Genomic DNA, 72089 nt, shown 5'->3' with positions numbered 1-72089 from the left:
ATTGAGTTAAAACCGACGATACTTCCGATTGAAATTTACGACGAACGACGCCGATTCACGACAAGAGCTTTGAATGGTTTTGTTCTTCGGTCGACAACGAACACGATGGTAATTTCGGATCGTCGAACGGTGGTCGGACGGTGAATAGATCGGAGCTCAAAGTAATTGACCGGTAAGAGGAAAATAAGGAAAAAATCTGTAGAAAACATACGGGGAGGAGGTTTATAATTCAACATATAAGAAAAATGGGTAAATTCAGGACTTGGTCCATGAATTTCCTATACTTCCTAAAATGGTCTGCCAACATTATGATTTTATAATTTAATCCCCAATTTCTTCCAAAATATCACTTAAATTCCTTACTTTATAATTTCAAAAAATTTAGCCCCTAAATTGGGATGTGACAGGCATGGATACTTATATATGTATTGATACCTACCGATAACCAAAGTTTACCGATTATCAATTTTTTTAATAGTTCTTCATGTTTTCCACCTACAACATTATGAGTCTTTCAACATTTCTGGTAGCGCTTTACCAAATTTGTTAATTATCTTATTAAATTTCTAGTCACGCCGTTTTTTTGCCTTATATTAGTCTGTCTTTCCTTAGACATTCTCGTTTCTCACTTTTCTTTAATAAAGCTTATGGTTCAGTCCAAAAAAATTATTTTAAGTTTATTATTAACATGGGATGGTTATATTCGTATATAATTTTAATATCTAAAATATATTTTATATATTTGAATCAAATTTTTAAAAATATTTTAAAATTAAATGATAAAATTACTCAAAAATATTTTTTAACTAGTTTAGGGAGTTTACAAAGTAATGCATGTTTAAAAGACATTCAATCATTTGATAATGATCGTTTAAACATATCTATAATCGTCATTATTTGCTTAAAAATATTAAGACATATTACACTATTGTAAAAATACGTGATTTGAGATATAATTTTTTATTTAAGTTAATAATTTATATTAATTAATAAAAATTATATTTTATATTTTATATATAAAAGTATTTATTAATGATTTGTTACTTATTTTTTATTTTTATTAAAAATTAAGTTAATTTAATCGTATATCATAATGATAATCAAATTGAACACGTTTAAATTAATTTATTTTTAATTTATAAAATTATCTCTAAAATAAATATTTTATTTTAAAAAATATATTTTTCAACAACAATATTAAATATTAAAATTCTAAATTCTAAATTTAATTTTTCAAAGACACTTTAAGTGACCCTTTTTGTTCTTTGTATTGGATTATTATTCAGATCTTTTTTGGCTTGAAGAAGTATTTCGACTGATTTGTCACTGATTGTTTCATTCTCAAGAGAATCAATAAGGGATCGGAACTTTCTTTCTTCTTTTTTAGCTTTCAAACGTCGGTCTTTCTCCCAACTGACCAGGAATATGCCCAATTATTGTAATCTTGTCTATAGTTGGGCCCTATATATCTTTCTAAGTTTCCCCAAAACCTTCTTGCACATTTCTTCATTTTCCCAACAAGGGTCAAACTTAAAATAGTCTCCTTGTCTGCCTTGAGGGTTCAGGAAATACATATTAAAAGGATTAATGACAATTGTCGCATGATAGGAAGAGTAAGATGTCTCGGTCGTCACTCTACACTCACTGAAGGCCTGAAGCAATCTCTGATTTGCCACAAAGCGGTCAATTGTTTCCCTAATATGGTTTCTCTTGGTTTTACGTGAGTTCCATGTGAACCAACCCGATTTGGGTTTGATATCTCTCATTTCATTTTCTTCCTTTTAGAGGATGAGAGCTTTATATCTCTCAATTCATTTTCTTCCTTTTATTTCCATTTCTTCCGTCTTCCTTTACAAGCTCTATAAGCCCCAATGTGAGTCATTTGAACCATTTCTTACATTTCTCATACTTCATTTTCGTCCTAACTACCCCTCAACAACATCGTTATGAAGATTCAAGCTTTGGGTTTTTATTTTTGCAAGAAAAAAGAGGGGTTTTATCAGCCAAGCATAAAGGAGAGTGTTTGCTAGCTAAATAAGCTTCATTTCAGGATCCTTTAATCAAGGTAGTGTATTTATAATCCTTTGGAGTGATAAGCTTTCATAAAATTCAAGGAATTTACTAAGATTTGGTAGTTGAGCATTTTAGGGTTTCATATTTGATTCATGTCATAAATCATAAATTTGTTGCAAAAAAATGTATTTAATGACACTTTAAAACCCTAAATAACAACCCACAATATTAGTACATGATTTAGAATCAAATCATGGCCTTTGGAATGATTTTTAGGTGAATTTTTAGCCTAAAATATCTATTTTACGGTTCGAGTATTGATACTGGATGAATTGTAACAAAAATTAGGATTTCAGACATGGAGTATCAATACTACCCCTATAGTATCGATACTTAGGGTGACAGTATCGATAATGAGCCCTAATTTCAACAACAAAATACATTTTTGGTACTGATACTCATAGGGTATCGATACTTGACCCTAGGGTATCAATACTACCAGCTTTGGATGATCAGATTCGACCTGATAAAGGTTTATAAGAGCTAGAGATAGTCTGTAAAGATAGAACTTAGTCCGTGAGGAACGTAAAAGGCCAAAAGGGCACAGAGACACTCGTGAGAGTAGGTTATACCAGAGTAACCATAGCAGGCGTAATGCATCCAAGTATCTTCATTTGAGCACGTAGGGGGAATCTATGGATGGAGGATCATTACACAGGGTGTACCAGTAAGTGGTATGACTGAATAATCAGATTATGAATTAGCATAATTGTTTACCATAAGAACGACCGAGAGTTTTAGACGTACATTTATCCCTTTAATTCGAGAGCGAATTTAGGGAAAATGTAGTAATAGCGAATAGAGTGTCGCTACCCAAGAATGAACTCGAGTTATATATCAGGCTAGCTAGTATCACGGTCAGAAAAAACAATAATCGTCATGAAGTCACAAAACGCGTAGAGATTTCTCTAGAGTTAGAGAATGACTAAAATGCCCTTAAGTAGCGAACAACCAGATCAACGCAAATTATCAATAATAACATACTAATAAACTCTCGTACCACATTCCAGATGGGAGAATGAGCAGTATAGCAGCTAAGAGAAATAGTAAATAAGATCAAAAAAACATAAAATATCTAAATATATAAGTATTATAAAACTAGCTTTTGTGTGACACTCGAGAATTAGCTAGGACACAAGAGTTAGTTTAATAGTACGATGATTATCTTGCATGTTAGTATGTCTAGGTATATACTAGTCAGTGCTAAGGCACTTCAGATGTCATCTGGGCATAGATTCCCCAAGACTCGACAGAGTAAGTTGGCGTAGCTCCGGATCTCACCCCTAACACCCGAGGGGTCAGGTGTACGTTTACGATATAGTTATGAATCTCACTTTAGGCACCCAAGGGTATCTTAGGTAGGCTAGAGGGGTATGTGAGATCTCAGATGCAACTCTCAACTACCCCATGATGCCTACCATGGCTTGTGTGTTGCATAGTAGTATCAGTGTTTCATTTAGATAATGCACATCAGAGTCAATATTGTATTCAGATAATACATAATAGAGTCAGTGTTGCATTCAGATAATGCACAACAGAGTCGGTGTTGCATTTAGATTATGCACAATAGAGTTAGTGTTGCATTCAGATAATTCACATGAACTTCAATATTGCATTTAGATAATGCACATCAGATACAATCATTATGGTTAGAAACCCTTAGAGGTGTACTCATTGCTAAACCCTTAGTAGAGGATTTAAGGAAGCATGAGACCCTACTTAAATGATAGTACAGCTAAGCCTTGAGTAAGCAGCAATTAATCTAGATCATACATATATCTATTGTTTAGTACAATGTCTTCATCATACTTGTGTTTACGAAAATCTTATAATGCTCTAGATTAGCGATTATATTGTTGGGCTTTGTAAGCTCAGCCTTCGGATATTTTTCATTGGCAAGTTAGTAGCTTAAGCAGTTTGTGGAACATCGTCACAGCAGGACTTCTAGCATCTTCTTCAGAGTACCTGTAACATCCCAAACTACTGGTTAGTGACTAAATTGTAAAGTTTCAGAATTTGGTGATTTAAATAGGAATATTTCAGTATTTGATTAAATAGTAAATATGAAAGAATTAAAAGGGTAGTATGGTAGTTTAGATTAGAATATATTTTTATCTCCCTAATTATAGAGATAAAACGTGGAGAGGAGGAAATTGTCCATAACACTTTTCTCTCTTCTTTCTTCATGCGTCGAAGTCAAGGGCTAGAGGTGAGTCTCTGATTAATTGATTTCTTGTTAAATTTAAGGTTGGGTTTTGATTATTAGGTGATGATTAAGCTTAAGGAGAGCTTAATTTATATTAAGACAACAATATGAAAGGTATATGAATGATTAAAGAAATGAAGTGAAATCTTGAAATAAAGTTCATAATTAGAATTGGAAGTGAAATTTAACTTGTCATCATGCTAATTAAGGAATATGAAGTGTTAGAATTGTATTTAGAACATATTGAAATTTGAGTATTATTCTTGAAATCTATGTTGAGGAGTGGATTTTAAAGTTAAGTATGGATTGAATGAGTATTAATGAGTTCAAGTATGAGTAGATGAGTTAAGTATATGTAAAGGAATGAAATAGGAAGTGTTTGAGCAGAAATGAGGTGATTTTCGTGTTCAAAATATAATTTCTGGTCATAGGGTATCGATACCCTATGAAGGGGTATCGATACCCCCTCTTGAATGAAAAATTACAGAATGTCAGTATGGTATCGATACCCCCTGAAGATGAAAATTTCCATAATGTTATCATGGTATCTATACCCCAGATAGGGTATCTATATCTTAGACAGGGTACCTATACCTCAGTTAGGGATGTACAGATACCTACTTTATACAAGAAATGAAATTGGTCTTTCTTTTAGTATAATAATTGGAAGATTAGAGTATACAATTGGATTACTAATATGTATAAATGTATAATTATGTAGATAGTGAACGTAACTTTGTTCTGCAACGATCGAGGGATTAGAAACAATCGAGAAAGAGATAAGTTTTAGAATCGATTCAAATCAAGCAAGGCTAAGGTGAGTGCATTTTTATAGTTATAGTGTATGGAGATAAGACTTGTGATAAGTCTATATATGATGGTTGAAATCATGATTATAGACTCATGTACATGCATACGTATACTATTGTGATAGTGATTGCATGCATAATTCATTATGTGTTAATATGATATTAAATGAGTGAATGTCATTGCCAGAGAATACAATCCAGGTATGTGGAATAATAGAAATGATTATATGTGTTTATATGAAAAGTGATGAAATGAGAAATGCATTCATATTTAAGCCCATGTTATATAATATGAGAGCTGTAGGTATAGTTGGTATGCCAAGAGTCGAGGGTTATAGTAGTCCTTCGGGACATATCCAGTGGTCCTTCGGGACATAGTGGTACTTCGGGACAAATCAGTGATCCTTCGGGATATAGTCGTCCTTCGGGACAAATATTCAGTGCCCCTAGTGGGAATTTATCGAGCTATGGTGACAGCATAGTGCACAACCTCAATGTACTCATGCACCTTCTATTCTCAATAATGTACATGGGAAAATGAAAAATAAATTAAAGTGAAAGTGGCACAATAAGGTAAGTTTTATATGTGCATGATATGGTTATATATGTTATAGTGAAATATATACATGCATATTGAAATGTCATGATCAAATGGTAAGAATGCATATTCATGAATCTATTGTTACATGTTCATTTATTGCCTCACTAAGTCTATGACTTAGCGTGTAAGTGATTTACACGTAGGTACCAAGAAACAAGAAGAGCAGTAATAGAAATGGCAACGACAGCATCACTACTAAAAGATTAGATCAGGAGTAATCGACAAAGTAGGTATTTTGTTGTGTATAGAGTGTTGGTATGTAATAAGTTGTTAATTACGAATACTCTGATCGGTTTTGTATTTTGTGGCCTCTTTTATATAAATTAACGTATTTTGTTTTAATGAAAGTTTAAAATTTCCTTGTTTTTCTTTAAGTGTCAAAGTTTGAAAAGTCAATGTGATACCTCGGACTCATATTCGGTTCAGATACGAGTTAGGGGTGTTATATTTAATGGCATCAGAGCTAAGGTTTAGTTGATTCTCGGTATAAACTAGAGTCTAGAGTGTCGTATAACGTATATATGCCAACAAAATAGTGAAAACTTCTGATATGATAGAATAGTAAGTATGTTGTTCTGCTAATAGAACTATATGATTGCATTTTGTTAGATATCCGGACATGATAGTTCTAGAAGTGTAGCGGGAGATGATAGGCCTGCTAAAAGCAGTAATTCACCTTCCCTGGCCAGGCAGAGTGAAGAACAAGCACCATCGGGAGTACTTGTAACTGATCAAGATGTGTTCTTTAGGACATTTGACGATATATTTACACGTTTCCAACCTTCTATTACTTCAACTCTAAAAATGAATGTTGCAAAGGAGTTGAAGGGTTTAGGAGCACCAAAGTTTAGAGGTGAAGCCGAAGAATGTCCTGTTGCTGCGGACCTTTGGCTTAATGATGTGAAAATCATGCCTGAGGGACTTCATTGTTCCGATGCTGACAAATTGGTTGGAGTAGTCTCTTTGCTCTAATGGCAAGCCAGGATTTGGTGGACCAATGTTACATTGAGAATGTCTGGTGATCAAGTAACTTGGTCATTGTTCTTGGAGGAATTCAAACATAAATACATCGGAGATCAGTTCATCCGACAATTGAAGCAAGAGTTCATGAACCTGAAGCAATGGAATCTTATAGTATATGAGTACGAATGTGAATTCAACAAGTTGAGTCACTTTGTTGCCGAGCTTATTCCTACAGAGAATGATGCTTGTGAGTGGTTCGTAGAATGCATGCGTCCAAGGTTAAAAGAAATGTTAATTGTGTTGAATTTATCTTCATTTCAAGAAGTGGTGAATCGTGCTAAAGCTCTGGAAAGAGCTCAAAATGAGAGGTTCGGAGATTCTCGAGCTTAGATATCGAAAAGATCGGGTGCATCATCGAGTGTTGTACCATCAAAAAGGGGTAGAGATGTTAGTTCTCAGCCCCAAACAAGATCAGAATCAGTGGCATCCTCTGCTAGAGGATTAAATTCGATGAGGGTAAGACAAACTCAGTCAATGGGATCTGAAGCTGGAAGATCTAGCCAAAGCCAAGTCTGACAATGCCCACATTGTGGAAAGAATCACTCAGGAATATGTAGAATGATTTTGGGAGCTTGTTTTAAGTGTGGGGACACCGGGTATTTTGTTCGAGATTGTCCCATGATAGTGAATCTGCACAGCCAGAGAGATTTGTTTCCACAATTCAGAGGGGAAGAGGTAGAGGACGAGGAAGAAGTCAGCCAAAGTCCTCTGCTCAACAGGAGATACGCTCCACTGCTCGAGTGTACAATCTTAAGACCAATGAGGATCGAGATGACCCAGAGATAATAGCAGGTATTTTTTTAATTGTATGGCAAGAGTATTTTAGTGTTGATTGATTCGGGTTCTACATACTCATATATTAGTAGTAAGTTGGTGAGAGAATTGAATATTCAGTTAGAAGCTACAAGTAATGAGGTGATAGTGAATAATCTGTTAGGGCACAGTGCTCGGGTCAATATAGTGTGTAGAGGATGTCCCATACAGATTCAGGAAATTGAATACCCTGCTAATTTGATGGAATTACCTTTCGAAGAATTTGAAGTAATATTGGGAATAGATTGGTTATATCATTATTACGCTAATATCATTATTACGCTAATATCGACTGTAGACTAAAAAGAGTAACATTGAGAAGTCCGAAAGGGATAGAAGTCGTGGTATTTAGTGAATGGTGGAATCCATTGGCAAATCTAATCTCAGTGATGACAGCAAAGAAGTTACTGTTACAGGGATGTCAAGGGTTCATTGCTAATGTACTGGATGTAGAACCAAGGAGAAAAGAATTGAAGAAATTCCCATAGTCAGAGAGTTTCCCGATGTATTTCCTGCAGAGTTGTCAGGGTTACCTTCAAACAGAGGTAGAATTCCATATTGAAATAATGCATGGAACTGCGCTTATTGCCATGGCTCCATATAGAATGGCCAAAAGAATTGCAAGAGTTAAAGATACAGTTACAGGAGTTGTTAGATAAAGGATTTATAAGACCAAGTGTCTCACCGTGGGGAGCTCTATTGTTCATCAAAAAGAATGATGGATCAATGTGTCTTTGCATTGATTATAGGCAACTCAATAAAGTGACCATCAAGAACAAGTATCCCCTCCCTAGAATTGATGATTTATTTGATTAGTTAAAGGGAGCTTCAGTGTTCTCAAAGATTGATCTACGTTCAGGTTGTCATCAATTGAAGATTCAAGAGAAAGATATTTCAAAGACGGAATTTAGAACGAGATACCGTTTGGAGTTACGAATGCACCTGCTGCTTTCATGGATTTGATGAACCGACTATTTCAACCTTATTTGGATCAATTTGTAGTGGTGATTATCGATGATATTTTGGTGTATTCAAAAATGAATGAAGTGCATAGTGTACAATTGAGAACAGTCTTTCAAACTCTTCGAGACAAGAAGTTGTATGCCAAATTATCGAAATGTGAGTTTTGGTTAAATGAGGTAGTATTTCTTGGGCATGTGATTTCTATAGAAGGAATTCGAGTGGATCCTCAAAAGATTAAAGCAATTTTAGAGTGGGAAGTTCCAAAGAATGTGTCAGAAGTTCGAAGTTTTCTGGGGTTAGCTGGTTATTACCGAAGGTTCGTTAAAAACTTTTTGACAATAACATTAACCCTAACTAAGTTGCTGAGGAAAGAAATAAAATTTGATTGGACTAAGGAATGTCAAGGGAGTTTTGAAATATTAAAGAAGGTTTTGACAGAAGCTCCAGTGTTAGTTCAACCTGAGTCTGGCAAGAATTTTGTGGTTTATAGTGATACGTCCCATAATGGTTTGGGATGTGTGTTAATGCAAGATGGTAAAGTTGTAGCGTATGCATCGAGGCAATTAAAACCACAAGAAAAGAGTTATCCTACACACGATTTGGAGATGACGGTAGTAGTGTTTGCTCTTAAGATCTGGTGTCACTATATGTATGGTGAAGAGTGCTACTTGTATACGGATCATAAGAGTTTAAAGTACTTAATAACTCAGAAGGAGTTAAATTTAAGACAGAGAAGATGGGTGGAATTTCTCAAGGATTATGATGTTGTGATTGATTTCCTTCCCGAAAAAGTAAATGTGGTAGCGGATGCCTTAAGTAGAAAGACGTTAGCATCCTTACGAGCTTTGGATGCCAAACTATCATTTGTTGGAGATGGTGCAATTTGTGCGGAATTGACTATCAAGCCATCATGGCTGGATCGAATTAAGGAATTGTAAAGAAAAGATGAAATGTGTTTGAAGAAATTGCAACAATTAGAGAATGAAGAGCTAAATGATTATGAGATCAAGTCAAATGGGAACTTGTATTATCAATGGAGACTAGTGATTCCAAATGATGATGAGTTAAAGAATGATTTATAAACGGAAGCTCATTGTACTCCATTAACGATGCACCCAAGAGTAAACAAAATGTATATGGACCTCAAGAGTCGATATTGGTTGCCGGGAATGAAGAAAGACATTACAAAATTCGTATCTAAGTGTTTGAGTTGTCAGCAAGTTAAGGTTGAACATCAGGTTCCGTCGGGACTGTTACAACCAATTTCAATTCCTCAGTGGAAATGGGAGAACATAACGATGGATTTTGTAACTGGATTGCCTTTAACTCCGAACAAAAGAGATTCAATATAGGTGATTGTAGACAGGTTGACTAAGTCAGCTCATTTTATTCCGATACGAGCTGATTTCTCTATGGATAAGTATGTTGAGTTGTATCTCAGAGAGATTATACGGTTGCATGGTGTATCTGTTTCCATAGTTTCTGATCGGGATCTTAGATTCACATCACGGTTTTGGAAATCTTTACATGGAGCATTGGGCACATGACTGAACTTTAGCACAGCGTTTTATCCTTAGACAGATGGTCAGTCTGAACGAACTATCCAAATTCTAGAGGATATGCTAAGAGCTTGTGTAATTGAATTCAAAGGATCATGGGAAAGGTATTTTCCACTTACTGAATTTGCGTATAACAACAGTTTTCAGTCAAGCATCAAAATGGCTCCCTATGAAGCTTTATATGGGAGAAGATGTCGTGCGCCTTTGAACTGGTATGAACTTAACGATCGAGAAGTTATTGGTCTTAAGTTGATTCAGGAAACAGAAGAGAAAGTTCAAGTAATTCATAATAATCTGAAAGCTGCAGCTGATAGACAGAAATTGTATGCTGATTTAAAAAGGAAAGAAATTGAGTTTTAAGTCGGAGATAAAGTGTTCTTAAAAGTGTCTCCGTGGAAGAAAGTATTGAGGTTTGGACGTAAAGGAAAGCTTAGTCCTCGGTTCATTGGACCCTATGAGATCGTTAAAAGAGTGGGATCAGTGGCATATCAATTAGCTTTGCCACCTGAAATGGAGAAAATTCACAATGTCTTTCATGTTTCAATGCTTTGGAAATATAGATCTGATCCCTCCCATATCGTGTCAACAGAAGAAATAGAAGTGCAATCGGATTTGATGTATGAGGAAGAACCGATCCAAATTTTAGCTCATGAAGTTAAACAATTAAGGAACAAGATTATTCCATTTGTCAAAGTGTTTTGGAGAAATCACAAGGTAGAAGAAATGACGTGGTAACGTGAAGAGGACATGAAGATTCAGTACCCCCATCTATTTGTACAATGAAAATTCGATGACGAATTTTGTTAAGGGGGAGAGATATGTAACATCCCAAACTACGGATTAGTGGCTAAATTGTAAAGTTTTAGAATTTGATGATCTAAATAGGAATATTTCAGTATTTGATTAACTGGTAAATATGAAAGAATTAAAAAGGTAGTATGATAATTTAGCTTAGAAGATATTTGCGTCTCTCTAATTATAGAGATAAAACGTGGAGAGGAGGAAATTCTCCAGAACACTTTTCTCTCTTCTTTCTTCATGCGTCGAAGTCAAGGCTAGAGGTGAGTCTCTGATTAATTGATTTCTTGTTAAATTTAAGGTTGGGTTTTGATTATTAGGTGATGATTAAGCTTAAGGAGAGCTTAATTTATATTAAGACAACAATATGAAAGGTATATGAATGATTAAAGAAATGAAGTGAAATCTTGAAATAAAGTTCATAATTAGAATTGGAAGTGAAATTTAACTTGTCATCATGCTAATTAAGGAATATGAAGTGTTAGAATTGTATTTAGAACATATTGAAATTTGAGTATTATTCTTGAAATCTATGTTGAGGAGTGGATTTTAAAGTTAAGTATGGATTGAATGAGTATTAATGAGTTCAAGTATGAGTAGATGAGTTAAGTATATGTAAAGGAATGAAATAGGAAGTGTTTGAGCAGAAATGAGGTGATTTTCGTGTTCAAAATATAATTTATGGTCATAGGGTATCGATACCCTATGAAGGGGTATCGATACCCCCTCTTGAATGAAAAATTACAGAATGTCAGTATGGTATCGATACCCCCTGAAGATGAAAATTTCCATAATGTTATCATGGTATCTATACCCCAGATAGGGTATCTATACCTTAGACAGGGTATCTATACCTCAGTTAGGGATGTACCGATACCTACTTTATACAAGAAATGAAATTGGTCTTTCTTTTAGTATAATAATTGGAAGATTAGAGTATACAATTGGATTACTAATATGTATAAATGTATAATTCTGTAGATAGTGAACGTAACTTTGTTCTGCAACGATCGAGGGATTAGAAACGATCGAGAAAGAGATAAGTTCTAGAATCGATTCAAATCAAGCAAGGCTAAGGTGAGTGCATTTTTATAGTTATAGTGTATGGAGATAAGACTTGTGATAAGTCTATAATTGATGGTTGAAATCATGATTATAGACTCATGTACATGCATACGTATACTATTGTGATAGTGATTGCATGCATAATTCATTATGTGTTAATATGATATTAAATGAGTGAATGTCATTGCCAGAGAATACAATCCAGGTATGTGGAATAATGGAAATGATTATATGTGTTTATATGAAAAGTAATGAAATGAGAAATGCATTCATATTTAAGCCCATGTTATATGATATGAGAGCTGTAGGTATAGTTGGTATGCCAAGAGTCGAGGGTTATAGTAGTCCTTCGGGACATATCCAATGGTCCTTCGGGACATAGTGGTACTTCGGGACAAATCAGTGATCCTTCGGGATATAGTCGTCCTTCGGGACAAATATTCAGTGCCCCTAGTGGGAAATTATCGAGCTGTGGTGACAGCATAGTGCACAACCTCAATGTACTCATGCACCTTCTATTCTCAATAATGTACATGGGAAAATGAAAAATAAATTAAAGTGAAAGTGGCACAATAAGGTAAGTTTTATATGTGCATGATATGGTTATATATGTTATAGTGAAATATATACATGCATATTGAAATGTCATGATCAAATGGTAAGAATGCATATTCATGAATCTATTGTTACATGTTCATTTATTGCCTCACTAAGTCTATGACTTAGCGTGTAAGTGATTTACACGTAGGTACCAAGAAACAAGAAGAGCAGTAATAGAAATGGCAACGACAGCATCACTACTAAAAGATTAGATCAGGAGTAATCGACAAAGTAGGTATTTTGTTGTGTATAGAGTGTTGGTATGTAATAAGTTGTTAATTATGAATACTCTGATCGGTTTTGTATTTTGTGGCCTCTTTTATATAAATTAACGTATTTTGTTTTAATGAAAGTTTAAAATTTCCTTGTTTTTCTTTAAGTGTCAAAGTTTGAAAAGTCAATGTGATACCTCGGACTCATATTCGGTTCAGATACGAGTTAGGGGTGTTATATTTAATGGCATCAGAGCTAAGGTTTAGTTGATTATCGATATAAACTAGAGTCTAGAGTGTCGTATAACGTATATATGCCAACAAAATAGTGAAAACTTCTGATATGATAGAATAGTAAGTATATTGTTCTGCTAATAGAACTATATGATTGCATTTTGTTAGATATCCGGACATGATAGTTCTAGAAGTGTAGCGGGAGATGATAGGCCTGCTAAAAGCAGTAATTCACCTTCCCTGGCCAGGCAGAGTGAAGAACAGGCACCATCAGGAGTACTTGTAACTGATCAAGATATGTTCTTTAGGACATTTGACGATATATTTACGCGTTTCCAACCTTCTATTACTTCAACTCTAAAAATGAATGTTGCAAAGGAGTTGAAGGGTTTAGGAGCACCAAAGTTTAGAGGTGAAGCCGAAGAATGTCCTGTTGCTGCGGACCTTTGGCTTAATGATGTGAAAATCATGCCTGAGGGACTTCATTGTTCCGATGCTGACAAATTGGTTGGAGTAGTCTCTTTGCTCTAAGGGCAAGCCAGGATTTGGTGGACCAATGTTACATTGAGAATGTCTGGTGATCAAGTAACTTGGTCATTGTTCTTGGAGGAATTCAAACATAAATACATCGGAGATCAGTTCATCCGACAATTGAAGCAAGAGTTCATGAACCTGAAGCAATGGAATCTTATAGTATATGAGTACGAATGTGAATTCAACAAGTTGAGTCACTTTGTTACCGAGCTTATTCCTACAGAGAATGATGCTTGTGAGTGGTTCATAGAATGCATGCGTCCAAGGTTAAAAGAAATGTTAATTGTGTTGAATTTATCTTCATTTCAAGAAGTGGTGAATCGTGCTAAAGCTCTGGAAAGAGCTCAAAATGAGAGGTTCGGAGATTCTCGAGCTTAGATATCGAAAAGATCGGGTGCATCATCGAGTGTTGTACCATCAAAAAGGGGTAGAGATGTTAGTTCTCAGCCCCAAACAAGATCAGAATCAGTGGCATCCTCTGCTAGAGGATTAAATCCGATGAGGGTAAGACAAACTCAGTCAATGGGATCTGAAGCTGGAAGATCTAGCCAAAGCCAAGTCTTACAATGCCCACATTGTGGAAAGAATCACTCAGGAATATGTAGAATGATTTTGGTAGCTTGTTTTAAGTGTGGGGACACCGGGTATTTTGTTCGAGATTGTCCCATGATAGTGAATCTGCACAGCCAGAGAGATCTGTTTCCACAATTCAGAGGGGAAGAGGTAGAGGACGAGGAAGAAGTTAGCCAGAGTCCTCTGCTCAACAGGAGATACGCTCCACTGCTCGAGTGTACAATCTTAAGACCAATGAGGATCGAGATGACCCAGAGATAATAGCATGTATTTTTTTAATTGTATGGCAAGAGTATTTTAGTGTTGATTGATTCGGGTTCTACATACTCATATATTAGTAGTAAGTTGGTGAGAGAATTGAATATTCAGTTAGAAGCTACAGGTAATGAGGTGATAGTGAATAATCTGTTAGGGCACAGTGCTCGGGTCAATATAGTGTGTAGAGGATGTCCCATACAGATTCAGGAAATTGAATACCCTGCTAATTTGATGGAATTACCTTTCGAAGAATTTGAAGTAATATTGGGAATAGATTGGTTATATCATTATTACGCTAATATCATTATTACGCTAATATCGACTGTAGACTAAAAAGAGTAACATTGAGAAGTCCGAAAGGGGTAGAAGTCGTGGTATTTAGTGAATGGTGGAATCCATTGGCAAATCTAATCTCAGTGATGACAGCAAAGAAGTTACTGTTACAGGGATGTCAAGGGTTCATTGCTAATGTACTGGATGTAGAACCAAGGAGAAAAGAATTGAAGAAATTCCCATAGTCAGAGAGTTTCCCGATGTATTTCCTGCAGAGTTGTCAGGGTTACCTTCAAACAGAGGTAGAATTCCATATTGAAATAATGCATGGAACTGCGCTTATTGCCATGGCTCCATATAGAATGGCCAAAAGAATTGCAAGAGTTAAAGATACAGTTACAGGAGTTGTTAGATAAAGGATTTATAAGACCAAGTGTCTCACCGTGGGGAGCTCTATTGTTCATCAAAAAGAATGATGGATCAATGTGTCTTTGCATTGATTATAGGCAACTCAATAAAGTGACCATCAAGAACAAGTATCCCCTCCCTAGAATTGATGATTTATTTGATTAGTTAAAGGGAGCTTCAGTGTTCTCAAAGATTGATCTACGTTCAGGTTGTCATCAATTGAAGATTCAAGAGAAAGATATTTCAAAGACGGAATTTAGAACGAGATACAGTCATTATGAGTTTATCGTGATGCCGTTTGGAGTTACGAATGCACCTGCTGCTTTCATGGATTTGATGAACCGACTATTTCAACCTTATTTGGATCAATTTGTAGTGGTGTTTATCGATGATATTTTGGTGTATTCAAAAATGAATGAAGTGCATAGTGTACAATTGAGAACAATCTTGCAAACTCTTCGAGACAAGAAGTTGTATGCCAAATTATCGAAATGTGAGTTTTGGTTAAATGAGGTAGTATTTCTTGGGCATGTGATTTCTATAGAAGGAATTCGAGTGGATCCTCAAAAGATTAAAGCAATTTTAGAGTGGGAAGTTCCAAAGAATGTGACAGAAGTTCGAAGTTTTCTGGGGTTAGCTAGTTATTACCGAAGGTTCGTTAAAAACTTTTTGACAATAACATTAACCCTAACTAAGTTGCTGAGGAAAGAAATAAAATTTGATTGGACTAAGGAATGTCAAGAGAGTTTTGAAATATTAAAGAAGGTTTTGACAGAAGCTCCAGTGTTAGTTCAACCTGAGTCTGGCAAGAATTTTGTGGTTTATAGTGATACGTCCCATAATGGTTTGGGATGTGTGTTAATGCAAGATGGTAAAGTTGTAGCGTATGCATCGAGGCAATTAAAACCACAAGAAAAGAGTTATCCTACACACGATCTGGAGATGACGGTAGTAGTGTTTGCTCTTAAAATCTGGCGTCACTATATGTATGGTGAAGAGTGCTACTTGTATACGGATCATAAGAGTTTAAAGTACTTAATAACTCAGAAGGAGTTAAATTTAAGACAGAGAAGATGGGTGGAATTTCTCAAGGATTATGATGTTGTGATTGATTTCCTTCCCGAAAAAGTAAATGTGGTAGCGGATGCCTTAAGTAGAAAGACGTTAGCAGCCTTACGAGCTTTGGATGCCAAACTATCATTTGTTGGAGATGGTGCAATTTGTGCGGAATTGACTATCAAGCCATCATGGCTGGATCGAATTAAGGAATTGTAAAGAAAAGATGAAATGTGTTTGAAGAAATTGCAACAATTAGAGAATGAAGAGCTAAATGATTATGAGATCAAGTCAAATGGGAACTTGTATTATCAATGGAGACTAGTGATTCCAAATGATGATGAGTTAAAGAATGATTTATAAACGGAAGCTCATTGTACTCTATTAACGATGCACCCAGGAGGAAACAAAATGTATATGGACCTCAAGAGTCGATATTGGTTGCCGGGAATGAAGAAAGACATTACAAAATTCGTATCTAAGTGTTTGAGTTGTCAGCAAGTTAAGGCTGAACATCAGGTTCCGTCGGGACTGTTACAACCAATTTCAATTCCTCAGTGGAAATGGGAGAACATAACGATGGATTTTGTAACGGGATTGCCTTTAACTCCGAACAAAAGAGATTCAATATGGGTGATTGTAGACAGGTTGACTAAGTCAGCTCATTTTATTCCGATACGAGCTGATTTCTCTATGGATAAGTATGTTGAGTTGTATCTCAGAGAGATTATACGGTTGCATGGTGTATCTGTTTCCATAGTTTCTGATCGGGATCTTAGATTCACATCACGGTTTTGGAAATCTTTACATGGAGCATTGGGCACATGACTGAACTTTAGCACAGCGTTTTATCCTTAGACAGATGGTCAGTCTGAACGAACTATCCAAATTCTAGAGGATATGCTAAGAGCTTGTGTAATTGAATTCAAAGGATCATGGGAAAGGTATTTTCCACTTACTGAATTTGCGTATAACAACAGTTTTCAGTCAAGCATCAAAATGGCTCCCTATGAAGCTTTATATGGGAGAAGATGTCGTGCACCTTTGAACTGGTATGAACTTAACGATCGAGAAGTTATTGGTCTTAAGTTGATTCAGGAAACAGAAGAGAAAGTTCAAGTAATTCATAATAATCTGAAAGTTGCAGCTGATAGACAGAAATTATATGCTGATTTAAAAAGGAAAGAAATTGAGTTTTAAGTCGGAGATAAAGTGTTCTTAAAAGTGTCTCCGTGGAAGAAAGTATTGAGGTTTGGACGTAAAGGAAAGCTTAGTCCTCGGTTCATTGGACCCTATGAGATCGTTAAAAGAGTGGGATCAGTGGCATATCAATTAGCCTTGCCACCTGAAATGGAGAAAATTCACAATGTCTTTCATGTTTCAATGCTTTGGAAATATAGATCCGATCCCTCCCATATCGTGTCAACAGAAGAAATAGAAGTGCAATCGGATTTGATGTATGAGGAAGAACCGATCCAAATTTTAGCTCATGAAGTTAAACAATTAAGGAACAAGATTATTCCATTAGTCAAAGTGTTGTGGAGAAATCACAAGGTAGAAGAAACGACGTGGTAACGTGAAGAGGACATGAAGATTCAGTACCCCCATCTATTTGTACAATGAAAATTCGATGACGAATTTTCTTAAGGGGGAGAGATATGTAACATCCCAAACTACGGGTTAGTGGCTAAATTGTAAAGTTTTAGAATTTGGTGATCTAAATAGGAATATTTCAGTATTTGATTAAGTGGTAAATATGAAAGAATTAAAAAGGTAGTATGGTAATTTAGCTTAGAAGATATTTGTGTCTCTCTAATTATAGAGATAAAACGTGGAGATGAGGAAATTCTCCAGAACACTTTTCTCTCTTCTTTCTTCATGCGTCGAAGTCAAGGGCTAGAGGTGAGTCTCTGATTAATTGATTTCTTGTTAAATTTAAGGTTGGGTTTTGATTATTAGGTGATTATTAAGCTTAAGGAGAGCTTAATTTATATTAAGACAACAATATGAAAGATATATGAATGATTAAAGAAATGAAGTGAATAAGTGAATTCTTGAAATAAAGTTCATAATTAGAATTGGAAGTGAAATTTGACTTGTCATCATGCTAATTAAGGAAAATGAAGTGTTAGAATTGTATTTAGAACATATTGAAATTTGAGTATGATTCTTGAAATCTATGTTAAGGAGTGGATTTTGAAGTTAAGTATGGATTGAATGAGTATTAATGAGTTCAAGTATGAGTAGATGAGTTAAGTATATGTAAAGGAATGAAATAGAAAGTGTTTGAGCAGAAATGAGGTGATTTTCGTGTTCAAAATATAATTTCTGGCCATAGGGTATCAATACCCCCTCTTGAATGAAAAATTATAGAATGTCAGTATGGTATCGATACCCCCTGAAGATGAAAATTTCCATAATGTTATCAGGGTATCTATACCCCATATAGGGTATCTATACCTTAAACAGGGTATCTATACCTCAGTTTGGGATGTACCGATACCTACTTTATACAAGAAATCAAATTGATCTTTCCTTTAGTATAATAATTGGAAGATTATAGTATACAATTGGATTACTAATATGTATAAATGTATAATTATGTAGATAGTGAATGTAACTTTGTTCCGCAACGATCGAGGGATTAGAAACGGTCGAGAAATAGATAAGTTCTAGAATCGATTCAAATCAAGCAAGGCTAAGGTGAGTGCATTTTTATAATTAAAGTGTATGGAGATAAGACTTGTGATAAGGCTATATATGATGGTTGAAATCATGATTCTAGACTCGTGTACATGCATACGTATACTATTGTGATAGTGATTGCATGCATAATTCATTATGTGTTAATATGATATTAAATGAGCGAATGTCATTGTCAGAGAATACAATCCAGGTATGTGGAATAATGGAAATGATTATATGTGTTTATATGAAAAGTGATGAAATGAGAAATGTATTCATATTTAAGCCCATGTTATATGATATGAGAGTTGTAGGTATAGTTGGCATGTCAAGAGTCGAGGGTTACAGTGGTCCTTCAGGACAAATCAGTGATCCTTCGGGATATAGTCGTCCTTCGGGACAAATATTCAGTGCCCCTAGTGGGAATTTATCGAGCTGTGGTGACAGCATAGTGCATAATCTCAATGTACTCACGTACCTTCTGTTCTCGATAATGTACATGGGTAAATGAAAAATAAATTTAAGTGAAAGTGGCACAAGAAGGTAAGTTTTATATGTACATGATATAGTTATATATGTTATAGTGAAAAATATACATGTATATTGAAATGTCATGATCAAATAGTAAGAATGCATATTCATGAATCTATTGTTACATGTTCATTTATTGCCTCACTAAGTCTATGACTTAGCGTGTAAGTGATTTACACGTAGGTACCAAGAAACAAGAAGAACAGTAATAGAAGTGGCAACGACAGCATCAGTACTAAAAGATCATATCAGGAGTAATCCAAAAAGTATGTATTTTGTTGTGTATAGAGTGGTGGTATGTAATAAGTTGTTAATTACGAATACTCTGATCGATTTTGTATTTTGTGGTCTCTTTTATGTAAATTAACATATTTTGTTTTAATGAAAGTTTAAAATTTCTCTGTTTTTCTTGAAGTGTCAAAGTTTGAAAAGTCAATGTGACACATCGGACTCATATTCGGGTTGGATACGGGTTAGGGGTGTTACAGTACCATACCGTAGCTTAGTAGGCATATATATTCATAGAAACTTACTCATGTATTCAGTTTATGAAACTCAGAGTTTGTATTACTTTGGATTTAAATTATGTGTCACGGAGCTCCGATTTTGTAAAATGTTTTGTAACAGTTATTTATGGATAATTATGATACCATTCAACATGTTTGAAAAGAAAATGAACAAGTTTTGAAAAGAAGGGGTTACCTCGGTAACTCAATGTGGCACTTTAGGCCCAATCGGTTTTAGGGTGTTACAATTAAAATCTCTCCCATCACTCACGAGAGATGGGAAGTGCCAGCAAGGCGATTAATAAGATCTCAATTATCTTTTTTCCTTCCCCTAACACAACTTCCATAAAATCCAGTGAAGCGAAAGTGGGAAGAATTCCAAAAAAACTCAACATCAATATGAGCATTCAAGTAACTGAAAATTGACATTTTTATATCATCCTTCTAAAATAACAAAAGGTAAGCACAAGAATCAGAGTTTTCGACCACAAAACAACTTAGCATACCTAGCCTAATCCTAACACACTCTATTTGACACTTACGAAGTCTTAATTCAGAAATAAAAACAAGATTTGGGTCCTTTGCAGAGATAAGTCTCCTAAGTTCACGAACCATCGACGCGTTCCGAAGCTCTCGACAGTTTCAACATAGGATACTCATGGTGATCGATGACACTGCTTCATAGCTTATGTCGCTGGCATAATGTTGTCACCCCTTTCACTAGGAGCATCATACGAGTCTTTCTCCTCGAAATTTTCAACTTTTGAGTTCATGCTTTGTACTGATTGTACTAGCAAATGACAAAAGATTTCTTTGAAGGTTGGGTCTTATCACAAGATTTTCTTTAAAAGGTCTAGAAAAATAGAAAAATAGTGAAACAACCTTGATTCTCTAACCTTTGTCCAAAGAGGAAAGTAAATGGGATTGTGAATCTTTTAGAGGTGACCTTTCAAGTAATCCAAATCAAATGACATATCTTAACAATAACTTGGGCTATTCAATTCTTGATTTTTCAGTGGGATATTAGAAAGGACACCTTTATACCACCTCGTACACAACCCAATGATGTTGATTTGACTTTTTCTTGCTCCTATGGCAATCCAATAAATCAAAGATTGCAAAGTACGATATCGATTCTTGCGTATTACCAAAAATGGCATAACCGAGCAACTTCCTCTTTCCCTTGGTAGGCATGTGGATTGGACATTATTAGTAAAGTCTATCTCGCATATTGAGACAATATGATGCCTTTTTGTGTACCATCATTGACTCCTTGGGGACCGTGTTATATCTTCTATTCCCACCCTATCCTCAAGTCCATTTTGGGAAATTACATAGCTTGGGCTACAATTGATTGGACTTTTTATCTTGGGGAAGTGTTTCCTTGTCAAGTCACCGGCTTTGGGAACTCCCCATGAGCTGGTTGGAGTTTGGGAGCTAAGACGGTGGTCATTTATTTGTTGGCTTCCTTCCACTAAGGGTAGAGGTGACACCTTACTTTGATCGGTGGTTCTTGATACTAATTTGCTCAGAATTCTTGATTGTTCCTCTGATCTCCTTTCACCCAAACTAGCGCGAAGGATGATGGTGTGAAAGTTCTTTCTTCTTGTTCCACCGTGTTCATATCCATCTCTTCTTTTGCATCTTAGAACTTTTGAGCATCGTTCCATTAACTGACTTGGATCTTTGTTTCTTTTCCATATCTTCTTTCTAAGGGATGCCCATTTCAGGAATTTACCTCTCTCTATTCTTTCATGGGTGGATTCACCTATACAATCTTGCAATGACGCTAAAGAGATGATGTTAGAACTTAAAACAAACTTACCTTGCAAGTGAACACCTCGAGAAGTTCTTCCCGGAAAAACTTGAACAAGAAAATGATAAAGAAACAAGGGGACGTGGATGCAAGATTGGGAAACTAGAGGAACAAACTCCACAGAACCTTGATCTAAACCATAAGAACTATGGCTGAATTTAGGAAGAAACCTAAATAAACCATTCATTTTAGAAAACCAAGTGGAAAAACCTAGAGAGAAGAGAGAGAATTTAGCATGTATCATTAAGAATTTAGATAACCCTAATTTTATGTTTAAATATTTTGAAAATTAAGATCTTGTGAAGGATAGAAATAGGTCTTCATTTTTTAGGAGGGAAGAAACATAGTGTAAAAAGGAGATTAAATGTTTTAGGAGTGAATAGATGCGTAATGGGTGTAGACATCATCCTGCATCTATCCTTAAGGGACCTCTTGTGTTTCGATGCGTCTTACACCTTCTAAAGCTTAGGTATAAAAGTTTCATGGAATTAAAGTGTAAATATCATAAGTTGTATTTATAAGTTGATGGGGGACATAATTATAAATACTTAACAAATTAACATAATATGCATCATAAATAAAGAGATAGTAGTCTCCCAAGAAATATGTTAACTTGTATTACTCTTATCCTGTCAGAGAGTTCTTACAGTAATAGAAAATCTATCTTCTTGGAAGACAACAATCAAAGAAAGATTCAATGAATTTAACATATCAATTAATCCAGATACATTTCCGTATTTAATATTTTATTTTTGATAAATTGACATGATTAAATCCAAATTAATTTTCATATTTGTTATGGCTTGATTATAACAAAAAGCACTTTAGTACACAGTAACATATACACATACATATGCATATAGATATAGATATAGTTTCGTAACATGACAGGACTGGGATTTCACTGGTTATGTTATTCGTTTTATTCAGGTATTATGGGTTAATTGGGTTTGCATCTCGTGCCATAGCATCTATGTATAAAATTGTTTTGTTGTTGAATCTGAGGAACCTTGGGTTCCATGATGTCAAAAGAGTAATTTAAGTTACCTTGCTAAAAGAAGGGCAACTTATACCTCGTCCCAATCGGTTCTTATTTATAATGGGATTGTTTGGATGTGATAATGAGAAATGACAAGGACCAGACTGAAATTAAGTAATGATTGGAAGCTGATCATTGTTTCAGACTCAATTGATCATTGTTGCTGCATTCATTAATTAGGGCTGGTTTTGTGTTGGCATCCAGTTGGCTGCTGTTAATATTTCTTCGGTAAAAATAAGGAAACATTCAAGTAAAATCAGATTTTCCCTCCAGCTGAGTTGTGACCCCAAGGCGTACAAATCAGTAGAGCCTCTTCCTGCCAACCCATTTTTTTATTATTTTATTGTGCAGCCAAAAAGCGATGGAACTGATCACGGATGATATATTAAACACACTTGTTCATATACATTCCCAATTATATAATTATCACTTCATAATCCCTGTTTCCAGTTCTCTTCTCGTCAATTATGTATAAACAAACTGGATGCCCTACTCCGCAGGCAACTGATCAGGTCCGCATACATCCCCTCGACAAAGAGGGCACACCCTACAAGCCAAAACTCATTAAATATATATGTATGTATAGGTTAAGATCCACTCACACTATGTAAAACTAATAAGTTTTATACTAATTTATAGTCATTAGATAGTATCCCCTCACCTAGCATATGAGATAATTCTACAGTACCACAACCTAATTTAAAGCGGTTTTTAATCTAAAATGTTATCTTATCTAACCCAACAGGTTATACAATTTATAACATTTTCAGTTGCAATCGAAAAAGTCGCGTTGCGATAGGTTTAGGTTTACAACCGAAAAAGTTATACAATTTATAATAATTTCGTTTACAACCGAAAATGTTATAAAAAAATATAATATTTTCAGTTTCAACCTAAAATGTTAACCCGTCCAACCTAAAAAGTACGCTTTTGGTAAAATTTTCGGCTACAATCAATTTATGCCATTTTTAAACCTTGTATTGACAAATATTTTAGACTTTCCTTGACAAAGGGCATGCAACCCACGATGTACTCCTTCAGGGGAACATAAGCTGTTTACCAAAAAGCCAATGCTAATGCATGCCTATTTTATATGGAACAACGTTAACCAAACATTTACAGTCATGTTAAATAAAAATTAACCTCGATAAAAGGTGTTCATCTTATACCTGTGAATCTCCTTGAGCCACTTGTCTATACATGTTCTATGAAATTCATGAGTACAAGGCAATCTCCTAATGATATCCCCCTGCTCGTACTCCCCAAGGCAGATGAAACATCTGTTGATTGAAATAGAGGGGGGAAATTAGGACCAAAAACACGACTGATTGCATACAAGTTCCATTGGAAAGTCTTTAAAAAAGGAAGCACAAAGAAAGGTTACGACCCTTCAAAAAATGAAAGACCATGTGTCAACACCGTTTTTCGCCCGGGCGGGAAAAAAACTTTGTACGACTTGAGAGTTTTCTTTTAAAAAGGTTTTGAAATATTTTGGAGTCGCCATCGACCTTTTGGGTTAGATAGGTCGAATACCTAAAAAATTTCTTTCAAAAGAGTTTTTAAGAAAACATCATTTTAAAAGATAAATCAATTTGCGTGTAACCAGAGATTCATTCTTTTTTGAAATAAAAAAAGATTTCGGGGATCGATTACGTGTGGGGAAAGATAAACACCCCCACAACGCCCAAAATTGGTACCCCAATCGATTATAAATTGTCTCTAATAGTGAAATCTAAGAATTAGAATATAAATTTAAATTACGATCTCATTGTTCCAAATTCAACCATACAATTTTTATTTAACAGGAAATTCTACGGAAAAATAGAAAATATTCTAATACTTCCAAACGAAGAGAAAATAATACCTAAAATATTTTAGGCCGAATATTTCTCTTTACAACTGAAATAAAAATAATATAATAATTGCTCCCAATAACTCAATATTAAAATAATTTGATTCAACCAAAATGAATAAAACTAACGTAGGCATATTCACAATTTTTAGGTTTTTCTAATTAGAGTATTTATTTATTTTAAAATATCAAAATAGGACATCTAGTTACTTTAAGACAATCCTTTCTTAATATTTTTAAAATAAATAAATATTGCTTTTAATCTAATTATGAAATCAGTCGAGTTATGCTTATGAGGCTTTCATACATATTCGAAATGTATAAATCTATATGCACGAACAAATTGACATGGAAAAGGAGGAAAAAATAAATCTTAATAAATTGAGGGAAATGTTGTAATCCATTTACTATGAAATTAATTAAAATAGGCATAGAAATACATTTAACAATTTTAAAATTTAAATATGCTAAGAAAGGTAAAGAAATATTTAACAAATTAATAAATCATGTTTAATGATAAAAAATTAAACTTTAGTGGCCAAAATATAAACACGACAAAAGCAAAGGCCAAAGATAAACATCACACAAATATAGGTGCTTAATTAAAATAAAATCATAGCATAACAAAGACCAAAATGTAAGATAGTGAAATAAAGCATTCAATGTGACAAAAATATGAAACATGCATATATACATATCCATCAGACTAAAATATAATAAAACAACAAACAATAGCCAAATCGAAAATAAAAAGTGACTAAAATAAATAAATTACAAATATCACATCCAAATCACAATAAAATAAAAACAAAATCCGAACAGTGACTAAAATGAATAAATAAAAAAACAGTGACTAAATTCAAAAATAAAATCAAATGCATATTCGAAATAAATAACAAAGTATATGACTAGAATGCAAAATAAGCTAAAATATGAGTGGCTTGAAGATGATTTTACCCTTATAGAGACCAAAGCGTAAACACGCTAAAACTAGGACCTGGTGCATAGAGGTGGGTATACGGGCTACCCGCCCGTTTAGCCCGCGGGTTTTGACGGTGCAGGCTTAAACGGAGCGAGCTAAAAAGCCCGCATTCATAAACTGTTTTGAATTTTAAGGCCCGCGGCCCGTCCATTTAACCCGCGGGCTAAATGAGCTTACCCGCAGCCCGTTTAATAAAAACAATTTTAAATATTTTAAATGCAATAAAAAATAATGTTTTAACTTACTATACCTTTAAAAATGATCGAGCAACTTAAAAAGGAAGGTAACACCGTCAAAATAATAAATAATATTTAATTTTTATTTTAAATAGCCGGAAATGATTTAAAAATAATATTTTTTTAATTTTTTAATCATTAATACATATATATATATATAATGATATAATTACTTAAACTCAAATTAATAAAACAATATTCACTTATATCACCAAATTGAAAAACAAATAAAACAATAGCCACATTACACTTTTATAAAACACGATTATTCAAGGCTATAATATGAAGACACAGAAGTGTCTGAATTTTGAAAGCATAAATTTAAACATAAAAATTCAACAAAGTCAAACATTATACAAATCTAACAAGAAAGTTGTCAAGTGGTCCTAATAATTGTATTTTATGGATACTTTAGAGAAAGACTAAAATATAATATGAAAATATATAAAATACTTACAGTATAAGAGTAAATTTGAAAGATACAGTTATTCTAAAATTGATAAAAATATAAGTCATTAATTTGTTAAAATATATTTATTTTGTAAAAGTCTTTAAAAATTGAAAAGTATGTTTTCAATTTTTTCTTTTACTTTTCTTTCTTATTTTTAATTCAAATATTAAGTGTCATGTGATATATTATTAGAATATCACGTGACTTTTTATAATTAAAGAACAAAATGAATAACATACTTCATGAAAAAAAATAAAGTTTAAAATTAAATAAAATAAATCTTTAAATACCAAAATGATAATGATGTATATTTAAATGAAAAATATATCAAGCATCGGTAAATTATGACTAACGCCCTAATAAATTTAAGAACTACAATAGTTATAAGTAACATCATATTTATAGGTAATTTATTTTTTTTTCTATAAAATTCTTTAAGTTTATTTTATCTAAAATTTTATGAATTTTAAATTAAGCGGGCTTTAGCGGGTTTCGCGGGTAGCCCGCGGTTATACCCATTAAACCTGCGGGTTTAACGGTCCGGGCTAAAAAGCCCGCAATTTAAACGGTCTTCAATTTTTGAGGCCTGAAGCCCGCACGGATCGCGGGTTAAACGGGTAGCCCGCGGGCCTTAGCCCGTATACCCAGCTCTACTGGTGCATGATTTGACCCTGAAACAAATGAACTAAACAGAAAACCCCTAGAACCAGGGACCTGATACATGATTAACCTATTTTCCATATAAACAAAATACTCTCCCCTTTTTTCGTAAACCAGACGAGAAGCTTATCAAAGCTTCAAACGCACTCGGCCACTGCACTCAAGCTCTCACACGCCGGCCACCGAACCGGTGACCACCCTACACCAACCGACGACCTTTACCACGATGGAGGAGGACCGACCGAGCGATTTGAACGGCCGAAAAACCTCCATTATCTCCCTCTCTCGCTCTTTCTCCGCCCTTTCTCCTCCCCATTCGACGGCAGAGAGAGCTCAAAAACGAGCTCCCAACGCTGGAAACCACCCTTGGCCACTCCCTTGCTCCGACCAACGACTTAAACGACGTAAAAAAAAGGCCCCCCAACGCTAACCACTTACAAAACAAAACCCCAAAAACCACCCTTCAAAAATTGACCTCTCCGTCGAAACTCCCCGACTTTCGCCAGCCACCAACAACAGGCGTTTCTAGGACACGATCCGACTCTAGCACACAACCCTTGCAACTCGTGAACCCCGACCAACCAAAAGGAAGAAAGGAAAGGAAAATAAGCAAGCCAAAAGGGAGAGAAAGAGAGTCCAACAAAAACTGCTTTTCATTCCATTATTTCGGGGGACAAATGCTGAGTGATTTTACAAGGTTGGTTAGGGTATTAATAACCCCAACCACTACAATATTATAATATTTTTTGTACATAATAAATAAAAATAAAAAATGGTGTTTACACCATGTTACATGGTTGCTAAAAGTCAAATTAGTTTTTCAAGCTTGGAACTTGTGTATCGAACTCATCTTAAAAGATATTGTGGGTAATTGGTAGGGAAAATAAATAATTCTTTATTATGAATTAACATTCCTTTCACGATCAATTAATGCCATTGGACTTCATAATATTACATAGAGTTAGACTCACGAATCGACACAGGATATTGCCCATGAGGTCTGCCAACAATAATGCACAAGTTTAAGCAAGCTCATGAGAGTTTTAGATAAAAATACTCTGAATCTATTCGAGAATATAACATGAAAGCATACTTGATAACTTAGCAACCAAAGAGAGCAAGTATTTCATTGCCTCCATAATACAGAATTAGTAACAGTTCTTTCAGGTCTAAACAGTCTAATAGATTAGCTGGTCGAATATTGGCTGTGGCATTCACCTATCTAAATTTGCAGTTAAGAAGCAAGGTAAGCTGTCTCGTTATCTTCAGAGATCTACAACATTCACAAAGCTATTAGTTCTCTGTATAGATTATGTTTCATCTCACCTGATTATACATGTTTTAAATTTAGTCTGATCTAAGATGGCAACCATTCTCATTCTAATGCAATTAAATTCAGTAATCCTCCAGAAACTAATTTATTTTTAGGCATACTTTGCATATTCAGTCAAGTCTAAATATTAGACTAGAATGTTTCTTTGGCAAGAGAAGAACATATTATGCTCACATAACATTTTCCTGTCCATGTTCACAACTTGTGCAAGAGTAGAGATCAGAGTTTAAAAAGGCACAGCTGAGGCACACCTAGGCGCTAAGGCGAGGCGAGGGTGAAGCACCTAATTGGGTCTAGGCAAGGCAATTTCAATGAAGCGCAACAAAGCGCGCCTGTTCAATTTTTTTTGTTCTTTTTGTCTTTTTTTAATTTTTTTTATTATGTTTTACATACTAACTTGGGCCAAAATAATCAAATGATATTTAAACCATAAATCCTACACGCTAACCCTAATACATAAAATGTTGATGATGAATACTCTTTGGTGTTTACATTGCATGAACTGTTCTTTTTCCTTGACTATACAGCTCGAAAAACCATGTATATCTTTTATTTTCAAAAAAGTGTGCCTTACTTCAATAAGTTGCAAGACGTGCGCTTTGGCTATGAAACCCCTATCGCCTTAGTGCGTCTTGCACCCTTTCTAACAGTTGTAAAGATGTAATCAATAATTTTTGTACCAATTTTTAGAACACATTTCTGCAATGCCTATCTTATTCCTAAAGCACTATTTCAGAAGCAAGAGAGATCTAATGTCATAGAGATTAATTGAAAACTACTTGAAACTGGAGCTAATTCATATGTAGTGTTTGATTAACTTTTACTGAATATCTTATATCTAAGGCCATGATTTTAGATTCAGTCCAATAACAAAAACACTTGAAAACTAATAATTTGTCAAAGGCACAAGTTAATCAAATGGAAAATACAGCTTGTTTAACAGTTTAGCATAGTAGAAGAAAGTAAATACTTACTGCACAGTCTCATCATTCTTAAGTTTCTGTGACTTGTATACTTTGACAGGAAGTGAATCAACAACTTCATTTGGTGCAGGAACAGATCCAATTGAAGACGCGGATGGTTGAGAAGATAAAACCAACGATTGCTGATGAATTTCATCTAGGACCTAGTTAAAATACAAAAAATATTACTACAAGAGAAACGAGGAGGGCTACCCCGAGAAGGCAATAACAATAACAAACAAAAATCACCTCAAATAAAGCTTCAGCTAACATAACAATTCTGGACACACTAGACCTAGCACTGGTTGTGTCATTGTTTGAGCTAGAATCTTGATTATTTACACGACATGCGCATTGACCATTTCTGTGTTGACCAGATAAAAGGCAAGATCTTTCATGTCCTGATAAGTTCTCAAAACGGCTTCCTAACCGTTGAAGAGCTCGGACCTGATGCAGTTCATAGGTCAGTGACTAAAGTTAACAGAAAAGGATCTGCATTCGCTGAGATGGATAATTTTCAAAGAACCTATAGCATAAAGTAATGCATGCAGGCAAAACCTAAATAAATAAAGCATCAGGACATGCCTTAGCCAAAGTGATGGGAGTAAGAAAATTATAAAACCTGAGATCGTATTCTTCTCCTCCTTTCAAGGAAATTGGATCTGTGGTGGAACAAATCATGATACCTGGCTTCTCTGGATCGTGGAGTTTCAATTTCATTCTGGGAAATGGAGGAATCAAGAGCGGCAGTGGATGACGAGGTGGCTAATTCCCGAGTTTGATTAGTATTTAGTTGCCAGTCTTGCTGCAAAGGGAAAAATGAAGAAGCTCTACCAAGAACACGATCACGAAGCCTTCCAACACTTAAGGCTCTGCTAAAACGAGCATTGCTTTCAACAGACTCTCCACTTCCATCTGCATCATTGGCGATTATCGGAGAGCAAGAATTGCGGGGAGGTTGTTGAGGTTCAAGTGTCCCAAAATTGCCACTACGGTTCAACATTGAAAGACTTGTAGGAACAACAGAAGTGTTACCATCTCTGCTTAATCGGAAGCTAAAGCCGGAGAGGCATCGAGAAGGAGATTGATGAGCAGCTGTCGCGGCCGCACCGGAGGTGCTACCACCGGAAGTTACGCAAGGCGTTGGCAACGGCATTTCATCGTGAGATGCCGTTTCGCCTCCAACCTTTTTGCGACATTCTTTTTTTACCTGATCCGTCTCTGACACAGGTTCTTTCTGTTGGTGAAAATTAGGTTTAGGAGACTCAGATCCAGAAAGCGCTTTCAGACAAGAGGACCGGAAAACTCTATTCTTCCCCTTGGATCTTCTCCGCCGGGAAGCGCAGCTAGACGATGAAGAAGAAGATTCAGTTTCTGTTCCACCGCTGACTCTGCAACTAGGCTTGCTCCCACCGGATCCCATCTAAGTGTTGTTTTTCACTTCAGTTTCACCCTAAATCCAAAAGAGAAAAGGGGGGAAAGCGGCTTGAATGAAGTAAGTGACATATGGAAGATGTGCTTGAAATGCACTTCAACTGTTATTTAGGGAGGGAATGAAGCAGATCTAGTCAAATCTGAAGGATGGTTACGTCTTGAAAACAGTGTGTAAGGTTAAAAGTCTTTTTGTTTCCCCTAGGAAAATAAAAGGAAGGAGGGAAATCTGTAATTGCCTCTGTTGGAGTATTGTGTGGGAAAGCAATTGCCTCTGCCTCCACGGCCCAACGTGGATGCCACCCTTAATTTCCATTTTCAAAATACCATTTCAAAATTTTCTTCAGACGTCCAAGCAAAGGGAAACTAAAAATAAGACGAGGTATATTGTAAATTATTATAGATTGATTCGTTTAAAAGTTGATAAATATTTGATTTGAATAGATTCAACTTGAGTTTAAACTCAATTCGAATTCTTAATAAGTCAAAAAGAGTTATTTGATATTTAACTTGAAAAGCTCACAATTAATTCGAAAATATAATATATTATAGTTTTATTTTCTAAAAAAATAAATTATTAATAATATTAATATTTAATGTGTTGATTTTTTAAAAAAATTTATAGTATAATATTTTTATGCATTTAAGGTTTAAGTTTGAGTTTTAGGCTTTCAATCAAGTTAAGTTTAAGTTTTTTTTTTTTATTTTGAACTTTTACAAGCTTCAATTCATGGTTCTGAATTCGATTCGGGCTTAAAAATTTTAGTTCACGAGTTATCGAGTCAAGTCAAATTCCATTTCAAAATTTTTGAGTCGAATCAAACTCAGTAATACTCTTGCTCATCTCGACTCGTTTACAACCCTAGTCTAAGAATGACAACTTACAATCTTTGGACGCAAATAAAAATATGATAAAAATTATAATTTGAATTTAATTTAAAAAATTAATATTTTAATTAGGAGGTGACACATGTTGATATTATACTAGGACACATTTCATTAGTGACATAGGTCACCAACTGATTAAAGAAATTTTTTAAACTAATTTTTAAAATAATTTTAATATTTTAATTGAAATAAATGTTTTTATTAATAAAATGATAACATGTGTCAGCACCTCTTTTAAGACGAAAAAAAATGATAATGAATTGGTACGGAGAAATCAAACCCAAGATTATGAAGAAATCTAGGTGCGCTTAAATAACTTAAGACGAAAAAAATTGATAATGTTTGGTTAATGGAATGTAAGATTATCAGTGGGAATAGGATTACCGGTGGAAATAAGATTAATGAGAATGTTGTATTTTGTGTTTGATTCGTTTAGCAGAAATGTAAGATTACAGTGTTTGGTTAAAGGAATAAAAGATTATTAGAATGTATATTTTACCAGATTATCCTTATTATATATTTGTTTTTTTAACAAGTTGAATTCTACTATAATTAATTTATATATTTTCTTTAAAAATTTTAAATTCATTAAATTTATATAATTTTTTATACAAAATTAAAAAGATAAATAGGTTTAATGAAAGGATAAAATTTTATTTTAACCCCTAAACTTCATATAAAATTCTAATTATAGATTTTTTTGTAAATCTAAAATAGTTTAAGGATAAATTTGTAATTTAACCTTCGTAGAATTTTTTTTATTCAACGACAGAAGAAATATATTTTTGAAACAAAAATTAAGGGCATTTTAGTCCAAAATATCGATAATCAAACAATACCTAAGAGAAGGGAGTAATCACATTTCCGATAATATACCCCCAAAATACCACTTTTGGGAATAAAAAATTACCGGAGGTTGGGAATGTTTGCCAACCAATCGGGGAAATGACATTCAATTCCCACGGTAATCTAATATGATGCCAACCAAACACCCCTTAGGCAAATTTTATATTTATTATTATTGGGGGTGTTTTTCAAATAACTTTTTGAATAATTTTTTAATTTGAGTATAAATAGTTTATTGGTAATTAAACCCTTCATTTTTTAATGTTTGACAAGTACCTTTTTAAAAGAGTTGATTATGCAAAATAAGTTGAAAATGAAAACTCTGAAAAATTCAACGATTTGGGAGAACTGATTGCAAAATAAGATGGTAAATTATATATTTGACCTTATTATTTACATCATTACATCCTTCTCATAAAACTTAATCTAATGAAATGACATCCATCTGAATCCACTTGATGTATCATACCCTTATATATTTGTAATGTTGATTGTTATATAAGGGTAATATTTATAAATATTAAATTTTAAAAATATATTCAAATTTTTTAAAAATATTTACTAATTTTCTTAAAGAATTTTTAATTTTTTGTTAAAAACATTTTATCCGAAATAATTTCACCCCAATAAAGAGTAAAGTATTATAAAATATATATGTATTTAATAACTAAATGTATCATACTCTTATTTATCATTTTACCTATATCATCAATAAATTATTAGTTAAATTTTTAAATTTTATCAAACATTTCTATATAATTAGTTAATCAAATCAATTTTTCAAATCAGCTAATCAAATTAATTAGTCAAACCAACTACTAAAATCATCTACAGGCTATCAGCTTGCCAAATATCCTTTTTATGTTTCAGGCTTACCAAATATTGGTTGCTTTAGCGGCAAGTATAAAATTATGAATAGTAAAGTTCACTAGTAATGATGGGATTAATTATAATAAAAATATAAAATCATAGTTAATAATATTAAATTAAATATATAAATTTGTCATATAATTAATTATAAAATATTATTAAATATAAAAATATTTATTCAAATTAGGATATGATTAAATAATAATTTTTTACCAAATAATAATAATAAATCTTTTTAATATTTGATTCAAATTAATTTATAAATCAATTAATTAAGATTGATTACTAAAATGTACTTTAAATCAAAATTATTTAAAAAAATAAAAATGAAGTTAAAAGTTGCTAAGTTCATGCATTGAGAATAAAAAAACATTTTTAATAAAAATGTACTCTGATCAGTGAAAATAATAATCTAATAGCGTTAAATTATGATCATTGTTTATTAAAAGATCTTTTTTAATTTTGAAAAATAAAAAGGTGATTTTTTAATACTTAAAAATAACGTTAAGAATAATAATAAATATACAAATTTTTGTGCAATATAATAATAGATGTAGGATTTAGCCCATGGTTAAGGTGTGACTAATTTTCCACTTGATTCTAAGTGCAACGTCCGTTTAAATGGTTAGTAGTTTCGGGTTGAACCAAGTGAGATTTAGTTGAACTCTTTTGTCAATTAAGAAGCATTAGGTTAAGTTAGACTTGATTTGGGCTTGGAATAAACCACTATAACCATAAAAAGGGCATTTTTGATTTGAGGGTAAATGGGGATTGACCAAAGAGATCATTAACCCATTTATTGTTATTAAGGTTGAATTCAATTAAAGAGATGCTTTAATCGTGCAGGGAGAGAAGTTATTTTTTACTCCCTCAATTTCTCTCCCAAGTTTGTATTCTTCTCATCTCTATTTCTCTCTTTCTCTAGAGGCTTTGTACCATCAAAGATGACAACTTTACTAGGTATCATCTCTTGTTCGGATTAGTAAAGGTAAGAAAGGTTGTTAGAATCTTTAGAGATCTCCTTCAAGCATTCTTTCTCAAGGTTTGGTCATGGTTGTTAAAAGTGAGGTTTTAGTGGAGTTTTAGAAACATTTGTTAATCCAGCTCAGTTTTGATAGATTTTAACTTGTATGAAGATTTCTTAACCTCATTTCAAGTCCTATGATGAGTTGGTAACTCATTTCCTTGATTACTGTTTATTAAAAGAAGTAGAAGAAAACTCCAAAAGTAAAGGCAATTAGAAGTTTGTGATTGGTTGAACCTTGGATTGTTTCCAGCAGCTTAAGAGTAAGGTAATACACTTCTAACTTATCTATACCACTTGTATGTCATTAGACGTGATTGAATGGCTTTTATGAGTAAATGAAACATGTGAGTGCATCTTTGCTTAGATATGGTTTAGATGAATTTGATGCTATTAATGCATGAAGAATGACCTAATATGATCCCTTAAACTCTCTTAAGCTTTTATAACATTCAATAACCTTATGAGGGCTTTGGGATTAAGTTAGTGATATTTTCATGAAAAATAGGACATGTATGGGTTTAATATCAATATAGGATGAACAATATCAATATTGTTCTTCAAGTAGCCAAAATAAGGAGTTTTAGATGGGTATACCAATATTCTGTTCATAGAGTATCTAATGTGATCCAACCCAACACTAAATTTTTCCATGACTTGATCACAATATTGAAGTTCATCAAGACTAACTCTAAGGAAGCTCTACCTTACTTTATCTTTAATTTACTTGTTTATGCATTATGTTGAGTTAATCGATCGACGGAATCGGCCAAGAGGGGGTGAATTGGCAATTAAAAATTTCGTGGAAGCTTTTGCAGAAAAATTGAAAGTAATTGCACAACGATTTACAGTGGTTCGACTTTCTCAAACAAAGTCTACGTCCACTACCTTAGCTATTCACACTAAGGATTTTCCAACAAATTCACTAATTTGTTCTTTCTTTTGAGGCCAAAGAGATAACCTTACAAAATCCCTCAAGAGTATACCCCAACTCTTGAGAACACTCTTTTTCCCAAAGAGAAGATTACAAATTTGCAAACTTACAAGAAAACCTCACAAGGTAAGATGTTTGCACAATTCTAGAACAAGAAAAGAACACTCAAAGATAATTACAAATGAGCACAAATGGTGTTCTTGAAAGCAAAATGAATATTGAAAGGAAAATTGGCTTGATTTGCACAAACTTGGTGTTTGATGCTTTCTCTCTTGTTTCTCTATGATTTCTTTTTGATCAAGGGCTTCAGAACTTGTTTAAATACACCTTGAATCTCTTCTGAACGTTGGGGATGATTAGTGAAGATCATATAGCCGTTTTAGTGTGAAAACAATTAATAAAACAGTTTGGAGCGTGGGGGGAATCGGTACCCCCTATGGGGAATCGGTTCCCTAAGTGTAAAATTCAAATATTTCGACCATTGAACAAGGGGGAATCGGTTCCCTCCGAGCATTCTGGAAATCTCGGAGCCAAACCATTCAGGGGGGAATCGGTACCCCCTTGGGGGGGAATCGGTTCCCTCTGAGCAATCTGGAATTTTTGGCTTTGAAATGGTTCGAAATACTTGAAAGATTATTTTGAAATTGTTTTAAGATTAAAACTTAATTTTACACTTAAGTAAGGATTAAAAATGATTTTTGAAATATTTTGAGTAATGTTTTGATATTCGAATAATTATATCGAATATACTTAGAAAATCATTTTGGAAAATATTAAAATTCATTTAACTTAATTTGTTATATCGAAATATCAAAATGTTTTCAACAATCTCCCCCTTTTTGATATAACAAAACATTTTAGTAATTTTAAGATTTTGAAATCAAGTTTTGAAATTACTCCCCCTTACTTAACACTTCTCCCATTTATCATTTTAAAAACACACTTAAAACACATTTCTCCCCCTTTTTGTTAAATCAAAAAGATTCAAATAAATGTGAAAAATATTAAGCCAATTAAGCTGCTAAGATCACAATCAAGAGAACCGTTAGCCATTAGTTCCGTAATCAATATTCATAAATAATTTGATATGGCAAAATTGGTCATATTGCTAATAATGATGTAAATGATGCAATAATAAATAAATCACACCAAACATATAAGTTTAAACCATCCAAACAAATCCAAACAAATTCACAATACTCAAATTCAACATCCCAAAATATTCAAAATGTTAAAACAATAAGTTTGGAAAACAAATTAAAACATAGAATCAACATCCGTAGGAGGATCGGGAGGAGGAAAATGAGCTCGCATAGCGGCCATTTCGTTAGTGAGGTCATTAATACGTGCGTTGGTTGCTTCATTATTTGCACGCATTTCCCGAAGAATTTCTAATTGTTGAGCTCCCATTGTGGATAAATGGGACTCTATAGAAATAAAGCGCGAATCCATGGTCGCATATCGGTAATCAAATGTCTCCATAAAAGATTGAAAATATGGAGGCATTTGAGTCGATTGTTGTGCTTGCTCTTCGGGCTGCTCCTCGGCCTGCTCAGGTTCAGCTTCAGCTTCATCGATGTCTCGCATTAGTTGCTCAAGCTCGAGATCTTCGTCAGCTTCGGGTGGAGCTCGTGAAGAACTAGCTCCCGGAGTAGTTGCAGAAGATCGAACCCATTCCTCGGTTTCCTTATCCTTAATCCATCCCGCTCTCGTTAAGGAAAGAAGGTTAATTTGTTTCTTAAGAGGAAAAATGGCATCTAGACTGACTCTAAGCCCAGCTTTGGAAAACAGATTACTCAAAATACAACCGTAAACAAGAGATGAACAAAGTTTTTTATTAGGAACAAGATTTACGGTTTCAACAATTTCAGCAAAAATAATCTGAGGTAGGTTGATTTTAATATTGTTTTCGAAACAATGTAACCACCAAAGATCTAAGGCTCTAAGAGTAGAATAACGACCTCCAGATGGACGAAACCACCAAGAAAACCATTAGATGAAGAAAACGTTCATGAAGGTCTAGAACACTTGCACTATCCCTTCTTTTATAACGAGATCCTAAAACCTGTTTTTCATTTGAAATCCCTTCATTATCTAATCCGAATGTATTGGCTATGTAAGCCGAGTCAATATATAAGAATTGTCCTAGAAGGTAGGAACAAATTCCTATGGTTTCGGTTTCAGTTTGGTCTTTAACACAAACGGCATTAGAATAGAAAATACGAACAAGTTGATGGTAAACGATGGGTTCAAGGTCAAAGAGTTTATCAAATTTCCACTCTTGTAAAAGAGGAAGATATTTAAAATTGATAGCTAACATAGCTTGACGAGAAGGAATACGTTCTTCCCAGATTTTTGTAAGAGTCGAAATATTGATAATACCAAAAACGATGGTTTCTAGGACCAGGATGATTGAAACACGAATTTTGGATAGTCAAATTAGGATCAATAGGATTAGGATTAGAAATTGGAATAGGTGGAGGATTTGGAGGTGGATTTGGTTGTCGGTGTGAACGACTAGATGAAGACCTAGCACGTTTAGGATTAGACATGGTGAAGAAAATCGGAATAGATTGAATAACCTGCAAATTTAAAAACAAATGTATGCAATTCAATTAATCCCAAAACTCAAATGAGTCCTCAATATTTCAAGGTTCTCTAAATCAATCCTAATAGGCAAAGTTTTTGAAAAACTTTTGAAAAATATGGTTTTGAGAAACAATATATGTATAGTTTTTATAACAACAACATAATTTAATCAAAACACAATAATTTAAAAATTAACAATTTTTTTTTATTTCGAAAAATTAAAATTTTTGGAAAATTCTTGTGTTTTTGATGAAATTAGTTGTAACATCTAGTTTCTAATTACTAAATAATCAATGCTTGATCACTATTTCAACCTAGAACTAATTAAAACTAATCCTATGTTCAAAAACAATGAAATATAGAGTCTAGAAAAAATTACCTTGAAAGATGAAGATTGAGGGGATTTAGATGTTGTTTGCACGTTTTTGATGATTCCAACAGGTTTAGAGGATGATATTTGAAGTGAATTCCGATTAAAAACGTTGATTTGAGACAAAAATGGAGATTTGAGTGCTTAGAGGGTGAGAAACGGCGGAAGGAAGAAGAAAAAAAAGGAGGGTTTTTGTGTTTTGAAGGGTTCTGCCCGATTTTAACAGAACCCCAGGGGGGTATCGATTCCCCTGTGGGGGGAATCGGTTCCCCTTCAAAGGGGGAATCAGTTCCCTCATGGGGGGATCGATACCCTCTGCACCAAAATGCTAAAATCCGACTTTTAAGCACATAAAATGCTAAATTAATCTTCTCTAGTGGTATAGGCAACTCATATATTGAAAAATAATTGTGTTCAAACAATTAAATTAATCTTTAAACATTAATTGAACATAAAATTAATTTTCACCAAGAATCATAAACTCCCCCTAATTAATAGCAAGAATGCAATCAAAAATTATTATTATAAACATTTTTCAGTATTTATTAAAAGTGCTAAATTATTTTAAACAATAAGTGAAGATATGTTAGTTAAACCTAATTCTCTTCTAAGTGTCCAAAACCTTTCCTTGTCTAAGGGTTTTGTAAATATATCCGCTAATTGATGCAAAGTATCAACATATTCTAAAACTACATCTTCCTTAGTGACATGGTCTCTAATGAAGTGATGTCTTATTTCAATGTGCTTAGTTCTAGAGTGTTGGATGGGATTTTTAGTGAGACAAATAGCACTAGTATTGTCACACTTGATAGGAATGGTACCTACTTCAATTCCATAATCAAAAAGTTGTTGTTTCATCCATAAAACTTGTGCACAACAACTACCGGCTGAAATGTATTCTGCTTTAGTGGTAGATAATGCAACACAATTTTGTTTCTTTGAAAACCAAGAAATCAGCATATTTCCAAGGAATTGGCAAGTACCGGAGGTGCTTTTCCTATCTAATTTGCATCCTCCATAATCCGCATCAGAAAAGGAATGCAAGCTAAAGCTAGAGTCTCTAGGATACCAAAGTCCTAAACTAGGAGTGTCCTTAAGGTATCTAAAGATTCTCTTAACAGCTAGTAAATGTGATTCTTTAGGACATGATTGAAACCTAGCACACAAGCAAACACTAAACATAATATCCGGTCTACTTGCGGTTAGATAAAACAATGAGCCAATCATGGATCTATATAATTTAAAATCCACACATTTACCTCCTTCATCTAAGTCAAGCTTTGTTGAAGAGCTCATTGGAGTGTTATGAGGTTTCCCATTTTCCAGTCCAAACTTCTTGAGCATATCTTTGACGTACTTAGCTTGATTAATGAAGATGCATCTTTTCTTTGCTTGATTTGGAGTCCCAAGAAAAATGAGAGCTCCCCCATCATGCTCATCTCAAACTCACTTTGCATTAGCTTAGAAAATTCTTGGCAAAGAACATCATTAGTAGAACCAAATATTATATCATCAACATAAATTTGAACTACTAATAAATCTTTACCTTTTCTCTTTAAAAACAATGTAGTGTTAACCTTTCCTTTTAAAAAACCTTTTTCAATTAAAAAATTTGACAATCTTTCATACCAAGCTCTAGGAGCTTGTTTTAAACCATAAAGAGCTTTTGTCAATTTAAAACATGATCCGGAAATTTGAATCTTCAAAACCTGGAGGTTGTTCCACGTACACTTCTTCTTTTATAAAACCATTTAAAAATGCACTTTTAACATCCATTTGATATAATTTAAATTCATTGAAACATGCAAATGCTAATAACATTCTAATTGCTTCCATCCTAGCTACGGGAGCGTATGTTTCAGCATAGTCTATGCCCTCTTCTTGAGTATAGCCTTGAGCAACAAGTCTAGCCTTGTTCCTCACTCTATTACCACTTTCATCAAGTTTATTTCTAAAAACCCATCTAGTACCTACAGTAGATTTATTACTAGGCCTTTCAACTAATGTCCATACTTTACTTCTCTCAAATTGATTTAATTCTTCTTGCATAGCCATAATCTAATGTTCATCTTTTAATGCTTCTTTGATGTTCTTAGGCTCTATGCATGAAATAAATGCAACATAATTACAGATATTTCTAAGAGAAGATCAAGTAGTTACCCCTTTTGATGGATCACCTATAATTTCACCATCCTTGACATAGTTATACTCTCTTGGAAAAGATACTTCCCTTTCTTCACTGGTTGAATCCTCGAGGGGATCATGAGTTTCCTCATCTTTTGTTTCTTCCTTTGATGATGATTCTCCAACGTCATGTCTAACGTCATTTGCTTGTATAATACCTACATCATCATTAACAGAAGAATCCTTCCTCAGAAGGGGATTATCATCGAAAACAACATGTATAGACTCTTCTACAACTAAAGTTCTTTTATTAAATACACGATAAGCTTTAGAATTTAAGAAATAACCCAGAAAAATTCCTTCATCACTTTTAGCATCAAATTTGCCAAGGTTTTCTTTACCGTTGTTTAAAACAAAACATTTACATCAAAAAGGATGAAAAATAGCTAATGTTAGGCTTTTTATTTTTGAGAATTTCATATGGAGTTTTCTTTAAAATTGGCCTAATCATTACTCGATTTACAACATAATAAGCGGTATTTGTGGCTTCCGCCCAAAAATATTTTGGCAAATTATTTTCACAAAGCATGGTTCTAGCCATTTCTTCTAAAGTTCGATTTTTCCTCTCAACAACTCCATTTTGTTGAGGGGTTCTAGGTGCTGAAAAATTATGGCTAATACCATTAGAATTACAAAACTCAATAAATCCAAGATTTTCAAATTCAGTTCCATGATCACTTCTAACACTAGTGATAGAGTAACCTTTTTCATTTTGGATTATTTTTGAAAATGTGATGAAATTTTCTAATGCTTCATCTTTAGTACTTAAGAATAGAACCCAAGTGTATCTAGAATAGTCATCTACCAAGACAAATACATATTGTTTTCCTCCCAAGCTAGTAGTTCTAGTTGGCCCAAAAAAGATCTAAATGGATCAATTGTAATACTCTACTAGTTGATACATCATTAATAGATTTAAAAGAAACTCGTTTTTGTTTTCCTTTAGCACAAGCATCACAGATTTTATCATTATCAAATTTAAGCTTAGGCAACCCTCTTACTAAGTCTCCTTGAATTAACCGTTGCAAAACACTCATACTAGCATGACCTAGTCTCCTATGCCATAACCAACTATCATGCTCATCCTTAGCAACTAGGCATAAATTAGTCATATCAATAGAATCTAAATGCACCATGTAAATGTTTCCTATTTTATGACCAACAAGCATAATCCGATTAGATGCAATGTCAATGACTTTACAACCATTAATTTCAAATAAGACATTGAATCCTTTATCGCATAATTGACTAATACTCAATAGATTATGCTTTAATCCATTCACATATAAAACATTCTTAATTTGTATGGAAGAGGTATTACCTATTGTACCAATACCTTCAATGTGACCTTTTGAATTGTCTCCAAAAGTCACTTCTCCTCCATTTTTGGCGTTAAGATCAATGAACCGGCTTTTGTCTCCGGTCATATGTCTTGAGCATCCACTATCAAGGTACCATGAATTTGAATTTGTTTCCCGTGCCTTGTAGCAATGCTCCTTTCCCTACAAACATAGATTAATTTTTGATTTTTGGTACCCAAATTCTTTTGGGCCCATATTCATTAGTTTCCAAAATCCTAGTCCCCTTAGGTATCCATTTGTGTAGGATATTTTTATCTTTAGTAGTAATGAGTTCTTTAGGAACCCACATACTTCTAATGATTTTTCCATTAGAGGTTCTTTGGGGACCTCTATGATTGTAGTTTCTAAAACTTTTTTTAACAAAGTTGGATTTTGAATTTCCACCTTTTTCAAAATGTTTTGTTCCAACTTTATCAAAAGAAGTTTTAAGATCATCAATTTTCTTTTGATGATCATCATTGATCTTTGAAAGTAAATTTTGCAAATCTAAATTTTTCTTTTCAAACTCTTCTAGTTTGATTTGCAAATCTTTGATTTTACTTTCAAGATCGTTGTTGGTTTTGGATATGAGTTTGTTTTCATTTTTCAATTTTGAAACATCATTTTTATATTTTAAAAACAATTTCTCATAATCCGAAGCCAACCCATTGTACTCCTCAAATAACTCATCATAAGATAAATCATCAAAATCGGATGAGTTAGAGGTTACCTTAGAAACTTCCCCGAATGCCATCAAGCACAAGTTTGCTACTTCTTATTCCTCTTCATCAGAACTTTCTTCATCGCTCCATGTAGCCACATGAGCCTTGTGCTTATTCTTTGATTGACCCTTTTTCTTCAATTGTGGGCAATCATATTTGACATGCCCCGGCTTTTTGCATTCATAGCAAATGATTGGGTCCTTCTCTTTTGGTTCATTTTTTAGACCTTCGTTTCGTTTGAATTTTCTTCCTTGGTAAGGTCTCATCATTTTTCTGAACTGTTTGGCAAACAATGCCATTTCCTCGTCATCATCATCATTATTAGAAGTACTCTCATCTTTTGTGGATTTGAGAGCAACTCTAATATTTTTCTTCTTCTCCTTTTCCTTTGGTGTCTCTTCAACTTTATCAATGTCCACCTCATCTTCAAGCATCATCTCATGAGTGAGGAGTGAACCGATAAGTTCTTCAAGAGTCAAGGACAATAGGTCCTTAGACTCGATGATTGCCGTCTTCTTTGATTGCCATGATTTTGGGAGGGAGTAGACTAACTTCCTCACAAGCTTTTCATTTGAGATGATCTCTCCATATGATTTGAGACCATTGACAATCGTTGAAAATCTATCCGTCATAGCTTTGATGTCTTCATTTGGTTTCATCCTGAAATTTTCATAGCTATGCGTTAGAATACTAATTTTTGATTTCTTTACCTCATCTGTACCTTCATGTGTGACTTGAAGCTTGTCCCATATTTCTTTGGCGGTTGTACACGATGAAACTCTTCCGTATTCATCTGGTCCAAGAGCACAAAAAATAATATGGATGTCTTTGGAGTTGAGCTGGAACATTCTTGTCTCTCCTTCACTCCAAAATCTTGGATGAGTGAGAGGTTTGATGTATCCTTCTTCTACAGCATTCCATGCTCCCATGTCACTTGCTTGAATGAATTACATCATTCTATTCTTCCAATAGGCATAGTTAGCTCCATTGAAGAAAGGAGGCTTGTTGACGGGCATCGAATTGAGACCGGAGTCGAAGTTTGAAGTGGAGGCCATTGATGACTTTAATAATCGATATAAATCTTCCCAAATCGACTCAAGAGGCGATTAAACCTTCAAATGAGTTAGGCTCTGATGCCAATTATTGAGTTAATCGATCGACGAAATCGGCCAAGAGGGGGTGAATTGGCAATTAAAAATTTTGTGGAAGCTTTTGCAGAAAAATTGAAAGTAATTGCACAGCGATTTACAGTGGTTCGACTTTCTCAAACAAAGTCTACGTCCACTACCTTAGCTATCCACACTAAGGATTTTCCAACAAATTCACTAATTTGTTCTTTCTTTTGAGGCCAAAGAGATAACCTTACAAAATCCCTCAAGAGTATACCCCAACTCTTGAGAACACTCTTTTTCCCAAAGAGAAGATTACAAATTTGCAAACTTACAAGAAAACCTCACAAGGTAAGATGTTTGCACAATTATAGAACAAGAAAAGAACACTCAAAGATAATTACAAATGAGCACAAATGGTGTTCTTGAAAGCAAAATGAATATTGAAAGGAAAATTGGCTTGATTTGCACAAACTTGGTGTTTGATGCTTTCTCTCTTGTTTCTCTATGATTTCTTTTTGATCAAGGGCTTCAGAACTTGTTTAAATACACCTTGAATCTCTTCTGAACGTTGGGGATGATTAGTGAAGATCATATAGCCGTTTTAGTGTGAAAACAATTAATAAAACAGTTTGGAGCGTGGGGGGAATCGGTACCCCCTATGGGGAATCGATTCCCTAAGTGTAAAATTCAAATATTTCGACCGTTGAACAAGGGGGAATCGGTACCCCCTATGGGGGAATCGGTTCCATCCGAGCATTCTGGAAATCTCGGAGCCAAACCATTCAGGGGGAATCGGTACCCCCTTGGGGGGGAATCGGCTCCCTCTGAGCAATCTGGAATTTTTGGCTTTGAAATGGTTCGAAATACTTTGAAAGATTATTTTGAAATTGTTTTAAGATTAAAACTTAATTTTACACTTAAGTAAGGATTAAAAATGATTTTTGAAATATTTTGAGTAATGTTTTGATATTCGAATAATTATATCGAATATACTTAGAAAATCATTTTGGAAAATCTTAAAATTCATTTAACTTAATTTGTTATATCGAAATATCAAAATGTTTTCAACACATTATATAATGATATAAGTATGCCTTTGCATATTAGACTATGCTTGAATTATCATATGTTATCACTCACTTGCATACTATATGATATTCATGCATAACCTATGTCCACATCTTATACTTAGCTAAATTCATGCATATGTTATGTTATGTTATGCTATGTTATGTTATAGATTGTTTCCTTAAGTTTGCAAATCATTTGAATTCATTAGTTAGGTGTGCAACATGTATTCATTGCATTCTTAGCCCATTCCCTATCTAATTGATTATTTTCATGCTTCACTTAGGTGTATTAGATGTTGAGGCAAGTTATGGCAACTTGGAGACAAATAATACAAGATATGACAACTCATATTAGCTCATGGATAAGGAATGTTAGCTCACCTAGCTTAAAGGAGCTTAATGAAACTTAAAGGACAACTAAAAGAGTTGAAGGGAAGCTGAACTTTGTTAAAGAATAGTTAAAGATCAAGTAGCTAAGCTGAGAACTAAAGGCAGTTGGAGGTAGCTGAAGTTTTAGTTGGGTAGTTAGAGTGTCATTATTCTAATCATTCATGAACCATTCATGAATGACGTGTGCATACAAGGAACAAGGAAGTCGAATCATCATGTTCATACAAGGGATCTATGTTCATACAAGGAAAATGAACTATCTCATGTACCTACATCAAGGGAGCTGAATCTTCATAATACAAGGAGAATGAATTCGACCAAGGGGAGTGGAACTACATGAACATTCAAATACAATCACTCATTAAATACATCTATGTTCACACCTAGCCGTGTATTATATCTTAGATCCTTAACACCTATAAATAGTTATGCCATTGGCATTTAATGGCAATTAATCATATTCATTTTAATTAAGTTATTCTTTGAAAGGTTTCTCTCTTTAAAGTTATTTGCTGAACTTTATCGATTTATCATTCATACTTTTAGGTCACTCCCATCTTGTAATACCCTATGTTAGTTTTATCGTTGCTTTATCGATCAACCAAAATTATGCCAAGAGGGGGTGAATTGGCAAAATGAAAAATTTAATGATTATGGAGAGAAAAGATAGGAAATTTGCACAATGGTTTAAAGTGGTTTGACTTATCAACTAACTTTACATCCACTACCTTAGGTCCACAGTAATGATTTCTAACAAATTCTCTAATTTGTTCTTTCTTTTTCTACGCTCAAGAGTAACATTTACAAATCTCTATCTTTTGAATGGCTAAGATAAAACTAATTCTCTTTTATAAAAAGATAAAAGAAATGTAAACAAGAAAACCTCCAAAAGGTAGTTGTTTACAAATTAAGCTCACTAAAACACTCTATGTACAAGAGAAAATGAAAAATAAGATTGAATGAGCTTTTCTCTTGATGTAGATTACTTGGATAGGTGTTGTAACCTTCTTCAAGTGTCATTAACTTATTTTTATATGTTGGAATGAGTTTGTGATTGTTTCTAGCCGTTGGGGATGTTTTGGAGCCATTTGGGATTAATATTTCCTCAAAAATAAACAGCCCAGTATAAGGAGTATCGCTACTCGGGTGATGAGTATCGGTACTGTCTTTAAGAAACCAGTTGTTTTTTATCGTTGGGTTAAGTGAGTATCGATACTGATGTAATAGTATCGATACTGATGTAATAGTATCGATACTACTACACAATAGTATCAATACTCCTTTGATTATCAGTACCATTTTTACCTACTAGAATCTAATCATATTTGAAAACACAAGGCAATATCGCTATTGCCATGAGAGTATAGATACCTTTCTTACCATTGGCATCGATACTGCGAGAACAATATTGGTATTGCTTACCCAGAAAGTTAGTTTTGTGTTCAAATTCCAGTTTTATGGACTTTAAATTATTTTTGTAAATTTTGAATAAATTCAATTAAGTCCAAAAAAAATTTTCCCTTAAATTTGTTATATCAAAATAGGTTCAACACCCTGAACCTGATTGAGCATAAAGTGTCACATTGGGCTACCAAAGCAACCCTTGATTCTCAAAACATGTTCATTTTCTTTTCAAAACATACTGAATAGTACCAAATTTGACATACATGACAGTTATAAAAACACTTCTATAAATCGAAGCTCTGTGACACATAGTTTAAAGTTAAAATAATACAACTTAAAGTTATAAAATCTAAATATAATAATAAGGGTCCTATGAATACACATGCCCTTTAAAGTTACAGTTTAGTACTATGGGAGAGATGTTGAAAGTTTTACTGTGATGGTGCTCCTCGAACGGCTCAAACTAATAACTTGTGAATGGAAAACATCCGAACGTTGAGCTTACAAAGCCCAACAATATAATCATTAATCTAGAGCAACATTATGAGTCTCATAAGCATAAGCATGCTAAAGACATTGTACTAAGCAATAGGTGCATGCATGATCATAATCAAGTGTTACCTACTTAAGGTTTAATTGTTCTATCACTAAAGTATGAGTCTCACGCTTCCCTTAATCATATACTAAGGGTCTCTCCATGAGTAATCCTCTATTAGGTCTCTAAACCCAATGATTGCGATTGTTGTGCATTCTCTAAATACAACATGTGACTCACTGATGTGTATTATCTTAATGTAGCACTGACACTGCTATGTATTATCTGAATGTGACACGGACTAGTATCTGAATGCGACACTCTACTAGTATCTGGTCTCACATAGTTGTCAGATACTAGTTAATTGAGGGAACTCGATAGTCGCATAACATCGATAAAATTCCCATTAAGATGCTGAATGATCTCCCAGACTCATATAGTAATCAGGTAGATAATGGAGGGGGAACCTGGTAATCACCATTGGGCTTTGCAAGGTTAGCGTTCGGATGTTTCCATTCACAAGTTAATATACTGAGTCGTTCGAGGAGCACCGTCGCACCAGGATTTCCAACATTCCTCACAAAGTATTGTTTAGTTACTTGTAGTGGGCATGTGTAATCATAGGACTCTTACGTATGATGAATTGTAAACTTTGGGTTGTATTAATTGATTTAAATTATGTCATGAAGCTCCGGTTTATAAAAAAAAGATTTTATTATTGTTTTGAACTATTGATTTTTAAATGGTGAGCCACTTTGGTATATCCATGCAACATTCAAATCCTTTGGACTTCGGGTCAGACCCGATTAAGGTGTTACATTGAAACTAATTCGTACTATAATATTATAAATAATTACAATTAAATTTATACATAAACTCGAACAACTCGACTAGGCTCGACTTTAAAAACTTTCAAATTAAATTTGAGTAATAAAATATGAATCATCAACTCAATTAACTCAGAATCTTTTTATTCAACTCGACACAATCAAATACTCACTCTTAGTTACTAGGCAAACCAAAATAAAAACATAAAATTATGCGTAGCTTTCGTTACTTTTTGTTTCCAAATTCCTTTAAATTAAAAAATATTTTATATCTTAATATTAAAAAAATAATCACAAAATTTTAAAATTATTAAAAAAAATAATCACAAATTTTTTGTTTGAGTTTCATCATTATTAAAAAAAATATTACTCTTTTACGAATTTGTAGATTTTTTAATATTTTTTTTATAATTATTAAAATATTTTAGAATTTTAAAACACTTTTAATTATTTTTAATATTTTCTTATAATATTTTATATCTTAATATTTTAAAATTATTTTAAATTTTTGTAGTTTTATTTAAATATAAAATTTTCAAAAAATAAAAAAAAATGTTTTACAGTAACATCATTATACTAAGTGACATCACTAAAACCCATTAGATTTAATTATTAAATCAATAAAATTTTAAAGTACAAAAATTTAAATGCATAAAAAAACATATATATATATATATATATATATATATATTAAAAAAGAAAAGAAAAGTTGAGAGATTCCTACACCCTCAAACCAAAATGTTAAATGATCCTCTCAAGGCTAGAAATAACCAATTTCTAAATTAATAGAGCTTAATAATAATCTACAAAAGCAGTGTTGAAATCAAACTTTCATATCCATTTGATATTATCAAGGAGACATTCCTACACTACAGCATGTATCTTTACCAATACACAAAACTCGACGACTCCTACTTGTACTTGGTGTTGCATGTACACTTGCATCACTGAACGACTCTCCGTATGTATCAGATTCACAGTTCTTCCCCTCTACTTTCTCCATTGTATGGACGACCGAGTGCCTCGGATTCTCCTCTTTTATTCCGGGAAAGCACCACGTTGCGACACTCGAATCCGGGTTACACAAACTATCTTCCTGCACAATTTCTCCAATCCTGCACATTATGCTGAATGCCAAGCCTTTTAAGACACGAGAATATGCTTCCAGAATGGAATGTCCAACATCCTGTGCACCAATCATTTTAAGATAAATGCAGTATAAAAGTTGCCATCACATGTATGTATAATGAATTTTACTTTAAACACACCAAACTTACCTTGCCATACTGAATTTTCGTAGCATCCATAAAAGTTTGAGGAAGGTTTGGATATGCACTCTTTATCTGATGTAGAAGTGTTTCGGATCGGTCCACTAGTAGCCCCGCCTTATCTATTTCGGACAATGGATCCTTAACGAAAGACCATGATTTTCTCACTGGGGATTTACCTCTTGTTTGTTCTGTAAGTCTACCTTTCCATGCAAATTCAGCAGCTTCCAGCCTATTAATGACCTCAAGGGCATTATTTTCCGAATTTAAATTGAGCAAAACGTACATTTCCTCGACTGAGCTGGACTCGAGAGTCAAAACCTTGTACAATTCGTCACCGAGGCTTGCCTTCCCGGACTGCAAAAATGAGCTTGTAATCAGGGCTTCAAGCTATGACATAACATCACAGAAATATATCAAAATGATCCAACAGTGAAGTGAAGAATGCCCTGAAGGCACCGAGTATGTTCACCTTGGGAAGGGCATCCCTAATGATGGATGGGATAGGCATTTCAAGCAAAACATTTTCATTAATCGATGCCGCAGCCTTGAATACTTGAGATACCACCTTGCCTTTACATTGCAGCCTCTTCCTTTCCGTATCTGAGAGCCCGGTTTTCGGTACTTCTGGCAATGGAAGCCACCACCTCTTGCTCTCCCTTGAACTCTTGTTTCTTCCTTCTGCTTTGCTTCCAACTTCTGTATAAAAAAACTCGGAATTCACCATCGACTCCAGGGTTTCCTGACAATATTAAAAATTTAATCAGGTAAATGTGGGACGTGTTCCTAAAAGAATATACAAACTAGGAAGAGTAAATGGATCGCCTACTATAAGCATCGAATCCAACTTCTGAAGTGCCGGGAGATTCATGTGAACGTCCGCACGGGCTTTTGGAGTCATTATCTGCTCAAAAGAGAATTTACGTAAGTATCACTATATTGCAGAATGCACATTCTCGTTTTAATCGGAGCCCAACAACCAGAAGAGTACCTCCATGGTCCTGCCATTTGTGCCGTTTTGCTTAGCAGGCACTAACTCGAACATATATTTGGTAGGAGAGAGTAACCAATCCATTTCTTTTCGCCATTTGTTTTTCCTTTCTTCAGCTAGTGGCTCCAGTTTCCACAACTCACCAAAAACTGAAGCTGCACATTCGAATTTGTGTACCTTATACGTTGAAGACGACTAATGAAAGAAGCGGATTCTAACAGGAAAACACTGAACATTGTAAAACATACATGCTTTTCAAGTTGCAGCCCTTCCTCATTAAGCAGGTTTCCCATTGATGGGAGACAAAATGAATGAAATACAACATGAAGTACTATGATTTTCATGTTTAAAACACACAAGGATCTTGAAACAAACTCACCTGCAAGATTGTTATGGCATTCGACAAAGCTAAAGCAGTGGAGACTCCCTTACGTCCACCTGTAATATCTTCTCCCAATAGAAGCTTTGCAAAATTTGCTTTCATTGTTTCGACATCCGAAAATTGAATGGGATAAGAAGGTTTCTCTTTGACATAAAAATGCTTGTGGCTTTCTGAGAGCTCCCATTCATCCGAACCCTGTTCGTCTCTCTTCATCCACTTGGAAGAAAACGATCCGAACACATCTTTGCTAGAAGAACAGCCGGAGAAATGATCATCCAGGGAATCAGATGCACAACCATCTTCTCGGCTTGTTCTGCTTTCATTCTCATAAGACTGGTTGTTGAGAATGCAGCTCTCGAGACCATTATATGTCATTATCCCTGAAAATTCTAAATTTAATATCCATTTACTGAAATCAAGTCGAAAAGCAAACATACATGAGCTAAAGTTTATGGTGTATGATGTTCGAACTACATAAACATTGCGCAGAAATATAAGCCTTTTCATGACGGATTTGTTTGACATTTCATGGACGCTCCTAAAAGAAAAACAAGACAAGGAATCCCACGTGGCATGCTTTTGAAAATCCCATTTCATGTTTAGCAATTCGAGGTTTTTTAACGATGTGCGTTTCTCAAATGAATCGTGTGATGATAAACATGCAATAATAACAGTGTCCTTGCCAATTGGCACAAAAATACATGATAAAGTTTACCATTCAAAATAAAAGACGAGATTATATCAAAGGCAGAAGCTTCCCAAGTTTTAAGAGCTAGCACCAACATCCAAGAAGAAAAATTTGCAAATAACAAGTGCTCAACAGCAAAGCACACTCGAAAATAGGCGTGCACTACTTAAAAATCGGAAGTCAAGATGGCCTAAAGTTAAAAGGGGGCCATAAGTTTAAAGAGGATAATTTTATATATGTTCCTTTTACCATCCTTTTTTTTTTCTAGTGATAGGATGAATCTACTTTTTACTTTTGTCTGTTGCTTTGCAAAGTACAAGATGGAGCAAAATTCGATTAGATTTAAAAAAATGACGTTTTCAATTCAACTTGAAAAAGAAAACTAATCTAAATTGACTGAACTCGTAATTTAGTAAATTCGACTCGACTCGAAATAATTTTAAATTCAAGTCGAGCTATAAAATATAACTTGAATAACCTAAAATTTTTATTTAGTAAAATGATTTTTAAGTTTGAGTAGAATCCCTCAGCTCTGTATGATATATATCACATATGAAAAAATATATATATTGTATATAATTATAAAAACTATTTAAATTGAAATTAAATAGTATAATATATATATATATATACACACACACAATTAAATTTTAAACAAAAAGCTCAAAAAAACCTGGATTCGTCTCGACTTAAATGTTATAAACTCAACTTGAAAATTATCAAAAAGAGATTGAGTTATAAAATAGAACTCGGTAATTTAATTAATTAAAATTTTTTAACTCAACTCAATGAACACTCACCCTTAATCGAGTATATTTTCCGCACTTGCTTGCGGTACTTAATTAAGTAAAGTGGAATTTAAGCAAAAGGAAATTAAGATTGAAGAAACGGGTGAAAATAATAGTCTTAGCATACAATAGGTCAGTTGGGAGCCTAACCTAAATCTAAACGGTAAGATAATCAAGGCGTCAATAATTACTAGTTTTTCAAACTTTTCAGAAGAAGGAAAAGTCGTCTATCACATAAGTTTTTAACTTCAGGGTAAACATCATGTTTAATACCTTAACTATTATTTTGTTTCGTTTTACTCGCCAATTACTATTTTTTTCAAAAAAACATATATAATATTTAGTTTTGATTTCATTTTGATCATTCATCGTTAAAAAATTAACGATGATGTTGATGTGTCATTATAAAATAATGCTACATTATTAAAAAACCTAAAAAATTATCACATCAACAATTTTATTAATTTTTTAACAGTGAGTGTTTAAAATAAAATGACAACGTGATATTTAGTATGATTTTTAAAAAAATTATTTTAATTATCAAAATAAAATTAATAATTAAGGTACTAAATGTATATTTACCGCACATTTACCTTAACACTTTTCCACTGTCTACATTGACTATGACTTCGAAGAAGAGTTTAAATGATGATAACACAGCCGTACCTACTCTGTTTCTATTCGAAAGGAAGGGAAGTGATGCGGCCACCACTAAATACCAGCAAAAATATAAACACAGTAACTCAGTTAGTAATTACTAGTGAAATGATCATCATTTCATTTTAATTTATAATATAAATAAGTATTTAAAGTATATTAATTTTTCATTTAAATATCTCAAGTATTTTTTTGTTAAAAGAAGTAATTAAAATTATTTTTTTGTCAAAATAAGTATTTAAAATATTCAATTTTTTTCATTGAAGTATCTAAAGTATTCTTTACTTAATGTTATGTGTTAAACTTTTTAAAAATTAAATAAAAAAATGATTGAATTCGTATTTTAACAAATAATAATTTAGATAACTATTTTAATTTAAAAAATAACTTTAAGTATTTATTTTGATAAAATGATATTTCGATTAAAAAAAAGATAGTAATTGTAAGTACTTATTTACTATATAAACCTCTCATTTCTGTTTGTAACTTGTGAATTATAATTATATACTGCTCCCTCAGCACCACCCTTGGAACTTCAAGTTGAAACAAAAGCAAAACCAAAAAGCTTCACATAATGATATAAGCCCCCCCCCCCCCCCCCATGTGGTTTGTTTTGCTTTGCTTGCAAGTAGAAGATACCATGTCTACGAGGCATATACTTGGGCCCACAAAGGAGATCCAGTCATTTTGAAGATGATGATATTAGTCCTCCTTGGTTGTTTAATCCGTGACCAGGATTATATTTTCTACCCCAACAATAACCAAATGGAGGCAATATATTGCTGCCTGCATGATAGTGGGGTGACTAATACAAGTGAAGGTTTGCTAATGGCCAAAATATAAAACATAACCCACGTTATGGGACCCTTCCCATCCTCCCACTACAATCCCCTACCTTTCAACTCATTCACACATAGGGATAATTTTTTTTAAATAATATGTAGTGATCAAAATAGTATTATATGTTCAGAAATTTTTTTAATTTATTGATAAATCATATATATTCTACAGGTGCAATTGCTCGAACATAAAATTTTAAAAATATATATATATTTTCTTTTACTACTAAACTCATTTGATAAATTCACACAGTAATCAATTTTAAATAATAAAAGGAATTCACATCAAATACAATGATGTTATATATGCATGATATATACATGCCTAAAAGGCTAATGTGTTAAGTTAGGGGTGTATATATATTATGGTTGCACAAGAAAACAAAATTAAGAAAGAAAGAAAAAAACAAAAGACTAGAATCACATGGCATGGCATAAATCACGGAAATTTCATCACGAATTTGTAACACACCCATACAACCATAACCTAAAGAAATTAAAAATAAAATGGCAATAGGTGTATTAATTAAGTGACTTTGTTCCTTCCTTGTTCTTGATTACCTACCATAAAGAATAAAAAAGCATGGTTTGATTAAATAAAAAGCCAATGAGATTTTAGGGGTTTCCTTTTCTTTTGTGGAGGGGAAAAAAGGCAAACAAAAGAGGTGTGTGATAATTTCAAAATTAAGATCATTAAAGAGAAAAGGGGCGGGGAATGGGAACCAGAAGAACCAACCACTAAGCAAGCAAACAAGGATTCCTTATGTGTAAACGAAAGGCCCAGAGAGATGCATTTGTTAAACACCAAAAATATATAAAACATTGAAGATTTTTTTTAAATGCAGTTCATTAACCCAGACGTTGAAAAGAAGAAATTTGCACACACACAAAAAAAAAACCCATTCCAACGTCTTCCAATCCCACATTAAAAGGAAACAAAAAAAAAACACTGCATTTGGAGAACATACCTGGGAGAGTGACAATGGAAGAGCTAAGTGGTGATGAGGCTTCAAAATTCAAAAGCAATCAAAGCTGCATTTGTCAATTAATGAAGGGGAAGCCAAAATCAAAAGAGAAAGGGCGAGGAGCTGTGATATTCAAAATCGGCGCAAAATAGAATTGATATATCAATGGCGAAGCATTGGGTGTTAGCGTAAGGCTCCTTCCTTACTGGAATGGAGAGAGAGAGAGATTTATATATATTCACACTGTCATTTGAGAAATTATTCACTACTTAACCAAACCAATTGCTTAGATTTTGAATTCATAAAAGAGGATAAGGAGCGTCCGTCTATAGGATGAAAGATTGGATGAGTTCTGGCCGTAGATGGAAAGTGAGGTCAAGCACCAAAATTATTTTTTAAGACATGTACATTGTACACAATACAGGGGTGATTAATGAATTTAATCTCTCGAATTCGACTAGGTCAAAGCTCAATAAAAACTTAACTCGGATTGATTTGACTCGAACTCGAGCTCGACTCAAAACTTTAACGATTTGAGTCGAGCAAAGTTCAACTTGACTCGATAAGTTTACGAGCAACTCGTTAATTTTTTTATATAATTTTTTAGTAATTATCTAAAAAATTATTTCATACACTCAAAAATCAAATCTTATTTATTATTTTAATGTATTTGTAGATTGTTACTTTAGAGCTTAGACCTTAAAATTACTTCATATACTCCTTTAATAATTTTTTTGCTTAAATTTATTGATTTTTGTTTATATTAAGTTTTATATAGTATTAGTGGATTTTATCTATGGTAAAATAGCTAAGAAAACAAGGTTAAAATTTCGGTGAGCTTAACGAACAATGAGGCGAGCAATGAGCATCGAGCTTAATGAGCATCGAGCTTAACGAGCAACAAGTTTTCTTAACGAACACGAGTCGAGCAAAATTTTAATGAGCTTAAAGTTCAACGAGTAAAGTCGAGCAACAAAATTTTTTAATGAACACGAGTCGAGCACCGACTAACTAGCGATCAACTCGCTCGATAACCACATCTACACACATGTTAAAAATATAAATTTTTTAAATAGAATAGGTGATATTAATAAAAGGTTCAATAGAAAAATAAATATTTAAATTATACTTAAAATTGACTTTTGATGCCCAAAGATTTTTTCGTTAAAAATAGACGTTGATGTTTTTTCCGTTACACTTTTAAGTACTCACTGTTAAAAAGAATTGTTAAATGACAAGTGTTACGTTTATATTTTTTTAAAAATAAAATATCATTTAAAAATATTTTTAAAATCTAAACGTGACATGTGTCACTTAACGATTTTCTTAACGGGAGACATCTAAAAGTGTAATAGAGAAAACATTAGGCACTTATTTTAACGAAAAATTCTCTAGACACAAAAAATTAATTTTGGGTATAGTTTGGACAATTATTTTTATATTAAGCCTTAATAAATAAATAATTAATTGAAAAAAATCAAATTTCAGGGTGAATACAGTAGATTCACCACTAGGCCCAAGCCCATAAAGCGTTAAGCGGCGCAACTCAGCTCTACCAGAAATTTTAAAAGACAACTTGTTAATATAATGCCAAAAACTATAGGAATCAGTTGCAATCGAAAATCTTATCAAGAACGCAACTTTTTAGATTAGACAAAATAATATTTTAGGTTAAAACTGAAAATGTTACATTCTTTAAAATATTTTCGATTGCAACCGAAAATATTACAAATTTGTATAACTTTTTAGGTTGAAAGTCCTAAATCCCATAATGTAACTCTTTTCGGTTGTAACATAAAATGTTATAAATTTGTATAATTTTTTAAGTCAAACAAGTTAACATTTTAGGTTAAAAATCATCTAACAAATTCTACGCATATATGGCCATTGGTTCATCATCAAGCTGGAGCTTATCATATTAAGTCTGACATCAATCCGATTCAATGAAAATGAAGATTTCGTCTTCTCCCAACTTGAATTTAAAAGATTGAAAATGTCAATAATTAATCATCCTGCGTGGTAAGTAGGTGGGGATGGACAAACATGTATACAAGGCAGAAGCAAGTTTCTGATTAAGTGCAAGTGAAGTTGCAGACTCCAAAAATCCAATCCCAGATAACATTGGTTATGAAATTCAAGCATTGTACAAAAATTAGGTTGCTGCTATCATTTATATAAAATATCTACTTGCACTTACTGCAGATGAAAACAGGGGACATATTATGTTATATTTAGCTTGATTTTTAGGTATGAAATTGAATCTGTTTGTTAATGTGCAACTTACTATTAGAGGTATAACAATTCGAAATGAAAAAAAATAAAAACCAAATATTTTATAGATTCACAATGTGCTTCTATGGTGATTCATACAAGTCGCGGTTGTTGGGACCGTAGGCGCACCCCACGGTGCAGCGGAAACAAAACTCAACGGTTTCACCAGCGATCCAAGTATGTAAAACCAAAATCGGGAGGAAATGATGCGAATACTTACAATGGGTTCCTTGAAAAACAGCAAAGACATCAACGAGAAGTGGTGATCACGAACGGTTGTAAGCCTCCACGAAAACACGTCTCAGCCTCTACTTAGTTCACCTGATTGAGAGCAAAATTTTCTTTTCCCAAAATCGGTTTTTAGAAAAATGGCTGAAGTAAAAACGGCTGCTAGACCTTACCTCATTTAAATATATCAATTACCCTAACATCTTAGGGTTTTTAAAGTTATTTTGAATTAATAAATAAAGTATTATTTAATTAATTCAAATTAAACATACATTAAAGACTTATAATCTGAATTACAATCTTTAATGTTTATTTAAAAAACTTATTTAATTATTCCAAATTATATATCAATTAAAAAAGTTGTAATCTAAATTACATTATTTTAATGCTTACTTACTATATTCGGGATAATTAAAATCATATGTATATCAAATATACATATATTAACTCTAGATATATTTTAGTAACATACAACAAATTGTACATCTTTGCTCATTTCAATCTTAGGGTGTGACTCTGTAGGTTTTTGTAACATTAGTAGTAATTATTAGAACAATTATAATATTACATACAATGAGTGACATCTAGCAATATATCATTGTCACCTAAGTTACAAGAAATTATGATTCGACATATCATCTTCGTGACTCTTTTATGTATTACGTCCTTTTGTCTTTTATATCTACAATAGGCACAAGTCTTAGAATAGTCACACTTGTATAGCCCATCTATTGTTTCTTGATATCTAGAGTAGACTATAATTAACGAATAATTTGTGATATCACATATCAACTTTTTCGAGCATGTCCATGCATTTCTAGTCTCACTCAGTCAAGTGGTTTGTGATATATTTCTTATTATGTAGGAAGGACAAATCCTATCTTAAACATATACACCCCTCTACATATATCGAGATATATTCAATAACAGTCTTTATAGTGCAACCAGTTACAGAGCATGTTTAATTGTATCAAAACATTCAACAATATATGTTGGGATGACATTGATCTCAAGTCTGAGGATCATACATATAGTCATCACTATGAGCAATATTATGACCGTTACATAATAATCCAAGACATATGTTCATGATTGGTCAATCCAATACATTGTTATCTAACAATATAATCATGTATCAATTCTGACATCTCTATGTCAATGACAACTCCTTGTCATCAATCAATAATATGTTAGTCTTAAGCGTATTATTATTGTCCATGCCTATAATATTTGACTATGGATCTTTTAATAATGTTATTATATGGACTTTATTATCTTTCAGTTTATGTTAAACACAAACATATAATTGAAAATAATATTGGCAATACATTTATTCAATAAAATTGGTAAATAAATGTATTATTACGATCATCATATGATTGTCTTTGGGCATACTCTAACAGCGGAAAATGACATTCAATTCCTCGGTAGAATCTCGTCGTAAAATTCGTGTACATGAATCAAGAATAAAACAAACACAATTAATAACATGGAAAATATTCGATTAAATAATTTGAATCGAAAACCATAAATATATGAATAGAAATAAGTTGACGCCTTAAGACAGATTTTCGGTCACTCATTGCTACTTGAGGTCTTTGGTAGTCTGTCTCCTAAGATACAACAACAAGATGATTAGAGTAGAGTAGGACAACTGTTAAGATCACAAACTATTCATTGTCTTCGTCTATCACCCAAAAAAACTAGAGGGAAAACTTTTTGAATTATTTTTTAAGTTGTTTTTGAATTGTATTTAACTTAGCAGGTTAACATAGTATTTATAGAGAGTTTACGTTGTTAACAATTGGAAAATTTTGACCTAATGAAGCATTAATGAGAATCAAGCAATTAAACAATTTCTAAAATTACTGTTTGATTAAAGGAACTTTTTAATGTTTATCCTTTTAATTCCAAAACAAATTTGGAAAAAAATATACTCTATTTGAGGAAAAATATTTTACATTTGGGTTAAAATATCCGTAAGCTCACAAAATGCATGTCCGTTTCAGACATTAACGTTACCCATGTCACGCACGTATATACATTTACGAAATAATAATTGGTTTCACATTTTTCTCAAAAACGTTTAGATCAATTTCTCATTCAAAACTTTAAAATTATCGATTTTTTTCCAACACTTACTTAGAACATTAGTAAAAGCATCTGTTGGAGGGAGATATGGTCGATATTTGAATCAAATTTGAATGAGGAAAAGGGTTGTAGTAATATCAATCAAAATCAATGGACCGACCTTTTTTTAAAAAAAAGAAAAAGGAAATTGATTATGGTGAGCAGAAGAGGCGCCGGAAGAAAGGGGCATTGTGTTTTGTCTTGTCCGGAATGGAGCTCCCTTTGGTTGGTGAGTACTGCAGAATGCAATGGCGGAAATGGTGTAGGTTACGAGGGAGCAGGCTGTCTCCTGATATGCAAAAACATATTGTTATTATTGTTGGCCACCTTTTATGTTTCCATTTTGTAGCAACGCCAAACACAACTCCTTTCGATTTGCGTACCTCGAATCTCTCCCCATCCGCTCCTTTTCTTTGTTACATTTTGTTGGGTACTAAAATATTAAAAAATTTCATTTGCTCACTAATTAAGTCGTACTAGTAGTTAAAAGTATGATTATTATCTCTCAAGATTTTAGATTTGGGCATCAGCGATTCCAAAGTATTTGAACGTTTATTGTTAAATAACTGAGAGTTTTTAAAACAAATATTACTATTTGTAATTATCCTAAATTAATAAAAAAAATTCATTTACAATTTACAAGACATTTGATCCAATTATATATTTAGAAACATGTTTAAGTATCCGAGCCCATCAATATTTTCTATACAAATTAATGCGACACTCGTATAATTTTTGCACTTAATTAGTCTTTCGAATGGTTTTCGTGATTGATCATTATGATGGAAGTGTTGAAAACATTTTGATGTTTCGATATAACAAATAAAGTGTAAATGAATTTTAAGATTTTATATTCGATTTCAAAAATAATATTCGATTAAAATAATCGAATATAAAAATATTACTCCAAGTTTTCAAATGTCAATTTTAACCCTCACTTAAGTGTAAATTGTGTTTTAATCTTAAAATATTTTTGAAACAATTTTTACAAAGTATTTCGAACTTTAATCGAGCCACAAATGATTTTTAAGTTGGGGTGTACCGATACACTCTTCAGATGTACCGATACCCCTGAATTTCGAATGTAATAAGGGTACCGATACATAGCCGAGTGTACCGATACCCCTCTAACTCCGAGAAACATCGAATGCAATTAGTGTACCGATACCCCTGGGAGGTACCGATACACTTGGTCAAATAACAGTCGAAATATTTGAATTTTACATTGGGTGTACCGATACCCTTTGCAGGTGTACCGATACCCCTACGCTTCCAATAAAATTTTTAAATGGAAAACATAAAACAATGGCTCTATTGACTTCACCAATGATCCCCAACGTTTAGAATTGATCAATGGTGTATTTAAACAAGTTTTGAAGTCATTGATCAACAAGAATTGAGAAAGAATCAAGAAAGAAAGCATCAAACATCAAGTTTGTGCAATCCAAGCAAAATTCCTTTCAATGTTCATTTTGCTTTCAAGAACACACTTTGTGCTTAATTGTATTCATCTTTGAGTGTTCTTTTCTTGTTCTATAATTGTGCAAACAATCTACCTTGTAAGGTTTTTCTATAAAGTTTATAAATTTGTAATTTTCTCTTTAGGAGAGAGTGTTCTCAAGAATTTGGGGTATAATTCTTGAGGGATTTGTAAGGTTACTCTTTGTCCCCAAAAGAAAGACAAATTAGTGAATTTGTGGAAAATCCTTAGTGTGGATAGCTAAGGTAGTGGATGTAGACTTTGGTTGAGAAAGTCGAACCACTCTAAATCGTTGTGCAAATCTTTTCAATTTTCTGCAAAAGCTTTCACCGAAATTTTAATTACCAATTTACCCCCTCTTAGCCGATTCATCCAATCGATTAACTCAATAATTGGTATCAGAGCTACACTCATTTGAAGGTTTTACCACCTCTTGAGTAGATTCGGGAAGAGTTCGATTGATATTCAAGTCTTCAATGGCCTCCACATCAAACTTCGACTTCGTTCTTGAGTCCTTTACAGTCAACAAGCCTCCTTTCTTCAATAGAGCTAACTATGCTTATTGAAAGAATAGGATGAGATACTTCATTCAAGATAGTGATATGGGAGCATGAAAAATTGTGATGAATGGATACTCTGAACCATCCATAGATCCAAATTTGTGGAGTGAAAAAGAGACGAGAATGTTCCAGTTCAACTCAAAAGCTATCAATATTCTTTTCTGTGCACTTGGACTAGATGAATACGGGAGAGTTTCATCTTGTACAACCGCCAAGGAGATATGGGATAAATTACAAGTCACTCATGAATGCACCAACGAGGTAAAAAAATCCAAAATTAGTCTTCTTACTCATAGCTATGAAAATTTCAGGATGAAACCAGATGAAGACATCAAAGCTATGATAAATAGATTCTCTGTAATTGTCAATGACCTTAAAGCGTTTGGAGAAGTAATCCCCAATGAGAAGCTTGTGAGAAAGATAATTTACTCTCTTCCAAAAGCTTGGCAATAAAAAAGACGGCGATTATCAAAACTAAAGACTTAGTCTTTAACTCTCGATGAACTCATTGGTTCTCTCCTCACGCATGAAATGATGATTCAAGATGAGGTAGACCTCGAGAAGAAGGACGAGACAAAGAAGGAGACGGAGAAAAAGAAGAATGTTGGAATTGCTCTCAAATCCACAAAAGATGAGAGTGATTATGATGATGGTGATGATGATGAAGAAGAGATGGTGTTGAGTTAATCGATTGACGAAATAGCCAAGAGGGGGTGAATTGGCAATAAAAATTTTGGTTGAAGCTTTTGCAGAAAATAGAAAATAATTGCACATTGATTTAGGGTGGTTCGACTTTCTCAACCAAAGTCTACGCCCACTACCTTAGTTATCCACACTAAGGATTTTTCACAAATTCAGAAATTTGTCTTTCTTTTGAGGACAAAGAGTAACTTTACAAATTCCTCAAGAATTATACCCCAAATTCGTGAGAACACTCTCTCTCCCAAAGAGAATAATACAAAATTTTCAAACTTACAGAAAAACCTCACAAGGCAATGTGTTTGCACAATTCTAGAACAAGAAAAGAACACTCAAAGATGATTACAAATGAGCACAATATGTGTTCTTGAAAGAAAAATGATTATTGAAGGAAAATTGGTTTGAAATGCACAAACTTGATGTTTAATGCTTTTTCTCTTGTTTCTTAATGAATTATTGTTGATCAATGGCTTTAGAACTTGTTTAAATACACCTTGGATTGATTCTAGCCGTTGTGAATCATTTGGGTGATGTTAGGGCCGTTGTAGTGTGAAAACCCTCTTGAAAAAGTATGATGGGAGCGTGGGGTATCGGTACCTCTTCAATGGGTATCGGTACCTGCAGTGTAAAATTCAAATATTTCAACCGTTAAATGACTAGGGGTATCGGTACCCATAGGGCATCTATTTTTCTCAGAGCCAAAACTTGCTTAGGGGTATCGAAACCCACTGGGCAATCTGTTTTTCACAAAGCCCTTCTATTTAAAAATTATTTTTGGCTTGATTAAGGCTCGAAATAATTTGTAAATTTTGTTTCAAAAATATTTTAAGATTAAAACACAATTTTACACTTAAGTAAGGATTGAAATTGACATTTGAAAACCTTGGAGTAATATTTTGATATTCAAATAATTTAATCGAATATACTTTCAAAAATGATTATAAAATCTTAAAATCCAATAACAGTTAATTTGTTAAATCGAAACATCAAAATGTTTTCAACAATCTCCCCCTTTTTGATATAACAAAACTTTTTAGTAATTTTAAGGTTTTCTTTCAAAAATCATTTTTGAAATCAATTTTGAAAAATTACTCCCCCTTACTATAACACTTCTCCCCCTTTTTGTTAAATCAAAAAGACTATAGAAAAATTGATTTTAAACAAGAATTTAAAATTTAAGCCAATTGATATTTAGATATAGCATAAGCTACTAAGATCAAAGTCAAGATAAGATTAGCCATTAGTCCATAATCAATATTCAAAATCAATGTGTAATGATAATTGGTCATAAGTGTCTAAATGATGCAAAATATAAAAATTAAATTGAAGCTCAAATAACCATTCAAATATCATTCAAACCAAAATAAACATCCAAACAAAAATTCAAACATCTAAAATCCAAAAACAATTCAAACAAATCTAAACATTCAAAATGTTTTAAAGACAATGTTAGGATCTATTATGATTCAACCTAAGAAAACTAGCAAGTGAAGTTCAAGCATCTGTAGGAGGATCGAGAGGAAATAGATGTGCCCATATATTAGTCACATCTCGTGTAATTGCATCGAGTCTATCATCCACAACATTGAATCGATTATTCATTGCTTCGCGGGTAGCTCGAATCTCTTGTTGATTCTCCAAATGTTTAGTCCCCATAGCAGTCAAGTGAGACTCTAAAGATGCAAACCTCATATCCAATGTTTCCATAAAAGATTGGAAGTATGGAGGTGTTTGACTTTCTTGTTGTGCTGGCTCGTCGTCAATATCGTCGATATCTTGCATAAGTTGTTGAAGCTCTAGATCATTGTTCGCAGCTAGTGCAGGTGCATGTGGAGCTCATGAAGAACTAGCTCCATTTGTTTTCTCAGGGGATCGAACCCATTGATCGTTTTCTTTATTCCATCCCGATTTCTTTAAAGATGTCAGATTGATTTTGTTTTTGAGAGGGATGGCTACATCAAGCCGAACTCAAAGCTGGGCTTTGATAAACAAGTTACTCAGAAGACAACCGTAAATTAGAGTTTCACAAACCCTTTTATTAAGAACAAGGTTTACAGTTTCAACGAGTTCGGAAAAGATAATTTGAGGTAGGTTTATTTTCTTATTATTCTGGATACAATGTATCCACCAAAGGTCTAAAGCTCTAAAAGTGGAGTTTTTGCCTCCCAATGGTCTAAACCACCAAGAGATCATCAGATGGAGAAAACGATCGTGGTGATCTAACACACTCGCACTAGACTTGACCTTGTAAGGAGTACCTACTACTTCTTTTTTATTATCTAAACTGACATTATCTAAATCAAATGCGTTAGCTATGTACTCTGAGTCAATATAAATGAATTGACCTAGAAGATAAGATCGAATTCCTATTGTTTCAGTTTTAGCTTGGTTTTGGATACAAACATCATTTGAATAGAAAATTTGAACAAGTTGTTGGTAAACAATTGGTTCAAGTTGAAAAAGTTTATCAAATTTCCAAACTTGTAAGGTAAGAAGATATCTAAAGTTCATTTCTACCATAGCTTGAAGATAAGGAATACGTTCTTCCCGAATTTTATATGACTCGAAGAGATAGATAAACCTATGGTAAAGATTATCCCTACGGCCAGGTTCGTTAAAGCATGAGTTTCGAATAGTCATTTTGGGATCATCGGGATTAGGAATTTGTTGAATAGGAGGTGGATTTGGAGGTGGGTTTGGTGGTTAATTTGAACGACTAGAGGATGACCTATGACGTTTATGAGACATGGTTTAAGAAATCGGAATAGGATAGATACTTGTAATTTGAAATATATGTATGTAATATAATCAATCCCAAAACTCAAACGAGTCATCAATATTTCAAAGTTCTCTAAAATAATCCCAATGGGCAAACTTTGAAAACTATGTTTGAAGACAATGTTTGAAAATCAAAATGTATTTTTCAAAACAACATAATTAAATCAAAAACAACAATTTTAAAATCAAAACAAATTTTTTTATTTTGAAATTTTAAAAAATTTTGATCAAATCTTGTGTTTTTTTATGAAATTGGTTGTAGAATCTAGTTTAGAAACATCATATAATCAATGCCCGATATATAGTTCAACCTAGAACTAATCAAAACTAGTTCAAAAATTAATAAAATAGGGGTTTTTGAAATATTACCTTGAAATTTTGGATTTTGTGAGAATGTGATGATTTTTGCACGAGTTTGATGATGCTAGCAGGATTAAGAGTTGAAAAAATGAGTGAAATCCGACTTGAAACCATTGAAAATGAGCAAAATTGAGATTGGGGTACCCATTCAAAGAGGGCATCGATACACGTTGAAGGGGTATTGATACCTATTGTACAGAAAAGTTAAAACTCTGTTATTTAAACACTCAAAAAGCTAAATTAATTAGCTCTAGTGGTATTTGCAACTTTTATATCGAAAATTAACAATGTTCAATCAATCAAATATATCCTTAAACATTATTTGAACATATAATTAATTTTCACTAAAGATCATAAACTCCCCCTAACTATGAGCAAAGAATGCAATCAAAAAATATTATTTTTATAAGCATTTTTCATTTCTTAAAAGTGCTGAAATTATTTTAAACACTAAGAGAAGATAGGCCAGTTAAACCTATTTCTCTCCTAAGTGTCCAAAATCTTTCTTTATCTAAAGGTTTTGTAAAAATATCTGCTAATTGATACAAAGTATCAACATATTCTAGAACTATATCTCCTTTTGTGACATGATCTCTAATGAAATGATTCTAATTTCAATGTGCTTAGTTCTAGAGTGTTGGATGGGACTTTTAGTGAGACAAATAGCACTAGTATTGTCACACTTGATAGGTATGGTACTAACTTCAATTCCATAATTTAAAAGTTTTTGTTTCATCCATAAAACTTGTGCACAACAACTACAGGCGGAAATGTATTCCGCTTCAGTGGTAGATAATGCAACACAATTTTTTTCTTTGAAAACTATGAAATCAACATATTTCCTAGGAATTGACAAGTACTGGAGGTGCTTTTCCTATCTATTTTGCATCCTCCATAATCCGCATCAGATAAGGCATGCAAGCTAAAGCTAGAGTTTCTAGAATACCAAAGTCCTAAACTAGGAGTGTCCTTAAGGTATCTAAAGATCCTCTTAACATCTAGTAAATATGATTCCTTAGGGCATGATTGAAATCTAGCGCATAAGCAAACACTAAACATAATGTCTGGTCTACTTGCGGTTAGATAAAGCAAAGAGCCAATCATTGACCTATATAATTTAACATCCACACATTTACCTCCTTCATTAGAGTAGCATGAGGTTTCCCATTTTCCAATCCAAATTTCTTGAGCACATCCTTGACGTATTTTGCTTGATTGATGAAGATGCCATCTTTTCTTTGCTTGATTTGGAGTCCCAAGAAAAATGAGAGCTCCTCCATCATGCTCATCTCGAATTCACTCTGCATTAGCTTAGAAATTTCTTGGCAAAGAACATCATTAGTAGAACTAAATATTATATCATCAACATAAATTTGAACTACTAATAAATCTTTACCTTTATGCTTTAAAAACAATATAGTGTCAACCTTCCCTTTTGAAAAACCTTTTTCAATTAAAAAGTTTGACAATCGTTCATACCAAGCTCTAGGAGCTTGTTTTAAACCATAAAGCGCTTTTGTCAATTCAAAAACATGATATGGAAATTTTGAATCTTCAAAACCAAAAGGTTGTTCCACATACACTTCTTCTTTTATAAAACCATTTAAAAATGCACTTTTAACATCCATTTGATATAATTTAAATTTATTGAAACATGAAAATGCTAATAACATTCTAATTGCTTCCATTCTAGCTACGGGAGCGTATGTTTCATCATAGTCTATGCCCTCTTATTGAGTATAGCCTTTAGCAACAAGTCTTGCCTTGCTCACTATATTACCACTTTCATCAAGCTTATTCCTAAATACCCATCTAGTATCTACAATAGATTTATTACTAGGCCTTTCAACTGATGTTCATACTTTACTTCTCTCAAATTGATTTAATTCTTCTTGCATAGCCAAAATCGAATTTTCATCATCTAATGCTTTTTTGATATTCTTAGGCTCTATGCATGAAATAAATGCAATATAATTACATATATTTCTAAGAGAAGATCGAGTTGTTACCCCTTTTGATGGATCACCTATAATTTTACCATCCTTGACATAGTTGTATTCTCTTGGGTAAGAGACTTCCCTTTCTTCAATGGTTGGATTCTCGAGAACATCATGAGTTCCCTCATATTTCGTTTATTCCTTTGATGATGGTTCTCCATCGTCATGTCTAACGTCATTTGTGTTTACAATGCCTACATCATCATTCACACAAGAATCCTTCCTCGGAAGGGGATTATCATCGAAAACAACATGTATAGACTCTTCTACAGCTAAAGTTCTTTTATTAAATACCCGATAAGCTTTAGAATTTAAGGAATAACCCAAAAAAATTCCTTCATCACTTTTAGCATCAAATTTGCCAAGATTTTCTTTACCGTTGTTTAAAATAAAACATTTACATCCAAAAGGATGGAAATAACTAATGTTAGACTTTTTATTTTTGAAAATTTCACATGGGGTTTTCTTCAAAATTGGCCTAATCATTACTCGATTAACAACATAACAAGTAATATTTGTGGCTTCCGCCCAAAAATATTCTGGCAAATTGTTTTCACAAAGCATGGTTCTAGCCATTTCTTCTAAAGTTCGATTTTTCCTCTCAACAACTCTATTTTGTTGAGGGGTTCTCGGAGTTGAAAAATTATGGCTAATACCATTAGAATTACAAAAATCAGTAAATCCAATATTTTCAAATTCAGTACCATGATCACTCCTAACACTAGTTATGGAGTAACCTTTTTCATTTTGGATTACTTTTGAAAACGTGATGAATTTTTCTAATGCTTCATCTTTAGTACTTAAAAATAGAACCCAAGTATATCTAGAATAGTCATCTACCAATACAAAGCAATATTGTTTTCCACCCAAGCTAATAGTTCTAATTGGCCCAAAAAGATATGTATGGATCAATTGTAATACTCTACTAATTGATACATCATTAATGGACTTAAAGGAAGCTCTTTGATGTTTTCCTTTAGCACAAGCATCACAGATTTATCTTTATCAAATTTTAGCTTTGGCAACCCTCTTACTAAATCTCATTGAATTAGTCCTTGTAAAACACTCATGCTCATCCTTAGCAACTAGGCATAAATTAGTCATATTTATAGAATCTAAATGCACCATGTAAATGTTTCCTATTCTATGACCAACAAGCATAATCCGATTAGATGTAATATCAATTACTTTACAACCATTAGTTTCAAACATGACATTTTATCCCTTATCGTATAATTGACTAATACTCAATAGATTATGCTTCAACCCATTCACATATAAAACATTTTTAATTTGTGTGGAAGAGGTATTACCTATAGTACCTATACCTTCAATGTGACCTTTTGAATTATCACCAAAATTCACATCTCCTCCATTTTTGTCTTTTAGCTCGATAAAACTGGCTCTTGTCTCCGGTCATGTGTCTTGAGCATCCACTATAAAGGTACCATAAGTTTGAACTTGTTTCTCATGCATTATAGCAATGCTCATTTCCCTACAAACATAGATTAATTTTTGATTTTTTGGTACCCAATTTCTTTTGGGTCCATATTCACTAGTTTCTAAAATTTTAGTCCCCTTGGGTATCTACTTGTGTAGGATATCCTTATCTTTATTAGTAATGAGTTCTTTAGGAACCTATATACTTCTAACGATTTTTCCATTAGAGGTTCTTTGGGGACATCTATGATTGTAGTTTTTAAAACTTTTTCTAACAAAGTTGGATTTTGAACTTTCTCCATTTTCAAAACGTTTTGTTCCAACTTTATCAAAAGAAGTTTTAAGATCATCAATTTCTTTTTGATGATCATCGTTGAACTTTGAAAGTAAATTATGCAAATCAAAAATTTTCTTTTCTGTTGAGTTAATCGATCGATGGAATTGGCCAAGAGGAGGTAAATTGGCAATAAAAAATTTGGTGGAAGCTTTTGCAGAAAATTGAAAATATTTGCACAATGTTTTAGAGTGGTTCGACTTTCTCAACCAAAGTCTACGTCCACTACCTTAGCTATCCACACTAAGGATTTTCCAACAAATTCACTAATTTGTTCCTTTCTTTTGAGGTCAAAGAGTAACCTTACAACTCCCTCAAGAATTATACCCCAAATTCTTGAGCACACTCTTTTTCAAAGAGAAATACACAAATTTGAAAACTTACAAGGAAAACCTCACAAGGTAGATTGTTTGCACAATTTTAGAACAAAGAAAAAACACTCAAGGATAAATACAATAGAGCACAAATGGTGTTCTTGAAAGCACAATGAATATTGAATGAAAAATAGGCTTGAAGTGCTCAAACAATGAGTTTGATGCTTTCTCTTTGATTCTCTCTCAATTCTTGATAATTGTTGTTTCTTGTTGTTGATCAATGGCTTCTAAGCTTGTTTAAATACTCCTTCAATTGATTCTGAACGTTGGGGATGATTAGTGGAGTCAATGGAGCCGTTTTAGTCTGAAATCAATTAATAAAACAGCTTGGAGCGTGGGGGGAATCGATACCCCCTCATAGGGAATTGGTTCCCTAAGTGTAAAATTCAAATATTTCGACTGTTGATAAGGGGGAATCGGTACCCCCTTGGGGGAGGGGGAGGAATCGGTTCCCTCCGAGCATTCTATTTTTCTCGGAGCCAAACCATTCAGGGGGAATCGGTACCCCCTTGGGGGGGGGGGAATCGGTTCCCTCTGAGCAATCTTGAATTTTTGGCTTTGAAATGGTTCAAAATATTTTGTAAAATTATTTTGAAATTATTTTAAGTTTAAAACTCAATTTTACAATTGAGTAATGATTAAAAATGACATTTGAAAGATTTAGAGTAATATTTTGATATTCGAATAATTATATCGAATATACTTAAAAAATCTTTTAGAAAATCTTAAAATTCATTTAACTTAATTTGTTATATCAAAATATCAAAATGTTTTCAACAATCTCCCCCTTTTTGATATAACAAAACATTTTAGTAATTTTAGGATTTTGAAATCAAGTTTTGAAATTACTCCCCCTTACTCTAACACTTCTCCCCTTTAAAACACTTTAACATTTATCCCCCTTTTTGTTAAATCAAAAAGACTTTTAAAAGATCTTAAACAAGGTTTTGAAATCATTTAGCCAATTGATTATAAATATATCTTAAGCTACTAAGATCACAATCAAGAGAAACGTTAGCCATCAGTTTCATAATCAATATTCATAAACAATGTGACATGGCAAAATTGGTCATATATCTAATTGATGCAATAATGAATAAATTTAAACATCCATAAACAAATTCAAACATCCAACAATTAAAGTAAAACAATCCAAAGTCATTCAAAATGTTGAAAACAATAAGTTTGAAGTAATGATCCAATAAAGCTATGTAAGAACAGGGCCTAATCGTCCATCGACGCATCAGAAGGAGATAAATATGACCAAATATTGGTCACATCACGTGAAAGTGCATCGACCCTTTCATCCAAACTGTCGAAACGACGATTCATCATTTTGGTGGTAGCAGTCAGATTTGAATCGATGGATGCAAACCTCAAATTAATGTTCTCCATCAAATTTCCACTCTTGAAGAGTAGGAAGATGTCGAAAATTGATGTCTAACATGGCTTGAAGAGATGAGATTTGTTCTTCCCGGATTTTGTAGGACTCAAAGTATTGATAAAACCTAAAGTATAGATTTTTTTTACGACCGGGTTCATTGAAGCAAGAATTACGAATGGTCATGTTTGGATCATCGGGATTAGGAGTAGGAATTTGTTGGATAGGTGGAGGATTTAGAGGTGAGTTTGGAGGTTGGCTAGAACGACTAGAGGAAGGTCTAGAACGTTTGTGAGACATGATTTAAGGTAATTGGAATGGAAGGAATAACCTGCAATTTTAAAAACACATGTATGCAATATGATCAATCCCAAAACTCAATTGAGTCCTCAATATTTCAAGTTTCTCTAAACCAATCCTAATGGGCAATGTTTTTTGAAAACTATTGAAAAAAAAGGGTTTGAAAATCAATATACACATAGTTCTCATAATAACAACATAATTAAATCAAAACACAACAATTTGAAAATAATTTTTTTTAATTTCGAAAATTTTGAAAAATTCTTGTGTTTTTGATGAAATTAGTTGTAGAATTTAGTTTCTAAACACTAAACAATCAATGCTCGATCACTATTTCAATCTAGAACTAATTAAAACTAGTTCTATGTTCAAACATTGATAAAATAGAAGTTTTAGAAAAATACCTTGAAGAATTTCAGATTTGAGTGAGACTGAATGAAGTTTGCACGATTTTGATGATTCTAGCATGTTTAGGAGATGATATTTGAAGTAATTCCGATTAGAAATTGATGTTTTTGATGAAATATAGAGATAAGGAGAGAGTAGAGAGGAGAATGATGGCAATGGAAGAAGAAGAAGAGGGTTTGAGCAAATAAGGGTTCTGCCCGTGTTAAAAACAGAACCTCCAGGGGGTATCGATTCCCCTACAGGGGGAATCGGTTCCCCTTCAAAGGGGGAATCGGTTCCCCTTCAAGGGGATATTGATTCCCTCTGCACTAAAATGCTAAAATCTGATTTTTAAATACTCAAAATGCTAAATTAATTTGCTCTAGTGGTATTGGCAACTCATATATTGAAAATTAATCATGTTCAATCAAACAATTTTATCTTTAAACTACATTTGAACATAAAATTAATTTTCTAGAACAAAGAAAGAACACTCAAGGATAAATACAATAGAGCAGAAATGGTGTTCTTGAAAGCACAATGAATATTGAATGAAAAATAGGCTTGAAGTGCTCAAACAACGAGTTTGATGCTTTCTCTTTGATTCTCTCTCAATTCTTGATAATTTCTATTTCTTGTTGTTGATCAATGGCTTCTAATCTTGTTTAAATACTCCTTCAATTGATTCTGAACGTTGGGGATGATTAGTGGTGTCAATGGAGCCGTTTTAGTGTGAAATCAATTAATAAAACAGCTTGGAGTGTGGGGGAAATCGATATCCCCTCATAGGGAATCGGTTCCCTAAGTGTAAAATTCAAATATTTCGACAGTTGATCAGGGGGGAATCGGTACCCCCTTGGTGGGGAATCGATTCTCTCCAAGCATTCTATTTTTCTCGTAGCCAAACCATTCAGGGGGAATCGGTACCCCTTGGGGGGGAATCGGTTCCCTCTGAGCAATCTGGAATTTTTGGCTTTGAAATGGTTCGAAATATTTTGTAAAATTATTTTGAAATTATTTTAAGTTTAAAACTTAATTTTACACTTGAGTAAGGATTAAAAATGACATTTGAAATATTTGGAGTAATATTTTGATATTCGATTAATTATATCGAATATACGTAGAAAATCTTTTGGAAAATCTTA

At 33.3% G+C, this 72089-nt stretch overlaps 2 protein-coding genes across 3 annotated transcripts; both read right to left on the bottom strand.

Annotated features, from left to right (window-relative positions):
- Positions 1-22955: 22955 nt before the first annotated feature.
- On the bottom strand, positions 22956-30731 carry LOC120199191. Of its 2 annotated transcripts, XM_039200364.1 has the most exons (5): positions 29734-30730; positions 29361-29558; positions 29124-29275; positions 23805-23915; positions 22956-23182 (listed from the first exon to the last, which is right to left on the bottom strand). In XM_039200364.1, exons 1-5 carry the CDS (start codon positions 30532-30534, stop codon positions 23125-23127), a joined length of 1320 nt encoding a protein of 439 aa, XP_039056295.1. In that variant the 5' UTR covers positions 30535-30730; the 3' UTR covers positions 22956-23124. The 2 variants fall into 2 exon arrangements, with proteins under 2 accessions (XP_039056295.1, XP_039056296.1); XM_039200365.1 differs by lacking the exons at positions 22956-23182; positions 23805-23915 and adding an exon at positions 27996-28089 and having other exon boundaries at positions 29734-30731.
- Positions 30732-48451: 17720 nt separating this feature from the next.
- LOC120199143 (rop guanine nucleotide exchange factor 14-like) lies at positions 48452-50694 on the bottom strand. Its single transcript, XM_039200332.1, has 6 exons — positions 50286-50694; positions 49907-50083; positions 49745-49819; positions 49388-49657; positions 48925-49272; positions 48452-48833 (listed from the first exon to the last, which is right to left on the bottom strand). Exons 1-6 carry the CDS (start codon positions 50661-50663, stop codon positions 48498-48500), a joined length of 1584 nt encoding a protein of 527 aa, XP_039056263.1. The 5' UTR covers positions 50664-50694; the 3' UTR covers positions 48452-48497.
- Positions 50695-72089: the final 21395 nt, after the last annotated feature.

Source organism: Hibiscus syriacus, unplaced genomic scaffold (genome assembly GCF_006381635.1).
Source record: "Hibiscus syriacus cultivar Baekdansim isolate YM2019G1 unplaced genomic scaffold, ASM638163v2 tig00005377_pilon, whole genome shotgun sequence".
NCBI classification, from domain to species: domain Eukaryota; kingdom Viridiplantae; phylum Streptophyta; class Magnoliopsida; order Malvales; family Malvaceae; genus Hibiscus; species Hibiscus syriacus.
This window is presented reverse-complemented; position numbering and strand designations above follow the sequence as displayed.

Coding starts and splice junctions, on each gene's coding strand:
- LOC120199143 (XM_039200332.1), bottom strand. CDS start 50,663: ATGACATATAATGGTCTCGAGAGCTGCATTCTCAACAACCAGTCTTAT. Junction 50,084..50,285: donor ATGCCATAACAATCTTGCAG/GTGAGTTTGTTT, acceptor TCAACGTATAAG/GTACACAAATTCGAATGTGC. Junction 49,820..49,906: donor CAAATGGCAGGACCATGGAG/GTACTCTTCTGG, acceptor TCTTTTGAGCAG/ATAATGACTCCAAAAGCCCG.
- LOC120199191 (XM_039200364.1), bottom strand. CDS start 30,534: ATGGGATCCGGTGGGAGCAAGCCTAGTTGCAGAGTCAGCGGTGGAACA. Junction 29,276..29,360: donor TAGCTGAAGCTTTATTTGAG/GTGATTTTTGTT, acceptor TATTTTAACTAG/GTCCTAGATGAAATTCATCA. Junction 23,183..23,804: donor TGGCTCAAGGAGATTCACAG/GTATAAGATGAA, acceptor TTTGGCTTGTAG/GGTGTGCCCTCTTTGTCGAG.